A 60948-nucleotide genomic window follows, 5' to 3' on the forward strand; every position below is an offset into this window, starting at 1 on the left:
ACCAAGACACATTCCTTGTTTGTCCAATCACACTTGGTGAATAAAAAATTCTATTCTATTGACAAAGTAGTCATGGGCTTCCAACAGTTCATTTATTCAAAGTTACAACAGCACTGAAAAAAAAGTGACTTATGACTATTTTTCACACAATGATTGTTGTAGCATCCTCAGAGTCACATGATCAAAATTCAGACGCTTGGCAAATGGACTCATATTTATGATGGTTACCGTGTCCTAATATGATGTGACCATCTCTTTTGACCTGACAAAGTTGATGGGGAAGCCAGATTCACATAACAACTGCATGCCTAATAAGTTCAGTGATTCACAACAATTGTGGCAAGAAAGGTTGCAAATGGACCCAAACTCACTCAACCAATGGCTCATTTAGAACAGAAATTTTGGGCTTGGCTGTGGTTGTTGGTCAAGGGCTACCTATATTCCAGTTACATGGAGACCCTGCTTAAAATGTCACTACCAGAGCCCCTTCTGGGGTGGGTCTAATCCTTTAGCTACTGTTTTCTGAAAGGATAAGTAAGAAGGATCAAGGCCTTAACTGGAGAAGATATGAGAAGAGATCTGCAGTTTGTGATTCTGCCAAAGGTCCCCTATCTTGACTCTCCATTCTTGTCTTACCCATTCTAGTTGATGCATTCATAGGCTTCCTGTTCTCTCCCTTACCTATTGGAATGAAGAGTCAAGGTGGCGCAGCAGGTAGAGTGCAGTACTGCAGGCCACTAAAGCTGACACTAGATCTATAGGTCAGTGGTTCAAATCTCATCACCGGCTCAAGGTTGACTCAGCCTTCCATCCTTCCAAGGTGGGTAAAATAAAGACCCGGATTGTGGGGGCAATATGCTGGCTCTGTTAAAAAAAGTGCTATTGCTAACATGTTGTAAGCTGCCCTGAGTCTAAGGAGAAGGGCGGCATAAAAAAACTAAATGAATGAATGTCTCCAGAGAAGCTTTTTTAGCCTGCAACTGTTCTGCCTTTTTCATAGGATGTTAGGGGACATACAGACGTAATGGTTTTTGTCACATTCTCCCCTCTTTTTGCTTCTTATCAAAATAATAAGAATTAAAGTGGGAGTGGAAGCAGGATGTTTTTGGATTGGCAGCCCAACGAGATTTCCTTCTAAAGGGACCCTTGGCCAGTTCAGAGGATCCACCTCGGACAAAGCAGAATAAATTGTCCATCATTTGGTGACATGAAATCCTTCCTGAAGACAGCTATAATTTAGCCTGAATGCAGAGTGGAGATTTATAATCTTTATATGTATGCCGTTGACCCCCCATAGCATTGAGGTTGCTCGATAGTCATATCTCACAATAATAATATATACAGTATTGACCAAAAATAAAGTATTTTTAGCAATAAAAATAATAATGAAAAGAAGAGCAATAAGGAACTGTTGTAGAACATGTACAATCAGTTGCCTAAGGCAGTGTTTCCCAACCTTGGCAACTTGAAGATATTTGGACTTCAACTCCCAGAATTCCCCAGCCAGCGAATGCCAAGTTGCCAAGGTTGGGTAACATTGGCCTAAGGAAATTACCCCTCCCTGTTTATCAATAGAACCCCCTCCTCCTCTTCCTCCCTCCCCCCATCTCTCCCCCTTTCTCCTCCTTGTTTCTTAAGATAATCTCCCAATACTTTTCTCAACAAATGCAATCTTCTAAGGTAATTTAACCGGGACCTAACCATTTTCAATGTGGCTGTTGGTTTGTGGGGTTATTTTCTGTTTAAGATACTAAGTGTACTCTTGACTTCTAAATAACGTTACTGCTTGAGCTAATTTATATGTAGCTTTGTGAGATTAAGAAAGTTGGTCTAGACCAGGGATAGGCAAAGTTGGCTCTTCTATGACATGTGGACTTCAACTCCCAGAATTCCTGAGCTAGCATGGATTGGCTCAGGAATTCTGGGAGTTGAAGGTCACAAATCGTAGAAGAGCCAACTTTGCCTACCCCTGGTCTAGAGCAGCATTTCTCAACCTTGGCAAATTAAAATATGTGGACCATCTCCTAGAATTCCATCTAGGGAATTCTGGGCATTGAAATCTACATATCTTAAACTTGCCAAGTGTGAGAAGCATTGCTCTAGAGCAGTGTTTTTCAACCAGTGTGCCGCAGCACATTAGTGTGCTGTGAGACATGGTCAGGTGTGCCGCGAAGCTCAGAGAGAGAAAGAAAGCAAGAGAGAGAGAGAAAGAAAGCAAGAGAGAGAAAGAGCGAGAGAGAAAGAAAACAAGGGAGAGAAAGAAAGCAAGAGAGAGAGAAAGAGAACAAGAGAAAGAAAGCAAGAGAGAAAGAGAGAGAGAAAGAGAGAGAAAGAAAGCAAGAGAGAGAAAGAGAACAAGAGAAAGAAAGCAAGAGAGAAAGAGAGAGTGAGCAAGAGAGAGAAAGAAAGCAAGAGAGAGAGAGAAAGAGGGAGGGAAGGAGAGAGAGAAAGACATAGAGGGAGGTAGAGAAGGAGAGAGAAAGAGAGCAAAAAAGAGCAAGGAAGGAAGAGAAAGAAAGGGATGGAGAGAGAGAAAGAAAGAGGAAGGAAGGGAGAGAAAGAGGGAGAGAGAAATAAAGCAAAAAGGAGGAAGAGAGAGAGAGAATTTTTTTGTCCAGACTTTTTTTAGCCCCCCCCCCCCGCCCCGCTCAATGCCCAGGGCCGCGGCTCAAAAAAGGTTGAAAATCACTGCTCTAGAGTCTAGACCAATGGCCTAGAGGTATTTGCAAGATGTTTCAACCTTCAACTTTTGTACTTCGGGTTAAAGTTTAGACACCTTGCCAGATGAAAATTAATATCCTTTAAATTAAAACAAATTCCCAACGAAAAGGGGTGGAATGGAGCCATGAAACTGGTTTCCGAAGGGAATTACAGTCAGCTTCAGAAATCAACAATTTCATTTTCAAGAAAGCTTGCTATCTCACCCATTCAGGAAATTTCCTCCGATAACAGGTGGGCACATAAGCTGATAAGAGGACAAAGCAAGGGAACAGAAATGAAAACAGAAGAGAGATGTGCCAAAGGGGAAGGAAAGCATAGGGCAAGATCCAAACTGAAAGATGTCAGCAGCTTCCCACAATTGACAAAACATCTTCCAATTTACTTGGCAAACTTCAACTGCAAAGATTTTAATTAAGGGTTTTAAGAAATTAGTTTTATGTAAAATTGCCACAATTTTCCACCTGCATTGAGGAAGTAGACCATTCCAGACTAGGAAGAAGCCAGGAGAGTCCTCTTTGTAATGCAGGCAACATTGCTGATTTTATGACAAGTCTTAAAATACTTGGTGCTGTTTTTAAGCCTCTTCTGCTGGGAATAAGTGATTAGATTAAGGGGGAAAAGGGTATTTTTTTAAGGTTGGAAAGAATGTAAAGTGTGTGTGTGTGTTTAAAAAACCTTTAACACGTATCAGTAAAACAGAACAATAAAATAGTTCTCAATAGAAAAAAAATGAATGATAAAATGAAAAATTAATAAAAGTTGTCAGCCAGCAATCATGGCTGAAAATCAAAAGGTATGAGTAAGATCAACTACCTTGGTAAATTAAACTAATAGCGGTTAATGGGGGGGGGGGTTTGAAATTAATTGGCAAATATCCTCTTTTTTTAGAAGCACGTTAACTTTATGAAAATATACCTGTAATAAACTGTCCTTTATAGCCAGAAATCCTGGCTCCCTGGAGGAACCTCAGCTTCTCTTACTTTAGAATGCAAAGACCTGTCAGGAAGCCTCATTAATCAAAGTTGCCTTAAAAGGATTCAACATCCCAAGCAGGATTTTTTTTAAAGAAAGGTGTCTGTCATGTGAATTGTGGGACCCACAGAGATAAGGGCAGGTCCAGGTTCAAGGGATGATACAAAATGGTTCAACAAGCTTGATTCTACAGGTAGTCCTTGACTTATAGCAGTTCATTTAGTGACTGTTCAAAGTTACAAGTGACTTACGACCATTTTTCACACTTCGTAGCATCCCCGTGATTATGTGATCAGAATTCAGATGCTTGGCAACTAATACTTATGACCGTTGCGGTGTCTCAAGGTCACATAATCCGGTTTTCCAACCTTTTGACAAGCAAAGTCAACGGGGATGCCAGATCTATTTAACAACCATGCTACTAATTTATCAACTGCAGTGATTCACTTAACAACTGTGGCAGGAGAGGTCATATAATAGGCAAAACTCACTTAACAAATGTTTCGCTTAACCACAGAAATCTTAGGCTCAATTGTAGTTGTAAGTCAAGGACTCCCTTTATATACACTGCTCAAAAAAATAAAGGGAACACTTAAAAAACACAATATAACTTCAAGTAAATCAAACTTCTGTGAAATCAAACTGTCCACTTAGGAAGCAACACTGATTGACAGACAATTTCACATGCTGCTGTGCAAATGGAATAGTTGTGCAAATAAAATATTCAATGAGAATATTTCATTCATTCAGATCTAGGATGTGTTATTTGAGTGTTCTCTTTATTTTTTTGAGCAGTATAGTTTGGATGAGTCTAAGAACTGGGATATTCTACTCTTAGGATATTTAAAGAACATAGAAAGCTTAAGGATTAATGATAGAAGAGTGATCGCTGTAAGCTGCATCATTTTTGTTTTGCATAGAAATGTCTGATTTTGCCGTTTTATAGTTTTGGGACATCACTATTAAATCTATTTTTCCTTCTCCACTCTAGCCTACAAATGCAACAGGTACTTTCTATTAAAAGGCCACATTATTCTTGCATGTGCTATAACAGCATGTCTCCTCCTTTGGAATTAGTCGGCAATCTGTTCTCTGAGCGTATCTTTGGCAGTAGGCAGTAGGTGTGAATGCATGCAAGCAGGCCTTATAGCTTTGGTTATTTCAGCATCGTTTGTCTTCTGCAGTTCAACTGAAACAAATAGGTGGAATGGCAGAAACAGACCAACAGAGTTGGAAGGCGCTTTGGAGGGCTTCTAGTTCAACCGCCCTGTTGAAGCTGGAGAACTTCTACGTTGTGGTCTTCAAACTATGGCCTGCAAGCCAGATATGGCCCACCAAAGCCATTAATCTGCCAGCCTGGGATCGTGGGGCTGCCCCACCCACATCGCCCCACCCAGCCGCTGACCCACTACCTTCGGCCAAGTGCAGGACTTACCTTTATGAGCCCCCCAGGCTGGAACTGGAAGGTAAGGCCAACATTTTTGGATGGCAGAGTGCTTCTGGAGGCAGGGGGAGGCCAAAATGGTGTGCACCATTTTGACTGGCAGTGTATGTACTGCAGGAGGACTGGATTGGAGGTGGAGGGCAAGCCGCTCGCCTACCACCCACTGGCTGGAGTAAGCTTCAAGTGAAAGAGATGTATGTATGTATGTATTGATTGATTGATTGATTGATTGGATTTGTATGCTGCCCCTCTCCGCAGACTGGGGGCAGCTAACAACAGTGATAAAAAACAGCATAAAACACCCCCAGGAGCAAAACAAATTTCATTTTGTGTATATTGTTTAATAGACTGTTAAATTGGCCATGCCCACCCAGTCACGTGACCATCTAGTCGGTGCAGTCCCCCAACAGTCTGAGGGACCATGAATTGGCCCCCTATTTAAAAAGTTTAAGGATCCCTGACCTATACAATTTCTGGCGAATGGTTCAATCTCTTGCAGGAATAGACCACGACGATGGATCCTCCATGGTCTACTGTGGGGGCCCCATTCAGACTTTACTTCCTCTGAAGTCTGTTCTTTTACAAATATTGAGGAATCCTCCAGTTTTTTACATTAAAACTACAAACTCAAGTAAACAACTGAGCTACAAAGGTGTTAACACCGTGCAGAAAGCAAGAGGCAAGGAAAGATGTAAACAATCCAATCCAGGAGACTTCCTCATATGCTGGGGAAAAAAAAAACCAGGCAGAAGTAACTCTACATGGCATTGGACCAGATTACTTACAGGACCGCCTTCTGCCACATAAATCCCAGCGGCCGGTTAGGTCTTACAAAGTTGGCCTTCTCCAGGTCCCGTCAACCAGACAGTGCCGTTTGGCGGGGCCTAGTGGGAGAGCCTTCTCTGTGGAGGCCCCAGCCCTCTGGAATCAGCTCTCCCCAAAGATTCGCACCGCCCCCACCCTCCTCGCCTTCCGCAAGAGTCGTAAGACTCACTTATGTCGCCAGGACTGGGGCAATTAGATCTTGTCCCCCTGGCTAATAAATGATGCATGGTGTGATTGGATTGTCTGATTGAGTAATATATAGGGTTTTTAGCTATAGTTTTTTAATGTATTAGATTTGTTTTATACGCTTTGTTTCTATATTTATTCTGTGAGCCGCCCCGGGTTTTCAGAGAAGGGCGGCATACAAATCTAATTAATAATAATAATAATAATAATAATAATAATAATAATAACAACAACAACAACAACAACAACAACAACAACTCTACTTCAGGTCATTCAACAAGCTGTTTATCTATAGATACTTCCACTCCATGAAAAGTCTGGGTGGGGAAGATTTTCCTACAGAAAATCCCCCTCCCCAAAAAGGGGGGCTATTTTTGGACAAATGTCACATGAGGTACCTCTGTTTAAGTTTTCACAATTTTGATTGCTAATATCCTTGATTCTTGCCAGCTGGAATAATCATTTTCTTTAAATATATCTCTTTTGAATGATTTCTCTGCAGGGCAACAGATTCTCTATTTGTGTGCTTTGTGTGTGTGTGGAGGATAAAAACGAAGCCATTTTGTGAATCTGTTATTTCTGCAGCTTAATTTCATTGATTGTAAGCATCTCTGTAAAATTGTCATTGACCTGCATATCTGACAGGAGCCACGAATTTATAACTGAAAAGAGAAGAAAAAAAATAACAAATTGCAGAGACGGAAGAGGTGAAGACAAGGCCAATCATGAATGATCCGAGGGTCACTCTTCTTTCAAGAAAGATGGCATTATGAACATGAAGATGTATGGAATTTGATCAATGTTTCTAAAAAGTATTTTTAGTCTGAGGAAAATGAACAATTTTAAATGTTATGCGCTCTTTTGTAAGGCTAGGATCTGGGGTCGCACAATGAAATCAATTCACAGTAAATTTGAAAAAGACAAAAGGACACTTCACCCAATGTATAACGAATTGTCTGTTTGTTTTTTCCTGTTGTTACTAGGAAATGCATTTAACTTGGCAACCTTGCAACAGCAGCCTAAAGTCTTTAAGACTGTTCTCGTTAGAGCAGTGCCCCCTAGTGAGTTTAGTCAGAACTACCAATCCAATATTCATTTTCTCAATTTTTTCCCCTTGCTATGCACTGTAATCTGGAGTTTGAACAGGAATGATTTGATTTGATCCAGAGTGTTCAGTATTGCCGTGAGATATTGAAGGATCTTAACTGATATCTTTACTTATCAGTTATTTATTTTGAAGGTGGAAGGACAAAAGTGAGGATGGTGCTTGTCACTCTCCCATCCTCTTGCCATTATTTTTTAAAAATAATTTTCTCCTGGGTCAAAATTTGGAAGGATCCTTCAGCTCCGAAAAGTCCTTTCTGGCACACTCTTTTTTTGAACTGGAAGCTGGTGGAAATATAACACAATTCAATGGATGTTTTTCTGCCCCAGTTTTTTCTCAAATACCAGAGAACTTCAAAGGCCCATTTTTTATCTAGGAGGTTTGCTTCAAATAAATGACATCTTAACAGTACAGTATAAGCCTTTGTGAGCCTCTTCTGCCATCTCCTCCTGGTCTTTACTGGTGGAATCAGGCTTAATAAAACTACATCAAGAACAAGTGTTACTCTTTCCAAGAAGGTGGATTCAATTGTGCCATGGGTTTGAACTGTGCATAAACACTATATTTTGCACTTATCATGTTGAATAACACCAGTGGAGAGCTGTTGGGTTTGATTGCAACCTTAGTTCTAACAAAACATCTCATCAACATTTTGGTTCTTTTAGGTAAAGGACGCCTTGAAAAGTTTGGTATATTTTCAGTCCATGTTAAAAATTGTATATGAGGACATAGTTCTCATTTGGTTATTATTCATGGGTTCCATTCTAATTACTAACAGTTGTTGTTCTGAACTTTATCAAAAGCAAACATCAAATACTAATTTCTTCCTGGACCCACTTTTTCAGTCATTCTAGAAATTGGGGCTACTTGGTTTAGGTGGCCCTAAATGCACTCTTCTCTGTAGATTAATGGGAACAATATTAGAAATAGGAAAAATGTTCTGACAGTGAGAACAAATAAACTGATGGAGCAAAAGTTGCTTTCAGAAGTTGTGGGAGCTTCATCACCGAAAGTTTTCAAGAAGAGATTGGACTGCCATCTGTCAAAAACGGTGTAGACTTCTGCTTAGACTAGATCAGTGTTTCCCAACCTTGGCAACTTGAAGATATTTGGACTTCACTTTAGCTAGATTATTCCAACTCCCCTTTAAGGAGAAATGTTCTCTTATAAAATGTATAATGCATAACAAAGGTAGCCACAGGGGATATCCAATGGTATTCAAGGAGTAAACAGACATTCAAAAGAAAAAGAGAGAAGGGTGGTTAGATAGCTCAGAGGCAAATCCAGGGACTGTTTACAATTCACTATTATCATTTTATCAGTGGTGGCTGGAACTGTTCACTGTAGAAATCAACTGCTGTGATAGCTATAGTCCAATAAGCCACTGTTTGTTTAACCATGGCTTCTGAAGCAATGACAGAATTCACTTAAAATGCTATACCCAAACTAAACCAATGATAGGCTTGGTATAATCTATGAATCAGTCCACTGAAATTAAAAATTGAAATACACAGACAAGTTAAGGAATAAGTCTGGTCTAGACTTGGCCATTAGCCTCATACCTCCGCAAACCCAAACAAAGTAGGCTACAAGATAAATAAAATTCATGGTGAGTCTTTACTTGTTACACGAATGGAACTAGTACATCACAAGATTTCATCACTAGCAAGTTCTTCTACATACAAGATGGTAAACATTACATAAACTATCCAGAGCTTCGTATTAATCTACTGTAAACCAGGGATGTCCGACCTTGGCAACTTGTAGACTTCAATTTTCAAAATTCTTCCCTTAGCTGGTTGGGGAATTCTGGGAGTTGAAGTTCACAGGTCTTAAAGTTCCTAAGGTTGGGTACCTTTGATCTAAAACCTATCAGAGTTGTTATGACTAACTTTTGCTACTGGAGTTCATGATATTTCTTATTTGGCTGAAATACTTTACAATTTGACTTGGCACTGTTGAACATACTCCCTTCTGAACTTCAGACACATTGCTCCTTTGATCCCTCTGCAGCTTCCTTGGTTGACTTCACTAATCTGGGGGGGGGGGGAATCCTAATTTGGAAAGGAGGATGAAATTCTCTTCATGAGGCCTTCTGTTGTGATTTGAGATAAATCTGAGAGATGGAGGGGGCCACTTAAAGAAAGAGAAGCAATAGAAACTGGAGTGCAATTTCTATTGTATCTCTTTCTTTAAGTTATTCCCTGAACCACTTGAAATCCACTGCAGTCCACTGAAAATACAATGACTATACTTAAGGAAAGACCAAATGCATCCCTGGCCAATTGATAACTGAGTTAAATGAAAGTACCCTGTATTAATTCCCTAGGAGAATTTCACTAGCATTTTCTTCTCCAGGGAAGAAAAATTCTTTTCCATAGCATTAGATGACAAAGTTTAACAAAAGCAGAATGGGGGCTCCACAGAGCCTTAAACAGAGGTCCCCAAATTTGACAAACTTGTGGACTTCAGCTCCTGAATTCGTGGAGTTAAAGTCCATAAGTCTTAAAGTTGCCAAGTCTGAAGACTTGCGTTCCTTCAGAACAAACTCTTAAGAAATCTCTGTGCAATGGATGATCTGAAGACGGGTGTTTTATGCTGGGGGGTCATTTTCAACAAATTCAAACACATCCCCAGAGGAATGTGGCGTGTCCCAGATCAGAATGAAACCCCCATTCTGCTGATCTGACTATTCTTCCAAACATTCAATGTGAATACTTTGCCATCCACTATCATTATTTGCCCTGAGACAATTTGGATAAAAAGAGCTTGCAGGAAAGTACGAGTTGCCCATGATGCCTGCATCAAGAGCAGCTGCTCTCTTATGTCGGTGTGAGATACGAAAAGAGATTAGACACACAAAGTCTCAAGTCTGGCTCAATGAAGATGGGTTGTTTTCATTCCTGTCTGTCCAAATTAGATCCAGTTGGTCCCAAGAAGTCTTGATCACACTTGACCGATTGCAACTGTGCAACTGCAAGCAGGGGAGGTTAGAATATTGAACAATTCTTCCAAAGAAGCCTCCTTTTAGTAAGAAGAAATCATTGCATTTCCAGTTGAAGATACTTCAAGGATTGTAGGAGACATAAAATAGGAATAGACAATGGGATGATTTGGAGTTGTGGAAGTGGTGTGTTGCTTCCTTCTTCCAAGATGTCCCTTAAATTTGCAGGTTCAATAAAAACAAATGCCTTTCTGAAACTCACCAGCCTTCCCAAATGTTATTCGCCTGTGCAGCACAAGTTTCTCTTTCTGAGTTTAAGGATCATTTATTAGCGCTATTGTAAGGCCGACCTGTGACGGCCTCTGCTCGTGGTATTATTTTACATTGCGCTTCATGTCCTTGTAGTAGAAATAGCTGTCATTAACACACAACCTTTAGTAAAAAAAAAAAGTGTTTGGCTTAAGAAGAAACCTCTTTTCCCTCGGTTGTTCTTGTAATTCAAATTAAACACTTGGCAGTGGTTTTGCATAAAATTAAAACATCTCCAAAAGTGTGTGTGTGGGGGGGGGTAGGACTGTGGAAGCAGCAGCAAGAGGACTGAAGCTTTTTCTTCCTCCAGGGGGGGGGAAATGAACCCGGGACTGGTTGTCTGTTTTTAATAACAAAAACAAAATGGAATGCATCTGGCAACCGATAGAAAAACAAAGGTCTAGGGACTCCACTTGGATCCCAAATAGGCCCATTCTTTTTCTCTTGCATTTCCCCTCCTTGCTTGCCAACGTCAATCATTTTAAAAACCGAAAGTGAAGCCAGTGATTGACCTGGCTAGATTTTTTGCAGGAGAGTTTAGTCTCTGGAGCACATAGGAGAGTCATTAATTCGTCCCACATGAGCTGTGTGGGTGGGGGGCAGCAAACTGACCCTCTTGGCAATGCTGTTTCTTCTTGCCTCGGTGGACTCCTATGGCCAGGCAGACCACATCAGAATTCTTTAACGCTGCAACACACAAGAGGATGCAATTAGAAATGTCATCATTCGCCCAGATTGTGGGAAAGACCTTGGGAGAACCTCTCAGGATCCCAACCAAGGCCAAACGGTGCCACTCACACGTCCTATTCAAGAGTCACCTCTGCGTTTTAGGCTTAAGGTTCAAAAGGCAGGAAAAGAAAATACAACAAGCTTCACGTTCAGTTCTTCCTCTATCAAGAAAAGAGTGCGGGAAGCCCAAGAACTCTAATCATTGTACAAGGCTCTTTCTCAAAAGTTTTGATTTTTCTCCACCACCACATACTCAAGAAAAAAGATTCCAAGAAGGTATAAAAGATCAAGAACATCTTTAATGATTGGAACCAAAGACACCAAAAGCCAAGAGACCTCCACACCAGGTACACCAGGGGCGTGAAACAGACTTACCGGGATTTATGGCCCCAGAGAATGGCTGTTCAAAAAATGGTGATTGACCTGCAAATATAATTAACACAAAATGGACCCAGGTATCTTGGAGCAAGATGGAAAAACGTATGCAGAAGATATTCAGCAGGATTCTTTGCTTGTAAAGTAGTGATTCTCAATGGTCATGCAACACCCATTGATCCCTGTCTCTCCCGGGTGCATTCAGTGAAGCAACGTCTTATAGGAATTTGCCTGTTTGCCAGAAATCTTGTGCTGCACCTGTTGGCTTGCTTTGGCAAGAGACCCTCAAAGACAGGGTCTTTCTTTTGGTGGTGCCTTGCTTGTGGATTAATTTAATACCTTAAAACCTTGAAACTTAAAGCTACCTTTTAAATCAGGGCATAATTTATTAAATGGGCCCTGCTTAGTAAATGATGCCATGATTTAAAGAGTAGCTTTAAATCAGATGTTCCTAGTCTGAGGACAAAAGTCAGTTAAAAAAAGACAAGGATAATATGCCATCCCTGTTTCTAATAACAGACTTAGGGAGTGAGTGCTGACAAAAGTGTGATGGGAACTGCTAGGTGTTTTTTTGAATCAGACAGTATAAAAATATAAGTAAGTAAGTAAGTAAGTAAGTAAGTAAGTAAGTAAGTAAGTAAGTAAGTAAGTAAGGAAGGAAGGAAGGAAGGAAGGAAGGAAGGAAGGAAGGAAGGAAGGTGAGCCAAAGCAAGGTTACTGATGAGCAAGAAGGCATGATCCTGATTTTGGAAAAATGCTAATTCCCTTTTCCCCACCCCTTTACTTGCAATCCACCTCCGAACCTCCAAATACACTTGGTAACCACAAATTATTTAGGAAAAATAGGAAACAGGACTAGAATGGAAAACACTTGGTAGTCTGGCTTGAACCATCTTAACACAATTAGGAGATTAGGATATAGACTAGAGCAGGGGCGAGTACAAGTGCACTAGAGTGCCTTCCGTCCCCTGTCCTATTGCTCTCCTATATCTCCTATACCTTTCTTCTATTCCTATATCTCTTCTTCTATTCTTTCATTGATATGTTCTATTCCTATATCTTCTTTTCTATTATTTCTTAGATATATTTTACTATGAGTATCTCCTCTATAACCTTCATCATGTATTTTACTATGTGTATATAGATATCTACCCACTAAAACCCTCATTGTGTATTGGAATGAATAAATAAATAAATAAATAAATAAACAAACAAACAAATAAATAAATAAGTGATGGCCAACCTATGGCACGGGTGCTAGAAATGGCATGCGTAGCCATATCTGCTAGCACCTGAGCCGTTGCCCTAGCTCAGCTCCAACGTGCATGTGTGTGCCGGCCAGCTGATTTTTGGCTCGCACAGAGGCTCTGGGAGGATGTTTTTGGCTTCCAGAGAGCCTCCAAGCAGATGGGGAGGGCATTTTTACCCTCCCCTGGCTGCAGGAAAGCCTTTGAAGCGTGAGGAGGGCGTAACACGAGTCTACTGGGCCCACCAGAGGTTGGGAAACAGGCCATTTCTGACCTCCAGAGGGCCTCCGGGGTGGGGAAGCTGTTTTCAACCTCCCTGGCATGGGTGTGGGCACTCGTGCATGCGTGATAGCGGGCATGCATGCTCTTTCAGCACCCGAGGAAAAAATTCACCATCACTGGACTAGAGCCTCAGGTACACCTAGTAAGATGTCGAAGGCTTTTGAAGTTCCTTAGTGTTCCTTTGATGGAAAATAGTATGAAAAGCAAAGGCCAAGCAAGAATGGAATATATATATAGTACATGATTGGGAAGTTTGATAATTAAATTGTCCATGGCTAAATATCTAATCCAAATAGGATACTGTCTTCCATAAAGACATCCCATGCCTTTCTTGGGAGGATCCAAGTTGAGAACCAGTGCTTTAAATTACTCAGTTTATTCATCTCAATTGTGCGCCTAGACAATAAACAATAAACATTCTTTCATAAGGTGATTTGTTAGCACACAAAGCATAATCATGGAACACTGATGATTGTTCAGACAAATTCAAGTCTGCAGTAATGCTAATAATTTCCCAAGATGTCTTGTATGAAGTTTTCTCAAGTTGAAATTCATTGAATTTGTTAATTTATTTCTGGGTGAACTAATTAAGGGGCTCTAGTAAAAAAGGAGACTGCACTCTCTGAATAGGCATGGTTTCATGTACACTTTCCCACATTCTTGCCTCCCAACCACTGGATTTTTAACATTCATCCCCAAACTATTTAGAATGGAAAGAAAATGAAGCTGTTGAGCAACAAGTTTGGAGTGATAGGTTTAGCAAAACTAACAACCTGAAATTGGTGACCTACTCAAATGAGTTCTATTCTGAATTCAACATGTTCAGGCTTGTGTTTAAAATATAGTAGCACATCTGACATCACTACATTGTGTGTGTGTGTGTGTACTATCAAATGTCCATGTTATTTCAGAGTTAGCCATGTGTTTCACTGGATGCTGCTTTACAATGGGCCAACTTCTTTCCTCATTTAGTTCAGCACTGCCTAGGCCAGAATGTCTCAAAACTTTTTGCCATTTTATCTCGCCATTTGTAACATTTAAAATATAAACAGGCTACCAGAAAGCATAATTTGCTCACAGAACTTCCACAACTGCATTGGGTTCAGAGATGCCACAAAACAGAAGGAAAATTAATGTGGCAAGGAATCATGTATTTGAGATTTGCACATTTTTCTCTCTCTCTATTAAGTAGGAAGAGAGAAATAGTGAATATATTCACACAAGTCATTTTGTATACAACATTATCAATGAGTTAATGTCAAACAAAAGCTATAATAACATATGATATAGTTTAAAGCAGTGCTTCTCAAATAGTGGGGCGGGCCACCCTGGGGGATGGGGGCGCGGAGCAATGCCATGGGGTTGTGTCCTTTTTTTTTGCACCAGGGAGTAGGGGTTTTTTGCAACAAAAAATAGCACAGAGCAGGCGATATGAAGTGCAGATAACAAACCCTTAGGAGACACCATAGAAAAATATTTAACAGGGATGAAAAGAAAGGAGGAGAGAGATGGAGATAATGAGACAACGTAAGTCTCCCGAAAGTTGATGAGGAAATATGACGAAATCTATGTAGCACTTGGCTTCACTGAGATGATGGTGGGAGACGAGGAAAGACCGGTATGTTGACTGCATCTAAAAATGTTGGCAGCAGACAGCATGAAGTGACATAAATTAAGGTGTCACTTAAACGTATTACACCCTAATCTCACTGATAAGCCGCTTGAGTTTCTTCTCAGTGAAAGCATGCCAAAATTGCAAACAACCATCCCGGTGGAGAGTTGGGGGGATGAGAAATGTTTGTTTCTTCCTAGGAGGGGGGCGGTTGTAACAGAAAATAATTGAGAAGCACTGGGTTAGGGGGACATTACAGATTTGGATATTGTTGTTTATCTCATGGCTAGAGGGTTAGGGTAAGGTGTCCATGAATTTGGAAAGCAAAATGAGATTCATAATGTCGAAAACTTAGGGAATTTTGTACTGGAACTTTTCCAAAGGATTGGAACACATATTATCAACATCTGGAATATGTCTTTGTCAAACACTTACCCTCTTTTTCTTGTATAGCAGCCACACCAGTCTCGAATTTCTTTGAATACCACTCGTGAAAGGAGCTGAAAGCAAAAGACATACTCAAAACTACTTTTCCCATAAATTTTGTAGGTCTGAGCAAAAGTTTACAATGGATTACACTTATCTGGTTTATTATAATATAAACATAAGGCATTCATGCTCCTCAAACCAATACACTGTCTTCTATTAATTGCTTCTTTCCAAATTTCGTGATGCAGGTTGGCAATTTGGATTTTTTTTTTAAAGTGCAATTGGAAGAAGAATTCACCTGCCATTCAAATTTAATTAAACAAATTTAATTGACTGCTAAGTGGGAGCAGAAAATTCCTGAAAAGGTACTTACCAGACACGCCAAAATATCAGCTGAAATCAACATGTAGAAGACATTGTCCCAGCCAGAGCTGGAGATCAAACCTGCTAGCAAAGGCCCAAGAGCAGCACCTGAAAACGGAAATCACAAAAAAGATCAGCAACTGAGGAGCCCAACGAAAGTCCAGCTTATGTCACATAGATCAGGGAGTCTCCAACCTTGGTAACTTTAAGACTTGTAGACTTCAGCTCCCAGAATCCCTCAGCTGGCTGATAAATTCTGGGAGTTGAAGTCCACAAGTCTTAAAGTTGCCAAGGTTGGAGACCCCTGATGTAGATGGTCCACAACTTCCAGGATAGTAGAGTTAGGAGTCCTTACTTAGTAACTGCCCCCAAGGAGGGATAGAAGGGGAACTGAAGTACCTACCGTGTTTCCCTGAAAATAAGACACTGTCTTATATTAATTTTTGCTCCAAAAGTTGTGCTACGTCTTATTTTCGGGGGGGTGCCTTATATTTCTCAAATAAGACAAATTCACAGGCGGAAAAGCTGACACCCCCAAGAAAGTGTACCGTATGGTACACTGATTATGGTACGGTACCTGTCAGTATGGCACCCACACACACAAACGACGGCACTTATATGGTACAACAGTATACTCCCGCTATTGCAGCTTCCGGCCACCAGAGGAACTACAGTCTACGCACTGTAGTGGAGACTGTAATGGCAGTGAGACAGCAGCAGACTGTGTCTGCTGTACTGGATGGTACAAAGCGATGGAAGGGGCCAGCAGGGGATGCCACATTATTAGGGTACTGCTATGGACAGCTTTGAACAGTACCGGTTTTTTTCCCACCGTACCGTATGTAAACTTGACTACACCTTATTTTCAGGGGGTGCCTTATATTAGCAAATTGTTGCAAAACCTCTGACATGCCTTACTTTCAGGGTACATCTTATTTTCGGGGAAACAGGGTAGCATGTGGTTACAGACCATGACATAAAGTGTCTGGTGGGTAGAGCTGTGAAGGAAACAATGGACAGTAATTTTTTTTTTTTGGTGAGGCCGGTCTTTCAGGGCAACCTGTCCTACCCAAATACGGGGCAGAGCACACGGCTTCCACTTTTGCCATTCAGCCCCAACATCTGGGCCTTCGCAAGCAGTCGCTTTTGCGGCAAACTATTTTGGTGCTGAATTTATATTTTACCAACAATTTATATTTATTTATATTTTACCAACTGCGTTTATTTCTTTGTCAGTAAAATATAAATTCAAAAATATAAATTCAATGGACAATAAAATGCTTTTGGGAATCTTCTTGGGGGTATCCAAACATGAGAACCACTTGCAGAGAATTACTTGGAAGCTTCAACTAGACAAGATAATGTGTTCAAGATGTGGTGGCAGGAAAGAGTGTAAGTCTGTGTGTCAACATACAACCCTGCATATGCAGTTCTTTGAATGTTTCTGGGACCAGACAATGTGGACTTTGTGCCAGCCATTCATAAGAGTGGATTTAAACCATTGGTTGGTTTCAAATTTTTTTACTACCGGTTCTGTGGGCGTGGTGGATGTGGGTGTGGCTTGCTGGGCATGGCAGGGGAAGGTTACTGCAAACTCCCCATTTCCTTCCGACCAGCTGGGTCTCAGGAGGCAGAGAATAGATGGGCGTATGGCCAGTCAGAGGTGGTATTTACTGGTTCTCCGAACTACTCAAAATTTCCGCTACAGGTTCTCCAGAACTAGTCAGAACCTGCTGAAACCCACCTCTGATTTAGATGCAAAATGGATCTCATTATATTAGCAAGGTATTGATAGTTCTTGACTTGCAACCAATTGCTTAATGACTGCTATGATGGACAGTCCTAAAGCTATTTATGATCCAGTTTTGATGTTCTGTCCATTTGAGTTGTAATTCGAGGACTACCTAATTATTTAAGAAGTACTACCTGTCCGAAGCAAAGACTCTTGGAAAGAGTAAATATCCATTTCTCATTGTTATGATCCTTGCAGAAGATCTTTATTAAGCTCAACCAGTTTTTAAAATGCAATTGGCTACTGACCTACAGATCCTGTTCCATCAATGATGGCTGTGACTGTGGAGAGAGCTTTCGCATTTCCCTGGAGACTTTCATGAGTACCCTGGAGGGGACAAAAATATATATGAATAAACAAATAAGCAAAGGAAAAATAGTGCTTGAACAGATTATGAGGAGTGTGGTACATATGCAATTTCACAGAACTCAAAAATGTCTTATATTTTATCCTCCTGATTTGCTCATGGATATAAAACAGCTTTAGTTTACTTCAGGGCTGGCAAAGGAATGCCTTCTAAATCCTATATGAAGGATTCGGGGGGCTAAAAGATTGCTAAGGATTATAATTAGTTTATTACATAGTGTAATATCTTTGATTTTCTGTGTTTTGTCTTCTAGTGACAATTGCAATTCTTGCTGCAATAAAAATCAGCTAGATATTTATTAGTTTCAGCCAGAAAGAGGAGTAAAGATATTTTTTTAACATGCACAGTTACTATGGAGAAGGGTTGACCCATGGGAGAATCAGAAAACCTTTCCAGAATATCTGCTGGATAAATAGAATTGCTTTGAATCAGCTCTCTTCCAAGTTTTAACTTCTCTGAGTTGCTTTAAGCCAAGAATTTCCATTCTCCTGAGATTCACTGATCCAAGGTGTCGTGTTTACACTGGATGGAAAGAAATGTTTTAGCTGTGCCCAAATAAATGAACCACTGTGTTATGCACGTAAAAATCTTATTCCAACGAGTCTGTTCAAGGCCAGAAATATTAAAGAAGATAAAATACCAGGTATTTTATCCATAGCTATGTATATCAGGTGTCAGGATATTTGACATTTGATGCCTAATGAGGGATGGACTACACATTACACATATGTGAAGTTTGGCCGCCGTTTTAATCTGTTAAATTACAGTTGTGCAAATTAGCACCTCCTTCCTGGGGAAACTGAAATAAAACCCCACAAACGCACGCACTGCAGGGCTGCAAAACTGCACCCGAGTGAATTAAAAGTTGCATTTTGCCAGTGTTGACTCAGATGGCAAGCCAAATAGTAGTACCGTGTTTCCCCGAAAGTAAGACAGTGTCTTACTTTCTTTTTACCCCCAAAAGCCCCACTACATCTTACTTTCGGGGTATGTCTTACATTGGAAAAAAATTGAAAGGGTCGCGTTCCCAAAGGCATCTGCCCAGAGTCCAGAAGGGCAGCCGCGGGACAGGAGCCTTGTGAGCCCTTTTCCAAGTTCAACCTCAGGGCTCCAAGCGGCGTGCACGCGTGGAGCCACAGACGCGTGTCGGGGAAGCGTGTGTCTGGAGGGGAGGAGCCGCTCTGCGCAGTTGGGCAGCCCCACCTGCCCGCCGGAAAGGAGGCGGGGGAAGGAGGGCGCAGCTCCGGCCGCTCGCCTCGGAGCTGGTTGGCCTCGCTGGTCGCTTGCAGCCGAGCCTCGGCAGGACTCGGTTGCTGGGACGAGCGCCTTCGCTGCAAGCCGCCGCCCGCTCGGCTCGCTTTGGACCAGCGCCATCCTTCGCTTTGCCAAGCCGGGGAAGAGGCGGTGGCGCCACGGCGAGGCGAAGGCGAGGGGCGCGTGGGGAGCTTGGAAGCGACGTCATCAGGCTCCCCCCCGGCAATACCCCCGTGTTTCCCCGAAAGTAAGACATATGTCTTACTTTCGGGGTACGGCTTATATTAGCCGACCCCCCTGAAACCCCCGATACGTCTTACAATCGGGGGTGTCTTACTATCGGGGAAACAGGGTAGGAGTAAATAAAGAACATGTTCGTCCTTACCAAATCAGCTGACACAGCGGTTGTAATGAGAGCATAGGGTCCGTTGACAAGGCCACCACAGATAATGAGCATCGCTAAAGTGGGGGAAAGAGGAATGTCAGCTCTACAACCTAACCAGGTTATTTTTCCAGCTAAGAACAGGTAATCTTAGGCTTATGAACAAAACGGCTATCTGGATCCAAACAATAAATATTGCTCTCCAGGTCAATGTAACGTGAGAACCAGTCCTGATTTTCTTTCAAGAAGTTAATATGCATTTGTAGCAAAAAAATATAAATATCCATAAAGTGATGCATTCTTACCTATGGATGTACCTAGTCCATTTTGGCCAACATAGTTGTACAAGAAGAGCTGGAACCAAAAGCAAAGCAACAAGTAAGAATTTATCCATAAAGAAAAACACACCAGGAACCTGGAACACAGCATCCGTCTCAAATGGATAATAGACTCTTTTTATAATGCCAGTTATTGTTGATAATATCATCTTCACAAACTATCTGGGACTCTTCGAACTTTCGATTATCATAGAATCATAGAGTTGGAAGGGACCTTCAAGGTCATCGGGTCCAACCCTCTGCTAAAGTTGGACAGGGCCTTAAACTGTGCTTAGCTTGTTGTACAATCCCAGCTGTTCTGCCGGCGTGTTTTGACTGCCCGTAATTACAGGGTAATTAGGCCAGGAAGACAAACACCACACAATAAAAGGAAAACCCAAAAGTTTTTATAAATAGAAAAACAGAAACAGCTCCCTTTTTAAATGTCAAAGGGATTTTCTGGTACACACAAGGCACAGGTTAAATGCAGTCCAATTGCTCACCCAATAACTGGGAAATTGAGTCCAATTCTAAAGTCCAGAGAGTCCACACACACAATCCTGAACAGCACAAAAACCACGATCTTAATGAAACAATGAATCAGATAAACTGCCATGAGTCTAAAACACCAGGCTGCACTTTTATCTGTAGCAATAATTACAGCAGCCCTGCCCAACCACAGGTGGCCTCATCCTTCAGTTGTTGTCTCCTATGCATCACTCTACACATGCGTGGATGTGTCATTAATTCTTGTTCAGAATCCAGGGATGATACAGATGATTGATCTCCTCCTGGGCTGTCTGACAAACTCCTCTCTTCCCTGTCACTCACGCTTCCTTGGTCAGAGGAGGCTTCGTCGGCAGATTCCATCGGGAGCAAAACTGGCATGTGGATGTTTCCCCCACCTCCACCTCCACATTCCTTGGGGCAGGAGCTGGGCCAGAGCTAACCACAACACCAGCCAACTATGACTTATTTGGTAAAACATGTGATGAGATGGAACTATTTACGAACCATATTGTAGTGTATCAAAGCTGACAGTGAAACGTTCACTTAATTCAACCAGAATACTGCATGAAGCTAACAATCTCCTTATATAGTTACTCTTCCCAAAAGGATAGAGAAACCCCTGAACCTGAAGGTGTTATGGGAATATTCACTCACCATGGGAGCAGCCAGGATAAGCATTGCACAGCAAGTGGTGGCTCTGCCACCAGTGTAGTCTGAGACGAGGCCAGCCACGATGCCCCCTGCAGAACAAAAAGTTATGGTTTCACAGTAGAAGGTGGGAAGGCACAGGCCCCTTACACAAAAACCCATTCCAGCTTTCCTTCCTTCAGCTGCCAGAGCTGCCTGCAAAAAATGGAGTGGCAGCAGAAACATAAAGAAAAGTTTAATTGCTGGCTGACATCTAGTGTTCACCCACATTTTTCCAGCCAAGATTTGGTGGCCTTACTTTCATTTCAGCAATCTAAAGTTAAATGCAGGGAAGGAGTTTGGAGCCAAAAAATGCTTCATGGTCTGAAAATCATTGAAGAATCCACCCAAAGATTGCAAATTCTTTGGGTGGAATTTGCACCCAAATGCTTCCTACCCATGCCTGCTCTAGATCAGGGCCCCCCCGACCTTTTATTTATTTATTTTATTATTTATTAATTAGATTTCTATGCCTCCCTTCTCGAGGTGACTCAGCACAGCCAAATTCATAATTTTAAATCCCATGGACCCTAATTCATTATTTTAAGTCCCGCAGACAATTAATATGATTTTTTAAAAAAAAGATAAATATATTTGTAAAATAATGATAAGAGAACTTCAATTTTATTAATATGAAATGCACTTTTTTAACGTAACAAAATTATAAATGTTAAATTATAACAAGATTGTAAATGCTTATTTAATCATAACAAAATCTTTAAAGGTTGTTTAATTGTAACAAAATTATTAAAGGTAGTGTAATTACCTTTGTAACAAAATTATTAAAGGTAGTGTAATTATTACAAAATTATTGAGGCTTATTTGATGGCTTGCTGAAGTTGTTGGGAAAGTCAGTCCCATATTCCAAAGCTGTAACTGTGGTCTCTCCCCTCCCCTCCCCTCCCTCCCCCTCTCTTCCTTCCCTTCCCTTTTTTTCTTCCTGTACTGGATTAATTGCTCTCAGCTATGTCTGGCTCAGGGACTAAGATTTCTTCATGGACCACCAAAATTTTCTCACATACCACCAGTGGTCCACAGATCACAAGTTGGTGACCTGTGCTCTAGACTGTCAGTTCACAGCCCCAATGCCACCCCTTTTCCTAGACTCTAATGCAGAAAAGAAATGAAAGCTCCAAGGAAATCAATCCAACATACCAATAATGCCCCCAACATCAAACAGAGTTGACATATCTCCAGCTTCTTTGGCACTTAAGCGAGCTGCAACGACAGAAAGGAAGAGGAGTAAACTTGAATGTATGACAGTCAATGACCCATGGCATAGAATGTGCTTTGTTGGGCTGTATGTAGGGTGTAGAATGTAGGATTCAAAGCGGGAAAAGGTGTATTGAAGTAAGCAGCCAAGTCTGACAAATATTATGTATGCAACCAGTGTTCCCTCTAATTTTTTTTTTGGGGGGGGGCGGAAAAGTATAGTGTCTGAGTGGCAGTCCCTTGGGGACTGGGTGGCACAGAAATAATAAACAAACAAACAAACAAACAAACAAACAAGTAAAAAACCCACCCTGTTTTAGCTCAGAGAATTTCAAAATAAAATACTGTACTATGTGTCTATAACAGTGAGCTCATAATAGGGCAACTCTATCAATATCAAAATGCCACTTAAATAGTTGAGCTACTTTCAAACTAGATTTTGATTTTCTTTCTCTCTTCCTTACTCCCATTCTTTTTCTTTCTCTTTTCCTTCCTCTCTTTTTTCTATCTGTTTCTCTCTCTTCCTCTCTCTCTCCTTCCCTCTCACTCTTTCCCTCTCGGCTTCTGGGCAGGTTTGGAAAACTCTGAGTTGATGATGATTTTTAAGTGAGCGATTGCTCACTGCTCAGCTTAGAGGGAACTATGATTACATGCATAAGAACTAGTGTTGGGCGAACTGAACTTGCAAAGTTTGTGATCCTGCCGAACTTTGCAGTGTTCGGCATGCCGAACTCGAACCCGAACTTTTAAAAAAGTTTAGGTAAAGTTTGGGTTCGGCATTCGCTTGAACATCGCGAAATGCCGCTGCCCGGGAGGAGAGTAGGGAATCCCATCGTGGGATTTCCCACCTCCTTTTGCTTGCGGTGCTGCTAGTAAAAGGAGGTGGGAAATCCCACGAAGGGATTCCGGGGGCAGGGCTTTGACGTCACAGAGACTACTTCCTGGCTGGCCGAAACGGGGAAGAAGGAGTCTCCATGACATCAAAGCCCCGCCCCCGGAATCCCATCGTGGGATTCCCCACCTACTTTTGCTTGCAGCGCTGCTGCGGCATCCTTTTCTGTAAAAATAAAAGGAAGCAAAAGGAGGTGGGGAATTCCCCACCTTCTTGTTTATTTTTACAGAAAATGACGCCGCAGGGGATTGCTGTTGCTCAGGTTCAGGTTTGGGGAACTCACCTGAACTTCACGGCAAAGTTCGGGAGAGTTCGCTGAACCCGAACTTTGTTGGGTTCGCCCAACACTAATAAGAACCCAATTCCTCAAATGTCCAATTTTTAAAAAACAACATCTTCATTAACGGTATTGGGAAAACTACTGTTGATAACGGGGAGGGGGGTTTGTTATAATTTAACTCACTGCTGGTTCGCTTCCTCTCGTGCCACGTGGCCATGCCGTGTGGCTGTGCCACGCCGTGTGGCTGTGCCTTGCGGGCATGTCTGCGCTTTGCATGCACACATGTGCACTGGCAAAAATTCCAAAAAAATTCCCACCCCCCCAAAACCCAAAAATAAGATGGCGACCACATGCATAGTGCCAGAAACTCGGCTTCTGCACATGCTCAAAAGAAAGAAAAAATTAAAATATTTTGAAAAAAAGATGGCGGCTGCCATGGACTGGCAGCGACTGAACCGGTTCCATGACAACATTGTAACGTTACCAGCAGGTCGTTACCAGTTGCGGCAAATCGGTCCTAACCGGGAGGAACCCCACCTTTGCTTGATAATTTGAAGAGTCGTGGCCATTCAACCTCAACAATAGTAAATCTCCAACTTATTTTGATGTAAAAAAGCTCTGTGTGTTCCAAAATAGTTGATTTGAAAATCTTTAGCACCCAAGGAAACACATACCACCAAAGCATTAGTTTTCTCATGCAATGTTCTATTAATGTGTTGGCCAATGTTCTTGGGAGAGGTTGGGTGCAGAATAAGCAAGAGCATACGATAATTGTGGCAGAGTCTGGAATTTTCCATGCTAGGAGGTAGACCCTGCAGTGAAGTTTTTTTCCCCCTCTGAATTTCTTAATCCTGATTTAGAGTTGACACAACAGCTTTCAAGGTCCTGCATTTGTGCCATTAAATTTCGCTGGCATGCAACTGCTGAAATTTGATGTGTTGGACAGCTATGTGTCAAAACAGTCCCTGGAGACACCATAAATCAAACTTGCTCAAGTAGGTCAAAACTTCCTGGACCAGAATTATCATTTGGGGATCCAAAGTAACTTGCTCCTGACTCACCAACATTCACGATGTAGAGCGGCAACCAATAAAGGAAGGTGTAGCTGACGAGTTTGGCAAACAGGAGGCAGAAGGAAAATTCGATCACTCCCTGCAATGGTGAGAGAGACAAAGAGAGAGGGATTAGTCATCCGCAAATGCTCAAAATCGGTTGGGAGTTTGGAAAAAAGCAAGAACTGATCTAGAACAGAAGATCAATGATCTAACTTTCCTGATTTCCTTCTTAACCCTGCTGTTCTGTTCGGGTCTATTTGACCCGAAGCCAAGTTTGAGTCCCTGTAAAAAAATTTCCCTGCATATCTGAAACTTGAAATTTCATGACTATTCATCATTTCAGGGGTTCTCTCTATGAGAATTTTTTTGGGGGGCTGGGGGGCTTAGTTTTTGCTGGGCAAAAAAAGTTACAAATCTTCTGTTCCCGGGTCACCCTGACCCGGACCGAAAACTCTTCATTTGCAGTGCTTATGTTTGGTCTTTTTGAAAGCTTTTTTCACTTGGAAAGTAGTCTGAACATTTCTGCACACAATGATATGAAAATTGAAATGAAAAAAGTAATTCTTATTGGTTTATTTTGCTGATATAATGCACGCCCCCCCGTTTTTGTGAAAGTTTTTTCAATTTATGGATAGTTTTGCTTGCAAAATGCATTCTATTTTACTGAAGTTGGTGTGGGATTGGTAGCTTGAACATTTCTGAATATAAGAAAAATATAAAGGAACTGAACAAAATGATTCTTACTGGTTTTTTAACATCAGAAATAAGGCCTCCCCTCCCCCCTCAGCTGCTTGCAACCATTTTCACTTTTTATTTTTTTATGCTCCAAATCCGAAATATTCTTTAAAATCTTAGGCATTCATTTACTCAATTTAACAATGCTGACCATCAAAAAAATATTTGTGGGGGTGGGGGAAAAATTTTTTTTCTGGGCAAAAAAAAAGTCACACTTAGTCTGTTCGGGTCATATAGACCCGGACCAAAATGATTTTTTTTAGGCACTTGAATTTGGTCTTTTTGAAAACCTTTTCAACTGGAAAACTAGTTTGAACATTTATGAACATAATGATATGAAAATTGAACTGGAAAAATTGAGACTTATATTTTTATTTTGATCAAAAAGCCCCTCCCCCCATCCTTTTTAAATTTTGTGTCAATTTCTATTTTTTAAGGCTACAAATCCCTAAGGAATTTTCCCCCAAAAGGTTTGATATACTAAATTGAACATTTCTGAATATAAGAAAAATATAAATGAACTGAACAAAATGGTTCTTATTGGTTTATTTTTGCCACAAAAGGGCCACCCCCCCTCGGCCTTGTTGTGTGCCATTATTGTCACTGTTTATACATATTTGTCTAGAAATATTTGGAATATCCTTTTGAAAATCAACCACATTGTAGCCAGAGAACTAATTTTATGAAACAAATCCATTTTACTAAAAAAAAGTATGTAAGTTTGAAATTAACAGCATAATTTTTATATAAATTGAAATAATTGAGGCATACTTTATGTGCAAAATAAACCAATATGCATCAACTTTTCCAGTTCAATTTTCATATCATTATGTTCAGAAATGTTCAAGCTACCAATCCCACACCAATTTTAGTAAAATAGAATGTATTTTGCTAGCAAAACTATCCATAAAGTGAAGACTATTTAAAAAAAACTGGGGGGGGCGTGCATTTCATCAACAAAAGAAACCAATATGCATCAATTTTTCCAGTTCAATTTTCATATCATTATGTTCAGAAATGTTCAAGCTACCAATCCCATACCAACTTTAGTAAAATAGAATGCATTTTGCAAGCAAAACTATCCATAAATTGAAAAAATTTTCACAAAAACAGGGGGGGCGTGCATTATATCCGCAAAATAAACCAATAAGATTTACTTTTTTCATTTCAATTTTCATATCATTGTGTGCAGAAATGTTCAGACTACTTTCCAAGTGAAAAAAGCTTTCAAAAAGACCAAACATAAGCACTGCAAATGAAGAGTTTTCGGTCCGGGTCAGGGTGACCCGGGAACATAAGATTTGTTACTTTTCTTAAACAGAACAGCAGGGCTTTGTATTTTAAGTTGAGTAACGAAAAATGGGTCTTGCAGGCAATTTATTTATTTTTGCTACAAGATGCTCTAATTTACATCAGGACAACCACAGAGGAGAAGTGATGCAACCTTTTGCCCTCCACGTTTCCCACCTCTGACCTGCACTCCAGCTCAAAGAGAAAGTTGATAAGAGTGAATATCTTTTTTCTTCCTTTTTACAACCTTGTAATCCCTTATTTCAGCTTCGAGTTATGGCAACTGGATGGAGATAGCATTAACTGGCTGGATACTCTTCCTGATGCCCACGTGGAGGCATAGAGCAGGTGAGTTTTTTTGGCAACTTTAAGCCTGGCAGACTTCAACTCCCAGAATTCCCCAGCCAGCTTGAAGATCTCTTGCATAGAAAAACATCTATCTCTGCCTAGAATTGAACTCTCAACCTTCCAAGTGGGAGGCGAATATCTTCACCCCTAGGCCACTGTGCTGCTCACTGAGAGTGAATATCTTATTTGGTTCAAATATCATCACTAGCACTGCAGTTGCTATTAGATCCGCTGTACCAAAGATGCTGGCACGATTCTTTTAAATTGGTTGCCTGTTGGGAATAATTCCAAGGAAGAGAAAAATGACGGAGGGATGAATCTGTAGGTGGAGAGAAAGGCTAAGCATACTCCCTTGCACTTGGTTTAGACCAGGGGTAGGCAAAGTTGGCTCTTCTATGACTTGTGGACTTCAACTCCCAGAATTCTTGAGAAAATCATGCTAGCGCAGGAATTCTGGGAGTTGAAGTCCACATGTCATAGAAGACCCAACTTTGCCTGCCCCTGGTTTAGACCAAAATCAAACGGTCATCCTTAGATGTTCTCCATAACCTGGGGAAGCAAATGAAATCCCCAGATCATGACATTAGCATGCAACTGTTTTAACTACATCGTTTGCATAATGTTGTCATGACATACTGGTCTCACTTTGATGTAATTGTGGATTCTAGGTGGGTGTAAATCAATGATAGGTTGCTCCAGGTTCATACCGGTTCTTAGAACCTGTAGTGGCGGCGGCAGCAGGAGGCTCCGGCCACCTGCCCAGGACGCTTCTGTGCATGCAAAACCCATCTTTGCCGCCAGGCTTGGGGCTTTTAGATCTTCCCCCTGACCAATGAATGTTTTCAGTATGATTGTTGAATGATTGGTTTGATAGTTTTTCTTTTTAATTGAATTTAATGGTTGGTTTAATGTATTATTAATTGGATTCATGTTATTGTTCTGTTTCTGTACTTGCTGTGAGCCGCCCCGAGTCCTTGGAGAGGGGCGGCATACAAATCCAATTAAATACATCCAAATAAATAGATAGCAAATGAATGAATGAATGAATGAATGAATGAATGAATAAATAAATAAGTAAATAAAATGCACAGAAGTGGCACACGCAAACCGGTGGCAAAGTAATTCAGAACCCACTAGTGGTCTAGATTGCCATCCACAAGTTCAAAGTTGGACATCCACTCCTTTAGCCTTCCCTTACTGGTAAAGAGTGCACTCACAGGTATCTTGAGGGCATCAATGAAACTGATGGCTTCTCGCTCCTCGCCAGAGTCTTTGACATGTTCCGCCATGTCAATGATGTTTTCTCGGCTGTTGGTAGAAACATTCAGGCTCCCGTCACTGATGGAGTGTCCTGCTTCCAGACCTTTCTCATTAGAACTGGTCTCCTGGAGAAAAACAAACACATATATAATGGGCAGTCTTCACAACTGTTTAGTGACTGTTTGAGGTTACAATGGCACAGAAAAAATGACTTATGACTGTTTTTCTCACTTATGACCATTGCACCATCCCCAAGGCCATATAATCAAAAATTGGACACTTTGGACACTGGCATGTATTTATGGCGGCTGCAGTGTCCAGGGTTTGTGTGTTTAACTTTTGTGACAAACAAAATGTATTTTGTTATTGTTAGTTGTGAAATTATGTCCGACCCATCGCAACCCCATGGACAACGTTCCTCCAGGCCTTCCTGTGCTCTAATCATCATCTGGAGTCTATTTAAGTTCAAAATGTATTTATTCCCAGATGAAACTTACATGGTGAAGTGGAGGGCTGCAGTCAACATCTTCTGGATCTGAAAGACATAGAAACAAAAAGCCTATTTCATTTCAAATTCATGATTTCTCCAACAGATGGTAAAGTAGAGGCTGCCAATAGGTGCAAAGGTACATATGCAGAGGTGGGCTGCTAAGATGGAACGGTGACCTGTGCTCGCCCCCGTGGCTCGGAGTGCTAGCAGAGTCCAGCACAATTCTGCTACCTGTGTGTCTGTGCGCAATTTTGCTACCCGCCCAGATGCAGTAGCAGAATTGCGATGGACTCCTCTAGCACTCAGAGCCACGCGGGCGAGCACATGTCACAGTTCCACCTTAGCAGCCCACCTCTGTACATATGGTACATATGGATATGATAAATAATCAACAACAAAGTCAATTAGGATTTGGGTGAGGCCTCTATGAATTTGGACAGCCAAATGGATATTGCCAATGGATTAGGAGTGCGTCGTTACACTTAGGACGGCACTGAGTTTTGGAAAATCCATTACAGTAGTCCCTTGCTATATCGCGCTTCACCTACTGCGGCTTCACTTCATCGCGGGTTTTCAAGAAATATTAATGAGAAAATTCATTCGCGGATCTTCGCTGGTTCGCGGGTTTCTGAGGAAGTCGATCGGCAGATTTAAACAGCCCGCGGAACTCGATCGGCAGGTTTTTTAAAAAAAATATATCTAAAATTGTAAATACTGTATTTAAATACTGTAACTAAAATAAATACTGTGTGGGAAGGGTTTATAAACACTTAAAACAATGAAAACCTACCAAACAATTACAATATAAATACTTAAATAAGTACTATCAGTCGATAAATTCCCCATCGCGGATTTCACCTATCGCGGCTGGGTCTGGAACGTAACACCCGCGATAGGTGAGGTCTTACTGTATCTACCTTTCCTGGTAAACACACAAGAAATTCTCACTGGGGAGGGGGAGGCAAATCTATTTATGATTAGAGTTAGGTCTCCATGAATTTGGAGAGCAAAATGGAAATCACCAACGGATTCAAAGTGCATGGGTATGCTCAGATGGGCACTGACTTTTCCTGCCTGTCTTACTTATGTTTCCTGGTAAAATACATGTATAGAAGTAATTTTCTGGGGAAGAATGCAGTGATGTTGTTACTTGCCACTAGGTGGAGACAGCCACTTAAACAAACGTGGCCCGTGAAATAAGAAATATTAGAGGCCCTCATTCAACTAAGCTGATCTCATTAGCACATCATCAAGATATTTCCCCATGTTGATGTTATGACAATTATGGCTTGCATGATCCAAAATGTGAGAATTGCTTTTCTTTAAATCTGTAGCATTTTTATTTTATTTTTTTTGCAATTTGAGAAACTGATTTAGTCTTCACACAATATGTTATTTACACATATTTAGATTAAGTATTATTTACCCATCATTTCTTTAGCAAAAGCCTTAAAGTTCTAGTTAGATGAAATTCACTGAACTGGATGGAGATTTTTTCTCTCCTGGGTCATATTAAGATATTTAGCACTGCAGATTTTTCAGTGAAAAAAAGAGTAATTTTTAGAGTCAATCTCTGCTGAAGATGAAAATTAAGACTTTTAACCCCATTCCACACATTTTTTCACTTTGGGAGGGGGGGGAGTTGGTCACCATACACCATCTTGGGAATTCTGACTGCTAGAATTAAAAGTTGTCTTTTATTTGGAGGCTGGAAGCAAGGAATATTAACATTACTCTGAATAGGCTTTGTGACAATATCACAAAACATTATTATGATAAAGCTTAATCCGAGCAACTGCAATGTTCCCAGTGGGCACAGGTATTTTAAGAAAAACACAGCACCACTTTTTTTTACCCCAGCAATAGTGTCAGGCCACTGTCACTGTCCATCACCAAATCACCAAAGCAAATTGTATTTCCTATGGTGCAAAATGTCCAGCTTGATGAAAAGAAGGACTAGAGGAGATATGATAGCAGTGTTCCAATATCTCAGGGGTTGCCACAAAGAACAGGGAGTCAAGCTATTCTCCAAAGCACCTGAGAGTAGGACAAGAAGCAATGGGTGGAAACTAAACAAGGGGAAGCAACCTGGAACTAAGGAGAAATTTTCTGACAGTTAGAACAATTAATCAGTGGAACAGTTTGTTTCCAGAAGTTGTAAATGCTCCAAAACTGGAAGTTTTTAAGGAGAGATTGGATAACCGTTTATCTGAAATGCTATAGGGTTTCCTGCCTAAGCAGGGGATTAGACTAGATGACCTCCAAGATCCCCTCCCACTCTGTTTATTCTATTCTGTTCTGTTCCATTCCATTCCATTTCTATTCTATTCTATTCCTTTATTATTATTATTATTATTATTATTATTATTATTATTAATTATTATTATTTATTAGATTTGTATGCCGCCCCTCTCCGAAGACTCCTTATTCCTTATTTTAGTCTATTTCTATTCTATTTTATTCTTATTTCTTATACCTTATTCCATTCTGCTCTATTCCTATTCTATTTCTATTCTAATTCTATTCTATCCTTATTCCCTATTCCAGTGTTTCCCAACCTTGGCAACTTGAAGATATTTGGACTTCAACTCCCAGTGTTCTCCAGCCAGCGAATGCTGGCTGGGGAATTCTGGGAGTTGAAGTCCAGATATCTTCAAGTTGCCAAGGTTGGGAAACACTGCCCTATTCTATTCTATTCTCTTCTATTCTATTCTTATTCCCTATTCTATTCTATTCTTATTCTCTATTCTATTCTGTTCTACTCTATTCTAAAAAGTGAGTGATTATGTTTCAGACAAGACTTACATTCAATGAGGAAGAGGAAGCAGAGAACACCCATGAAGGCTATAATGATTCCAGGTACAATGAAGGAGAGTCCCCAGGCCTTGGAGACCCAGATGCCAGCAATCAAGGACCCCAAGATGTTTCCAACGGATGTGTGTGAATTCCAGATGCCCATGATTAAACCTCGCCTGTCAAGAAACAAAATACGTATTGTAAATTCCTATCTTTTGTTCTCAGAGGCAAATGAGAACCGATATATTAAGGTTCAGCACTGGGTGGGAATTGGTTTCATGAGACCTCTCTGGCAGTGTGGACCAATGCTTTAATTAACCTGCAGGTAAACTTCCCACAATTATTGACTGACATCTCCCACAATCTTTTACCCCTGACCATGCCAGTTGGGGCTGTTGAGAACTGACGTCCCAAACATCTGGGTGGTACATATTCATTTTGCATTAATTTTTTTTTTTAAAGCAAAAAGTGAATTAAATAAAAATCATTTAATTTGTATTCTGGTTCTTGCTCGTCTTTATCCTGTATCCTAAATCTTTTATATAACATTGAAAAGCCAAATGCAACTTTTGGGGGCTGAAAAACTAGGGCAGCCTTGCACCCGCTTTGAAAGCCGCATGGTACAAGGGATAAGCTTGGATTTTGAGTGATCCGTGTTCAAATCCCTGCCCAGCAATGAGGCTTTATCAGCTGGTTCCCAATGGTCAAGTCATCTGAAGCATCTCACAGAGTCCCTGCAGAGATCAAAGAGGGCAGCTCTCCTTGAGGGCAGAAGTCACAAGGCCAGCATGCAAATGATACCAGGCAATCAATCAAACCACTCTGCCACTTAATTGTGGCAGGGTTGCATTTCCTGTCAGTGTGGGAACAAATCAAAAACTTCCTTCTAGGGACGAAGATGAAGCAATTGAGGCTGGAAAGCAAACATCAATCTGCGAAGGATGAAGAAATCAAACTCACTTCCCCTTTCCAAACCAGTTGCCGACACACGTCACCACCGATGGCCAACCGGTTGTCTGAGCCAAGCCATTCAGGATCTAATAAAGAGCAGAAGAGGGGAAAATCAGTTAATCGCCAAAGGCCACGCTTCTTGCACGCAGAGGTGGGCTGCTGAGGTGGAACGGTGACCTGTGTTCGCCCCCGTGGCTCTGAGTGCTAGCGGAGTCCAGCGCAATGATGCTACTACACCTGGGCAGGTATGTGGGTATGCTAGCATGTGCACACATACCCACACCCCTTCTCTCCCTCCCCAAGCATGCGCACCCTCCCGCACATGCGCACAGGCCTTACTGAAGCCTGGTACGTGAAAAAAATGCCCCCACACTTCCAGTTTGCCATTGTGCTGTTTTTTGTACTCTGGAGGGTTTAGGGAAGCTTCCTAAAGCTCCAAAGCGCCAAAAACAGCACAACAGGCAAAATGGAAGTTGAGAAAACGCACTTCCGGTGTGCTGTTGTGCTGCTTTTTTTATACTTTGTAGATTTGGGAAGCTTCCCGGAACCCTTGGAGTGCAAGAAACGGCACAACAGCAAACCAGAAGTGCATTTTTCCGAATTTCCGGTTTGTCTGTTGGGTGATATTTTTTTGCCTCCGGGGCTTTAGGGAAGCTTCCCCAAAGTGTACGGAGAGCGGAACGGCCTTTCACAAGGTGGAAAATCAGCTGGCCAGCACATGCATGTATATGGAGCTAACACAGGGCAGTCTCACATGCCCTCTGATGTGTCTCCGCATGCCACCTGTGGCACATGTGCCAGAGGTTTGCCATCATGGTTAAAAGCTTTCAAGAAGTTACGTAGCAGACCGCTAGGACTGCTGTTGTGGGAAGGAGAAAAGGGAAGGTGGGCAAAGCAAAATTCCCTCACCCCAATGACCCTAAATGGGAGACAGACATTCCCTGACTTAAGCAGCCAGCTAAGAAACCAGACGGAAAATGCGTGATTGGGAAAATGTAATCATGTCAAATCACTAAGAGACTTTTTGTCAATGGGCTGGAAAAACTTGGGACTTCTTGTTTTAACAGGCTCCAAAAATAGCAGGGCCGCTGGGTCACAGCCCACGCGAGCTCACAGAGTGATGTTTTGGAGGGGAAAAAGGGAAGGAAGAGTCCTGTGCTTTGATCTCCTGGGGGAGGGGGGGGGAAGGCAGGAGATATAGAAAACAGATAGAAGGTGGGCAGCTCTCTAAAGCCCCAGTTAGATATTACCACTGTCATTTTGCTCTCAGGCCACAGATGGGAAAGTTACATCAGGATGTTAGTTAGCTGGTTTGGTCTGGTTTATATCAGCCAATGCTTTTCCCCCCTTAAGAACTTCACTGGCTTGAAACTATAACTATAAATAACACAATAAAAATGCAAACTATTGATATAGGGATTAGATAAAGCAATAAGGAGATATATAAAACTTGCTTTTTGATTCATCAGGAATGCAAACAAAATGGAAATGACGCACTATGTAACCATTTTCCTTTCTTTTGCTATTCTCTTTTTCTTTTTCTTCTATTTACTTTTCTCTCTTTTTGTCTCTCTGTCCATCTTTCTTGTTTCTCTTTCTCTTCTTTTGCTAGGTTTTTCTCCCCCCCCCTCTTTCCTATCCTTTCTTTTCTTTCTCTTAATTATATGTTTGTAATAGTTGTTTATTATTCTTTTTGAATTGTATTGTTTTTCTATTTGTGAATAAAAACTTTAAAAGAAAAGAAAAGAAAGGGAGCTTGCTCAAGGCCACTGCACTGGCCAGCACTGGGTTCCTCCAGGTGGTTAGACCAGGCTGATGAAGGAGCCATGCCAGATCTTGGCACAACTTTCAGGCCCTACATCGTCCCTGCCGTGTGGTGGCTGCAGCATTCTTCCTCCTCCCAGAGCTGCGGTGGAGTGACTCAGCAGGGGCTCTTTTCCAGCAAGTGACAAACTCCACTCAATTCCTTCCTCCACAAAGCCTTTTTTCTAACGCTGCCTCGCTCCAAACCTCCAGCTGCTGCCTTTGTCAAATCCTCGGCTCCTCGCTGCTTCTTGTTTCTACACAGCCACAGAAAGCAGAGGCCATTTATAAATGGACATCGCCTTGTGGGTCTGGCTGCCCTTTTTAAGTGCACAGTGTGGAAGGCCTAGTTCAGGGTGGCTCTGGAGCTGCATGCGGCTCTTAGAGCCCTTTGCTACGGCTCCCCGTTGCAGCAGAGGGATGGAAGAGCCATTGTCCTCTCACAGCAGTGGCATGGCCGGAGCTTTAGTGTCCCTTTATTTGCCCTTGCACGGCAACACCATTCCACCTTTATTGTGGTACATTTGGTGTTGCCACCAACAAAGAGAACAGTGGGGTTTGATCTTGCATGGTGGGAGCCATCCCCAAGCCTGGCCGTCCTTCTCCCTTATCAGTGGGGCTAAAAGAAAGAATGGGGCAGTGTAGGGAAGCGCTCGCCTCCCCCGCCGAGCACAACAGCCCAGCACAACAGCCCAGTGGGGAGTGGGGGGGGGGTAGAGATGGCCCAGCAGAAGTGGCCCCATTGGCGAGTTGGAAGGCAGAGGCCAGGCCTGGCTTTATAGCAGAACACTGTTCATTACTTTTGAAAAGTGCTGCTTTCTGTTTCCTATTCCTTCCCCAGGTAGCGATGGCTGGGGCCATGGGGGGAGGGGAGAAGCGGAAGCATCAGGGGAGAGAAAAGGAGAGGGGGGGGGGAGAAGGAGAGATGAGAGATAGAGGGAGGGAGGGGGAGAGAGAGATACAGAAAAAAGAGGTGAGAGAGGGAGATAGAAAGAGGGAGGCACCCCATAGAAAGCAAAACACGGGGAGCCACAAAACCTTGGTAGGTGTGGCTGGGAGTGGGTCATGTGACTGGGTGGGAGTGAGTGACATCAAGTTGGCCATGCTCACCCAGGTTCTGTGGCTCCCGTTGTTTTATTTTCTATGGGAAACGGGCCCAAGTGGCTCTTTGAATGTTTAAGATTGCAGACTCCTGGCCTAATCTCTGGATGATGCATAAAGCCACCCATTCCCTTCTTTCAGAGCTCAGTGAAAGGAAGAACTTTGCACCTTTTCCTGTTTCAAAGCTCTCTTGGAGGCAGAAGACCATCCCCACCCAACATGTCTAGGAAGCATGACTTCTCTGTTGCCGTGCCTGCTCTCTGGAACAACACCTCCCACCCCTACCCTAAGAGATTTTCTGGATTTTATTCCAAAAATTCTTAAAAGCTTAAAACAGAGGTCTTCAAACTTGATAACTTTTAAGATTTGTGGACTTCAGCTCCCAGAATTCTGGAAGTTGAGGTCCACAAGTCTTAAAGTTGCCAAGTTTGGGGACTCCTGGCTTAGAATGATCAGCAGTTGAGGATGGAGAGACGCTGCCTAGAGAATGATCAGGTTCCACTGTTGGGAACCCACAGCTACATAATGGCAGAGGGCAGAAAAATACACTCAGTAAGAATCCTTCCTAATTTAGCAGGCTGCAAAAGGGATGGCGAAATATATGTACTTTCAGATTTGCAAGATTCTGTTTCGTGTGGTTGTTTTCCTGTCCGATCTACTTAGAAAGGCCAACAAAACTTTTAGCCTTGACAAGTTGTGAGTTAGGGTGGGTAGTGGGCAACTTGTAGGTTACGTATCGTTATTTTAGAGTTGGAGGGGTGTGTGGCGTCTGGAGGCTGTTTTCCCCTTTGGTTTATATTTTTAAATTTTAAAAAATTGATTGGTAATTAATGTTGGATGGAGCTCAGAGTCACAATAGAATCAGAAGGCATATGATAGATAACATCAAATAGGCAGCATTTGGAGATTTTAAGGAGGAAGGAAGCAGGCTTTGGTCTGACTGCCTGATAGTTTCAGCTTACAAGGAGAAGGTTTGTGTTGACAGGTGGCAAAATCTGGCCCACATCCACAGAGTGAAACTAGGAGGTGAAATGATGGAATGATTCATAGGAATGATTCAAGGACAATAGTCTCAGGTGTAATTGAAGGGAAAACTGGTTATGGGACACCAGGAATAGTTTAATTATGGGCTGCATGCAAACCACATGTTTTGCTACAGTTACTATCATTTATTTATTTGTTTGTTTATTTAATTCAGTTTGTATGCTGAGTAGAATTTGTGACGAAAATGTGAAAAATAAACTCCAGTCACTCTTTTAATAATAATAAATGCAAAGTAGAGCTAAGGAAATAAAAGAATATAAACTAGTAAATATTTGAACCCCCCGCAATTGGTGGGTGGTGGTATTGTCAGTCGGATGATGAGCACATGCACTGTGCACCGTTTTATGTTTGTTTATGTAGTTATGTGCAAAACCAATAAAAAAAATTTTTTTTAAAAAAAATTGTATGCCGCCCAACTCCGTAAGGACTCTGGGCGGCTCACAATCAAATTCATGAGTTAGGCAAATTGATTATTTCATTCAAGAGAGAGATGATAGATAGATAGATAGATAGATAGATAGATAGATAGATAGATAGATAGATAGATAGATAGAGAGAGAGAGAGACAGACAGACAGACAGACAGACAGACAGACAGACATAGATATATAGATATGTGCGTGTGTGTATTTATATTTATTTATTTATTTATTGTTTATTTATTGGATTTATATGACGCCCTTCTGCGAAGGCTTTATATATAGTTCATATATATGAAATAAATAATATATGTTTTTTCCCCTTTTGCCTTTCCTTTTGGTATACCCACCTATGGGAGGGAGCATACTGCTTCCTTTCGCTTTTCAGTCCCACTCCAGGGTCATTTTATTTACATTTTATTGATAAAGAAATAAAGGGGGACTGGTATAGATCTATTCCAAGCTATTTAGCTCTCATCAGCTAGCCATACTCTTCTGGTACTCAAACTTGGGCTGCTTACCTGTTGGGCAGTTGCTTTAACCTCTAAGCCACAAGTTCTCCTCCCTATCAGCCAAACCAGGAGAGAGATTAAAATTCGAATCCCAGAAGGATTCCACATTGCCTTTGATCACAACTTTTCATTCAATTTCAGTTTTAAAAAAAATGAAGCGGGCAGACAAACTTAAGAGAAAAACCACAGGGACACTGCTCTCACAAACAGAGGGCAAGTAGAAGGAATATTTCTGAATCATGATTTTAAAAATTATAAATAAACATGGGATTAGAATGGCCAGACACCATCTGCAAACGCCTCATCTGGGGTGAGCATGTGTCTCATGTACACAAATGAGCCTTGGATGGAAAATCAGATTCCATCCCTTCCCTAATTCTTTCCAGGGGCTAAATATATCTGCTTTCTCTTTGCCCATTCTTTAATGCATGTGACTGCTACACGCACAGGCCAGAAGAGTCCTGTGTTCCAGTTTCCTATGACACAGCAGGGGCAGGGAAAACCCACGAGAACAAAAACAAAGCTGCAAACCAAGGCATGGAACCAAGAAGGGCAGAGAGGAAGTGCGACATGCCCATGCCTAAGAAAGCACTTTTCTGAAGTTGGGCTCTGGCACTGTCTTGGATGATCAGAAGCTATGAAAGAACCTCGGATGAAGGATAGCACTGATGGCCATCAATCTCTGATAAGAGACATGGTTAAAAAAGAAGACCATGTCTTCCTCAATGCTAGAGTTGTTTTGGCTCCTGATGGGAAATTGAAATTGAAACAGAGGCCCTTGGTTGTTTGGTCTTTTCTTTCTTTCTTTCTTTCTTTCTTTCTTTCTTTCTTTCTTTCTTTCTTTCCTTCCTTCCTTCCCTCCCTTCCCTTTTCTTTTCCTTCCTTCCTTCCCTCCCTTTTCCTTCCTTCCTTCCTTTTTCTTTTCTTTTCCTTCCTTCCTTCCTCACTTACTAACTTAATGGTAGAAGGAAGAAAAGGCATGAATGGAAAATCCTGAATGAAAAATGCCTCATGAGGCTGGTGCACAATTTGAGTAGGGTTGACCAGAGCCTGCCTACCTCATATAAAATGGAGAGAACTTGATTAGCAGATTGAGATCAAACTCCTTACCTGTACAAACACAAAGTACCATAATTGATGGATATTCCAGTAGTAGCCCAATCCAAATAAGGCCGTAAATAAACCACTCAGCAACATGCCTCCGGAAAGGTAGTAACGTAGAGGAAGACGCTCACCGAAAATCCCGCTGTGGGAAAATAGAATAGGCAGGTTATTAAATCACACTGTGTTATTGCAGTTTCCTACCAGTGCAAAATTATAGAATCCTGGAACTGGAGGAGGCTTGAAAGTCATCAAACTTTAGCTATGTGGAGTTGGGTTAATGTTTCATGCAATGCCATGATTTATTTTATTAACTACCATATTTTTCGGAGAGGCTGAAAATTTGGGTGTGTCTTATACTCCGAATGTAGTTTTTTCAAAGCTATTTTTTTCCAGGCCTAGTGAGGTGCTAACAATCTTCTTGGTTTGCAGGATTTTTTCATTCCTATTTACTCCGAAGTTTGGTTTCCATCCCTAAGTCTTTGCAGCATAGTTCCCTCTAAGCTGAGCAGTGAGCAATCGCTCACTTAAAAATCATCATCAACTCAGAGTTTTCCAAACCTGCCCAGAAGCCGAGAGGGAAAGAGTGAGAGGGAAGGAGAGAGAGAGGAAGAGAGAGAAACAGATAGAAAAAAGAGAGGAAGGAAAAGAGAAAGAAAAAGAATGGGAGTAAGGAAGAGAGAAAGAAAATCAAAATCTGGTTTGAAACTAGCTCAACTATTTAAGTGGCATTTTGATATTGATAGAGTTGCCCTATTATGAGCTCACTGTTATAGACACACAGTACAGTATTTTATTTTGAAATTCTCTGAGGCAAAACAGGATGGGGTTTTTATTTGTTTGTTTGTTTGTTTGTTTATTTATTTTTTATTTCTGTGCCACCCAGTCCCGAAGGGACTGCCGCTCAGATACTATACTTTTCTGCCCACCCCATAAAAAAATTAGAGGGAACACTGCTTTGCAGGCTTGTTTTCATTGCTACTCCCTCTGAAGATGATTTTTTTTCAGTCCTAACAAGGGGATAAAATAATGTGCCCAAGCTGACCAGACTAAGGATGCTAGCCAGATAAATAACTGGCAGGTAGATTTTTTTCTCCTATTTTCCTCCCCCAAAACTAAGCTGCATTTTATACTCTGGTGTATCTTATATTCCAAAAAATATGGTAGGTTTATTGGAAAGGCATTGAGCAGAGGTCTTCAAACTTGACAACTTCAGGATTTGTGGACTTCAACTCCCAGCTATGCTGGATGGAGAATTCTGGGAGTTAAAGTCCACAAGTCATAAAGTTGCCAACTTTGGAAACCCCTGCCATAGAAACTTGTTTCCAATGTCATTTTAAGCAGCCTTGTTTTACCAACCCAAAAAGTTGTTTTCCTATTCCACTAAGACACTTCATGATTCCTCCGATCCTGGTTGAGTGTGATGCATGGACTGAGATACCTTGACTGGGGTTCAGATTTTGAACTATGGGGGCATATACAGTACAGTTTTAACTGGGTCATCTTCAGAAAACCATGAACACATGGTGAAATGTGAACCCAGTCATCACTGGGCCTAGGCCTTGTTAGACTGTGGTTGTCTCTCTGCTCCTCCTATGTTTCGTCCCAGGCAATTGTTAGCCAAAATGATTCCGTTTCTGCAGGCAGATTGTTACATCACACCAAGAAGCAGATTTGTTTAAACCCTTTAAGGACATGCCCTAACTTCACCTGTGCTTTCTTTCTGTGTCAGAGCTAAAAGCCAAACTGTTTTGCCTTTGGCATTAAGGAATTGGCCTTGTTTACACAAGTTAAAACAGAGGGAGGGAGGGAGGGAGGGAGGAAGGAAGGAAGGAAGGAAGGAAGGAAGGAAGGAAGGAAGGAAGGAAGGAAAAGCCTCAAAGACAAAACAAAGATTAAAAAACCAATACAATTTGAACTGCAGTTTATGAGAAGGAAACTGGGTTTAGGGTACACAATGCCGGCCTTCCATCTCTAAGCCAAACAACTTCCTCTTTAATCAGCCTACACAATTGTGACGTCTCAACAGCCTTCCAAATACCCTATGAAGCTCTTTAATAACCACTTAGGTGACCAAAGGGTCTGTTCTCAGTAAACAGAATCTATCATCTTGACAAGAGCTCTGTTGACATTTCAGACTCTCCATTAGCCAATTTCTTATCTGCCTGGCATTGTAACCCGGTTAAGGGAATTTTCTATCTCTGAACTGCTTTTCTGCAGGGTGGGTTGATTGCTCCTGAATGTGGCCGACAGTTGTCCTGTAATCAAACATTATAGATATGTCCTAAGAGCAGCTCTTAGATCACAGGATGTTTTCAAACCATCAACTTGAGCTGCCAAGTCAAGGTGCCAAGTTGCTGACACTCTCCATGACAAATTGTTGAAACAATTGATTATGGAAAGGCCCTATCAGTAAAAGTCAACCAAAAACAAACCTGGATGACAAATGACGACAAAAGAAACAGCGAAACTATCGGTAACAAACTGCCTTGCTCAATCAAAGTCCAATACAAATGTCTTTATGAAGGAAAACACCACCCCGAATGCAGAGGCTCCAGACCAGCCTTACTCAACCATGGCAACTTTAAAACAGGTGGACTTCAACTCCCAGAATTCCCAGCCAGCAGAAGGAACTCTATTTTTTCACAGTGATTCTAATTGCAGAGGGGAACCAGGTGAGGATTGCAGTGGAAAGCAGACCTGAGACATATAGTGCAGGGGTCTCCAACCTTGGCAACTTTAAGACGTGTGGACTTCAACTCCCAGAATTCCTCAGTAAGGAAAGCTGTCTGAGGAATTCTGGGAGTTGAAGTCCACAAGTCTTAAAATTGCCAAGGTTGTAGACCCCTGCTATAGTGAATGGTGCTAGTGGAAACTTTCTTTTTCTGACTTCAGATTTTGCTTCCTTGGTCCTCCTACTCCTTCTGCTTTTCTGGGTATTGGAGAGCATTGGTTCCCCTGAAATACGTACCTGATATACATCCCAATTGCATAAGCAACCAAGAAAGCATTGTCCAGGGCTCCAAACAGTTCCTTGTAGTTATCCTGATCTGGGAAAAGAAAAACATAGAGTGCATTGAAGGTATTTTATCAAACAGCAAACTTGACAAGCAATTTACAGTTTCCAGAACTTAAACAGGTGACATTCGAGAGTGGAGGCAGGGTGGGAGAACACCTTGGAAAGAAGGCTTGCCTCCCAAAGCATTGGAGAAAAGATGGGATAGGCTTCCCACGGTGAAATGCATCCATAAAAAGCTTAGATTTGCCTTCTAAAGTCTGCAAACAAGCATTTAAATCTATGGGTTTGTACCTGATTTCCCCCACTCTGGGTTCAGCAATAAACACTGCTGCAGTGGTGGGATTCAGATTTCTTTACTGCTGGTTCTGTGGCCGTGGCTTGGTTGGCATAGCATTGCTTTGTGGGCGTGGCATTGCTTGATGTGCATGGCATGGCATGGTGGGCGTGGCATTGCTTGGTGGGCATAGCATTGCTTGGTGGGCGTGGCATTGCTTGGTGGGCGTGGCTTGGTGGGTGTGGCAGGGGCAGGATACTGCAAAATCTCCATTTCCTCCTGATCAGCTGGGACTCAGGAGACAGAGAATAGAAGGGGGAGGGGCCAGTCAGAGGTGATATTTGTTGGTTCTTCGGACTACTCAAAATTTCTGCTACTGGTTCTCCAGAACTGGTCAGAACCTGCTGAAACCTGCCTCTGCTCTGCTGCCAAAAGACATTCAATCACCAACCTTTCTAGTTTAAAAGAATTAGGATTTTTTAGGATTTGTTTTCTGATTCCATATGTTTACATTATTACTTGATTGGATGAAAATTAATGATCAATCCTTTCTTCAAATCCTGCACAAGATTAAAGTGGCCCAAATTGATGAGAACTGACTCCAGGCCATTTCTTCTAAAGTTAATATTTATTTATTTATTTATTTATTTATTTATTTATTTATTTATTTATTTATTCAATTTTTATGCCGCCCTTCTCCTTAGACTCAGGGCGGGTTACAACATGTTAGCAATAGCGCTTCTTAACAGAGCCAGCATATTGCCCCCACAATCCGGGTCCTCATTTTACCCACCTCGGAAGGATGGAAGGCTGAGTCAACCTTGAGCCGGTGATGAGATTTGAACCGCTGACTTACAGATCTACAGTCAGCTTCAGTGGCCTGCAGTACAGCACTATATCTGCTGCGCCACCCCGGCTCTATTTGAAATCGTATGAAACCTTGCAGCTGTCAATCTCTCCCCTTTTGGCCTAAAAACTCGGTGAAGATGCTCGAATTGCTGAAAGGTTAGAGTAGCACAATGTTAAATACTTGCTAATTTCCAGCCCTCCAAAGTCAAGGACACTTGAGGTGGCTCTCAACAATATTTTAACAAAGTCAAGATTCAGATCAGTCATTGCATCAGACCTCTTGTAACTATTGGATCCAGCTTAAGGTGGTGATAATTTCTGCTACAGCCCAAAGGTTGCTAGAGAAAGTCTTACTCGATAAAAACACTCATTTTTCAGACAGGAAGAAGAGCAGAGGTGGGCTGCTAAGGTCCAACGGTGACATATGCTCGCCCCTGTGCATCTGAGTGCTAGCGGAGTCCAGCGCAATTATGCTGGGGCTACCTTTGAAAAGAGTTCGGAAACTTCAGATCGTGCAGAATGCAGCTGCGAGAGCAATCATGGGCTTCCCCAAATATGCCCATGCTACACCAACACTTCACAGTCTGCATTGGTTGCCGATCAGTTTCTGGTCACAATTCAAAGTGTTGGTTATGACCTATAAAGCCCTTCATGGCACCAGACCAGATTATCTCCGGGACCGCCTTCTGCTGCACAAATCCCAGTGACCAGTTAGGTCCCACAGAGTGGGCCTTCTGCGGGTCCCATCAACTAAACAATGTCATTTGGCGGGACCCAGGGGAAGATCCTTCTCTGTGGCGGCCCCGGTCCTTTGGAACCAACTCCCCCCAGAGATTAGAATTGCCCCCACACTCCTTGCTTTTCGTAAGCTTCTTAAAACCCACCTCTGCAGTCAGGCATGGGGGAACTGAGATATTCTTTCCCCCTAGGCCTCTACAATTTACGCATGGTATGTCTGTATGTATGTTTGGTTTTATAATAAGGGGTTGGTTCTTTTTAGTTGTTTAGTATTGGGTTGTTACATGCTGTTTTTTGTCACTGTTGTTAGCTGTCCCGAGTCTGCGGAGAGGGGCGGCATACAAATCCAATCAATCAATCAATCAATCAATCAATGCTACTGCACCTGGGCAGGTAGTGAAATAGCGCATGGACAGGCAGGTGCAGTAGCCCAGGTGCAGTAGTATTATTGCGCTGGACTCCGCTATCACTCAGAGGCAGGGGGGCGAGCACACGCCACCCTTCCACCTTAGCAGCCCACCTCTGAAAAAGATCTTTGGAAAACACATTGAAAAGACGAGATCACCCAGCAAGGAAGAATAGGGCTTCAGCTCCTTTCCACCCTAGCTGGTGTTGCCCGGAGTTCAGGCATGAAGAAAAAAATGCTCTCCCCTAAGCTGCAATTCACAGTACTTTAGCCTTCAGATATCCAGCCTCCTTGTCCTAATATCAATTTGATGACCCAAAATGATTCTGGGTTTGATGGGATACAGATATGAAGAATATCTTACCGAAAGGCTTCCAATCACACCACGTAGTGCTGTTGGACGCATTGTTTGGCCTGGATCCCAGGGAAGAACAGTTATAATGCAGTTCACTCTGATCAAAAAAAGGACAGACAGCAGATCATCAGCACCGACTTTGAATTTTAGGCGTGCAAAAGGACAAATCTGTTAGCAAGGAATGTATCATCTTGAGAATTGAAGAGAAACAGGGGAGGTGATATGCACTGTAAACCGCTAGCTATTTTTGGGGAAGTACTACTATCTCTAGTCCAGTGTTTCTCAACTTTAGCAATTTTAAGATGTGTGGACTTCAATTCCCAGAATTCCCTAGCCAGCTCGCTCTATTCCAGGGGTCTCCAACCTTGGCAACTTTAAGACTTGTGGACTTTAACTTCCAGAATTGCTGGCTGAGGAATTCTGGGAGTTTAAGTTCATAAAGTTGCTAAGGTTGGAGACCCCTGCTCTATTCCATGGAGATTGTTGAGAAATATAGTAAAGATCTATAGTAAAAACTATCCCACCCTGGCTTTTACTTATACCTACCTTTACAATGCTAATGGGTTTCCGTGAAAGATGAAAAGTAGTGTAGCACAGGAACGTTATCACCAGAATTAACCCCCGGTACCTATGAAAAACATACATGATGAGAGGGACTGTCAGTGTTGACCAAAAACTCCACAATTCAATTTGAGCTACCTATTTTCTTTTCAATATTTTCTTCCTTTGGAATCTTCCCATTCTCCAAAGCAAGCCAAGAGAAGCAGAGGTTCAGAGTCACATGGGGAGATGGAAATTAAATTACCGTGTTCCCCTGAAAATAAAGCCCTCCCCCGCAAAATACCATTTCCTCTGGTTAAGTTTAGGGAGACAGAACTGAAAATAAGGTAAGAAGGCAAAAGGAGCCCCTCTTGCGCCACACGCCCCAAAATAAAAAGACCTCCCCCAAAATTTTATTTATTCATTTATTTTATTTATTTATTTATTCATTTGTCCAATACACAAATACATAGGAAGAAAAATAGACATGTAGTAATATATATATAAGGGTAAAGTGAACTTAGAGGAGAGGATATATGAAAGGAAGAAAATATATATGATAAATGAGAGAAAGGAAAGACAATTAGACAATTGGACAGGGGACGAAAGGCACACCAGTGCACTTATGTACGCCCCTTACTTAGGAACCTGGAGAGGTCAATCGTGGAGAGTCTAAGGGAGAAATGTTGGGGGTGAGGGGTTGACACATTTGAATCTGGCAATGAGTTCCATGCTTCGATAACTCGATTGTTGAAATCATATTTTTTACAGTCAAGTTTGGAGCGGTTCGTATTAGGCCCAAGCACTTACATAGGGGTTTAAAAAATATAAGACAGGATCTTATTTTGGGGGAAACATGGTATGCAAGGAAGGTTGACTCTAGTCTTCTGTGTGCTGCAGAAGCAAGAAGAGGCTGCCTTCCGCTGCCCTTGGAGAAAACAAATTTCAGCCTCCTCTTGGGCGCTTCTGCTTATCAACGCTTTTATCTTATCCAGCAGGATAACCAAGAGACAGTCTCTGGAAGGTGGACCCAGAGATATTTCTCAACCGTATGAAAAAAAAATGCACCGAGTTATTTCTTCATCAAATAATGCTAACAAGATCTTTTCAAGTGGAAGAAGAACAAATGGGAAAGCAGAAATCAACTTCCTGTATTTCAGTGATCCTCTGCTATGGATCATATGACTGCTTTGTTTTATTTTGTGCTAAATAATAGGTTTTAAGATTTTTGTTTAGCCACCACTGTGCCTAGGAACAGCTTCTGGATCTTAATGTTGATCCTGGCTGTTTATAACATTCAGTTTATTCAAAGTCAACACTGTTGAAGTAGTGGGTGACTAATGAAAGCATTGGATTGGCTGTATATTTATCTCTCTCTTTTTTTTCTTGGGGGGGGGGGCATTAATCCTATTTGGTTTTCTCAGGAAATTGCAAGTTTGTCTTTCTTTCTTTCTTCTTGTTACAATTGCTTTCACTTCTGCCTTGAGGCCAAATTGAGGCATTCAAATAGATTCTGGAGAAAAACACAGCTTTTGAAAGAGCCAGGAAAAAAATCTAACTCGGGAAGAATGTGGTTTTTGTACAGCGATACAGGTCGAAACCTCTCAGCCACATATACCTGCATTCATCAGTGGCTTACGAACTGGAACGCTAAATTGCACTCGCCGCTGCAGCTTGTAAGTTCTTGCGGGACCAGCACGATTTTGCTGCTGCACCTGTGGAGGTAGCAAAATTGCGCCCGTGTTTCAGCAATGTTTTACCTGTGGCTCCGTGCGCAATTTTGCTACCTCCACAGGTGCAGCAGCAAAATCGCAATGGTCCCGTAAGAACTTACGAACCACAGCGGCGAGCACAATTTAGCGTTCTGGCTTGTAGCCCACCACTGCCTGCATTACAGAGGTAGGTGTCACATAATGCAACAACCAGTTTACCTAGAACCGAAAATGTGAGTGTGCAGTGGCTGTATAAGACCAGATAGTGCTGGTACAGGTGGACGGGCCCAGCTGCTGGGGGAACTACCACTTCCCTCAAACTGTTCCATACCTCTGCCTTCATATAAAGCCTTAGAGCCGTGATGGCAAACCTATGGCACACGTACCAGAGGTGGCATGCAAACACCTCTTTGTGGGCATGCGCGTCATCACCAGCTGCTCTTATGGTTTCCAGCATGCACATGCACACCCGATAGCCGGTCTTCACAGGTACTGGAGCACTGGAAAATGGCCTGAAAATGGCCTTCCGGGGCGTTTTTTTGGGCCTGTTTCCTGAGGCTGAAAAATGGCCTGAAAACAGCCCCCAAAACAGGCATGCACATACCGGCCATTTGGTCTTCAGGTTTCCAGTGTACACACAGGCACATGCATTCCATTTTGGCACTTGGCGCCAAAAATGTTTGCCATCACTGTCTTCGAGCCTCCAGGGGTTGCAATGTGACTGGAGAGGAAAATTATTAAATGTGGGGGATGCCGTTGCATGGATAGTATTTAAATACATCAAATATATTTACATTGCAAGGATGATAGAATAAAATCAGATTTAGTTTATGCTGTCTCCGTCTCCTTTGAAAGGCCAGAGCAGAGGTGGGCTGCTAAGGTGGAACGGTGGCATCCCTGCCTGTCTGTGCACAATTTCTCTACCTGCCCAGGTGCAGTAGCATAATTGTGCTGGACTCCGCTAGCACTCAGAGCTACATGGGTGAGCACACGTCACTGTTCCACCTTAGCAGCCCACCTCTGGGCCAGAGCCCCTGGTTGGCACCTTAAACTTAAAGAACACCTACAGGACTCTCAATCCAACAAAGTTAACATACAGGTAGTATGCAACATACAAGAGTTTGTTTAGTGACTGCTCAAAGTTAGAGCGGCACTGAAACCAGTGACTTATGAACGTTTTTCACATGACCATTGCAGCATCCTCATAGATGCTTGGCAACTGTCCCGTATTGATGATTCTTTTGCAGTGTCCCAGGGGGCAGGTGATCCCCTTTTGCGACCTTCTTTAAAGCTTTCAAAGGGGGAAGCCAGATTCACTTAACAACCATGTGACTAACTTGACAACTGCAGCGATTCACTTAACAACTGTGGCAAGAAAGGTCATAAAATGGGGCAAAACTCATTTAACTGTCTCATTTGGCGGTAGAAATTTTGGGCTCAATTGTGGTAATAAGTCGAGGACTGCCTGTAGCATGTACTATAACTTTGTGCCAAGATGTTATTAAAATAGAGTTTACTGGACCACACTGAAATGCCAATGCAGACTCTCAAAACATTCAATCCAGCAGAAAGCACTGAAGTAGTTTACTGACTTGTTGAGCAGGTGATGTTCAACCTGGTGCCCCCCCCAAAACAATTGATCTTTAATCCATCATCTCCAGCGATGGCCATGTTTCCTACAGACGATGGCCTTATTACTTCCCTGGAATGTTGGAATGGTGTGTCGAGGTCATTTTTTCAATAGGCTCAAAATTATCTCCTGGTTGGTTTGGTTCCCCATCTGTTATGTACTCATACAGTATAAGCCTTGAAATCTAGGCCACTATAACTGGGGCACCCTGATGCCTCCAGCAGTGATTGGTGGAAGCCCAAACATTAATGCTTCATTCATAATTTCATAGCACGGCCAAAACAGGGGAAATACTTGGCACAGAGAGGATGCTGACCCTTTGAAGTTCTAAAGGGTCAGCATCTTCTCTCAGCCAAGTATTTTCTTGCAGTCATAAATACTATATATAAATATCTTTGGACCGGAGGGAGGGGGGATTTGATGGATCTGAGGCCTATTTTCCTCTTTTTTTAACCTTGGAATATTAAGAAATCTTGCTGGTTATATTCCATTAACTGGAGAGAAAAGGAATGCGAGTGTAAGGAGGAGAAACATTGGTTTTTTTTAAAACAGGAAGTGCCTTGATTTCATACAAAGCTTTTTTTTAAATTCAGTTGTTTGGGGGAACATGCCCTTACAGCCTGCAAGGGCCACGCCTCAAGTGCCTTCAGATGTGGCTCCATGTGCCACCTGTGGCACGCCTGCCATAGATTTATGGCAGGCGTGCCACAGGTGGCACATGGAGCCACATCTGAAGGCACTTGAGGCGTGGCCCTGTGTCATCTCCAGCGTGCATGCGCATGCTGGAAAGTTGATTTTTGGCATTCCAGAGTGGTGGGAGGTTGTTTTTGCCTTCACCAGGCTTTAGGGAAGCCTCCAAAGCCTGCAGAGGGTGAAAAATGGACCCAGCGGCCCAACCGGAAGTTTGTTTCCGAACTTCCAATTGGGCCATTGGGTCCGCTGTTCGTCATCCACAGGCTCCAGAGACTTTCCTGAAGTCTGGAGGAAGCAAAAATGACCTCCCCTCCACCCTCCAGAAGGCCAAACATCAGGTGCACATGCAGGTGAGGGGGGCAGCATGGGGAGGTTGTGCATGCATGCAGGGAAGATGGCATGAGTCCCAGCGACCGGTCAGGTCCCACAGAGTCGGCCTTCTCCAGATCCGGTCAACTAGACCAGTGTTTCCCAACCTTGGCAACTTGAAGATATCTGGACTTCAACTCCCAGAATTCCCCGGCCAGCATTCGCTGGCTGGGGAATTCTGGGAGTTGAAGTCCAGATATCTTCAAGTTGCCAAGGTTGGGAAACACTGAAATAGACAATATCGCCTGGCAGGGTCTAGGGCAGTGATGGCGAACTTTTTTTCCCTTGGGTGCCAAAAGCACGTGCACAGACACTATTATGCCCATAATTCAATGCCTCAAGAGGGCAAAAATTGCATCCCCTGACCCCCTGGAGGGCCAGAAACAGCCCATTTCTCAACTTCTGGTGGGCCCAGTAGGCCCGTTTTTCACCCTCCCCAGGCTCCAAAGGCTTCCCTGAAGCCTGCGGAAGGCAAAAACACTCTCCCCCACCCCCCAGAGGCCCTCCGGAAGCAGAAAATGCTCTCCCAGAGCCGCCATGTGAGCCGAAAATCAGCTGGCCGGAGTGAACATGCGTGCTGGAGCTGAGCTTGGCCAATGGCTCGCGTGCCGGCAGATATGGCTCCACGTGCCACCTGTGGCACCTGTGCCATAGGTTTGCCATCACTGGCCTAGCCTTCTCTCTCTGGCCCTCTGGAACCAGTTCCCCCCGAGATTTGTACCGCCCCCACCCTCCTTGCCTTCCGCAAGAGTTTGAAGACCCACATGTGTCAAGAGGCCTGGGGACATTAGACATTGGGCCCTGCCGATGAATGGAATGTATGTCTGTTTGTTAGAATGGGAGTGACTGGGATTTTTTTTAAGAAACATAGAAACATAGAAGACTTACGGCAGAAAAAGACCTCATGGTCCATCTAGTCTGCCCTTATACTATTTCCTGTATTTTATCTTACAATGGATATATGTTTATCCCAGGCATGTTTAAATTCAGTTACTGTGGATTTACCAACCACGTCTGCTGGAAGTTTGTTCCAAGAATCTACTACTCTTTCAGTAAAATAATATTTTCTCATGTTTCTTTTGATAAATTGGGGTTTTAGATTAGTTAGTTAACTTTTAAAAATTGAATTTAGGATATTTTGTATTGTTCTTTATTAGGCTGTAAGAACCCAGAGATATATCATATATATCCAATAAATAAATAAATAACATTATGGATGTGGGCACGTGCATGTGTATTATCATGTATGCATGCACCCTTTGGGTGGCACCCAGGGAAAAGAAAGGGTTGCCATCTCTGACATATGGGGATCGCCTTAGGAATTAGGAGAAAGAGTTGCAGTGTGTAAAATCCTTCTTTGATTTCACATTATTTCACATTGGGAGGTCTCATCAGGACAAAGGAATGACCCTATTTATAGCAATAATTGTGATCCATGTGTCTCTCCTAAGATTTTGTAGGCAACTGTCGTCTTTCAGACAAGAAGAAAACACAGGCAGCTCATTCTGCTTATCTTGAAGTTTAAAGTGATTTGCATAAAGTAGAGAGCAGTAAGGCAGCTAAGGTTACATTCCTGTATCAACAGGCAAGAAAAGTTTGCTGTGTTTATCCTTGAAAGAATTGTCAAAGGTATCCATGTCCTTAAAATCCATAGCAATCCTCCCTGTTGCTTTTTGTTTTAATCAGCATCTTAGGTGAACATTTCTCTCTTAGTGTCCCAAGAGGTCACAAATACATTATTACACTTTACAGAAACAACGTTACAGATAAGATTTCCCCACCTTGAAAAGAGATCTTCGGTCTTGCAGTAAAGAGATATATTTGAAACTACCGTTTTAAACATTCATCTCAAATTGCCTGATAATTAGATTTTTAAAAAGTTATGTGGCATTTAATTCAACTAATTGTAAAAATTTCCATAACCTTCCTTGTGTCCTTGGGACATGAGACAGATATTAAGACAAATAATAGATGAAACAAAGAAGTATATAAAGGTTTAAATTATAGGAGCCCAGAAAAGCTTAGCATACGAAATCAGTGACTGATTATAAGACATAGAATAGCAGCTGAATACAAAACATCTCTGAGAGGTAGAAATAAATTTAAAATAACATTCTAGTAAAATTATGGTAAATGTTTTCCAACTGTGTCTCGCTAATTTTGACCGTGTCATGTGGAAGAATTCCCTGGAGAAAGCAATTATGTTTGGAAAAAATTGTGGTAAGAGGAAACCAGGCTGCCAGATAATACAATGGCTGGACACAATCAAAGCCGACACCAGACAGAGCATAAAGTATGGGAGATCAAAAGATGTGAGGACACTTGACTAGTGGTGGGTTGATAGTGGTTCACCCGGGTTTGGCTGAACCAGTAGTGGTGGTGGTGAGAGGCTCCGCCCACCTGTCCAGACATCTCAGCGTATGCGCAGAACAGCCACACATGTGCTCCGAATAGCAAACCGGTAGTGAAGGTAGGTGAAACCCACTACTGCACCTGATCCATAGAATCACCAAGAGTGTGACACTATTGAATGGATATCATCATCATTTTCTTCTTCTTCATCAAGTCGAGTGAAGAGAAGGGCCAGGGGTGACATGACAGCAATGTTCCTATATTTGAGAGGCTGCCATAGAGAGGAGGGGGTCAAGATGTTTTCCAAAGCACCTGAAGGCCAGACAAGGAATAATGGATGGAAACTGATCAAGGAAAGATTCAACCTAGTAAGAACAATCAACCAGTGGAACCGCTTGCCTTTGGAAGTCATGGGAGCTTCATAACTGGAGGCTTTCAAGAAAAGACTGGACTGCCATCTGTCAGAAATGGTGTAGGGTCTTCTGCTTGGATGGAGGGTTGGACTAGAGCAGGGCTAGGCAAAGCTGGCTCTTCTATGACATGTGTACTTCAACTCCCAGAATTCCTGAGCTAGCATGATTGCCTCAGGAATTCTGGGAGTTGAAGTCAACAAGTCAAAGAAGAGCCAACTTTGCCCACCCCTGGACTAGAGGAGCTACAAGGTCCTTCAAACTCTGTTAACCTATCACCATCATCACCATCACCATCACCATCATCATCATCATGTGCTTTCCTAAAATGCAACTCTCTGTATTAGAAGAAATGATGGAGCACTGCATTAAGGAGGACATAAGAAATATGCAGTAGGCATAAACTGCTTACTGTATGTTGGTAAATGTAAGACAGGCAAAATTTGTGCATCTGTTTTAGGTGCTCTGTAAATTTTCAGTGGACTTGGGTTTCTAACAAGGCATGTTAAAAAAACTGATTAATTTAGCCGAATATAATGAATAGATTCCTTAAGAACAAATTTTGCTGGCAAGCTACTTTAGGTAGTAGCTGCCAGAACCTTTTCCTTATTTTTTTTATCAAAGTAGATCATCTGAAATACAGGAAACCTGAGAGGCATTAATTGAAATCACATAGCATTCTAGATTGTCATGTGGGTTTTTTGGTTTAGACTGAACATGTTAGGGAAACCACTGGGATTTGTAAGTCATTATTTACAGGTCAGTGAGATTCGTGAGTCAAAACTGTGGTTATTTTAACCAAGCAGAATCCAGCAAATTATAGCCTAATCTAACATGGGACCCATTCAAACCCTTGAAAAAGGTACTTCTCCAGGAGATGTCACGTTATTGTTTCTGTAGTACAGAGCTGCAAAAAGATTTGTGACCTGAGACATAACCTTTATAATGTATAACCTGAAGATTTATCAGGGGGTAATAGCTAAGAGGAAGAAAAAATGTAATGTGTTGTTCTTCATTCAACTGTATATAACATTTAGCCAATATCTAGGAATTATTTCTATCTTTATGTCTCATTGAGATTATGTCCTTTAAAAATCTATAGATCCTTTTTAAAAAAACAAGGTTTATTTTACCCTATGTCACTGACCCTTTAACTATTCTTTTTGTTCAAATCTGTGTTACTTGAAGACAGCATTTGGCAGAAAATGAAATGGAAATATTGTTGTGGTTGAGTGGAAATGAGAAAAGAATAAACACTAGAATAAGCAACGAATCCCCCTGAAACTCTTACTATATCTCTATTCAGTTGTGCTATTGGCAATTAGACAAACTAGGTCATTTGTGTTGCTTAATACTCAGATATTCCCTTTGGCTATTTGTGGCATTTGAGGTAGAGATTCTTGAGCAGAAACAAGAAACTGATTTAAATGTTTAGTTCTAGTATCTCCAGTTGAAAAGATTGAATGGAAAATAAATTTAATTGATAATACACAAATAATGCCAAATAACAAAAATATGGTTTGAAGGGTTAAAGCTATTGTTGTTTGGAGTTGGTAAAATGGATTAATAAGCTGGTTAGACAGGTTGTTCTAAGTCATGATGATATTAACTGTATTTGGTTGAATAAGCCAGAACTTTCCTTCCATTACATTAGCACACAAAGCACAAGAATTGGGTTCATACATCACTAGGACAAGGGAAATGAACCACAGGTTGTGCACAGGTAGCCAGACTTTTCTTTAACAGGTAAAATAGAAACATAGAAAATAGAAAAGAGACTTCATGGTCCATCTAGTCTGCACTTATACTATTTCCTGTATTTTATCTTAGCATGGATATATGTTTATTCCAGGCATGTTTAAATTCACTTACTGTGGATTTAACAACCATGTCTGCTGGAAGTTTGTTCCAAGCATCTACTACTCTTTCAGTAAAATAATATTTTCTCATGTTGCTTTTGATCTTTTCCCCAACTAACCTCAGATTGTGTCCCCTTGTTCTTGTGTTCACTTTCCTATTTTAAAAAATTCCTTCCTGAACCTTAGTTAACTCTTTAACATATTTAAATGTTTCTATCATGTCCCTCCTTTTCCTTCTGTCGTCCAGACTATGCAGATTGAGTTCATTAAGTCTTTCCTGATAAGTTTTATGCTTAAGACCTTCCACCATTCTTGTAGCCTGTCTTTGGACCCGTTCAATTTTGTCAATATCTTTCTGTAGGTGAGGTCTCCAGAACTGTATGGACTCTTGTGCAATTGACAGTCTAATTATGACACTTTTTTGCAAGTCAAAGGTAGGTCAGTGAGCCTTTTGGAATCCAGAACAACTACATCACACACTAACCCAACTCCTATTAGATTAATAGATGAGGGTGTGATAGTGTTACAGCCCAAGATAATTGAATGGGTTTAGGCTGGGACAAAAACTCTACCTGATTGATTTTAATCAGTCCCAAGAGGACAGAGGACATCAAATTTGGCTAGAAAAATAATCAAAGCTGACTTTTCTTCAGGGGCTCTGCTGTCATGGGGGGACAGGCACTGTAGGGGAGAAGATGAAGGATTGATGAAACTGATGCAACGTGTTGCAACACAAACCCTACCCTTAGGCCTCTCCATGTGGTATCTTCACAGAAATTTTGTCATTTGGGGGTCACCATTTTAGGACCACAGTCCAATTGATGGACCTCCTCTGAAGAACAGCACGAAGAAGGAGTCAAACAATTCATGGCAGAAAGTATGGAAACAAATACACAAGTCTCAGCTCTTCAATTGTGAACTTCACAGAATTCCCATTAATAACAGCAGTTTGACAGATTGGGGAAAGTGATAGCATCATCAACAACCAAATTCCTTAGCCCTCCTTCTTCCATGACCTGGAGCCCCAAGAAAAAGTGCTTAAAACAAAGCCAATACGTCAGTCATTTCATGCTTGCAGGAACTTAGGTACAAAAGAAGTCGAACTGGATCTCAGCGCTGCATTGGCAACACTTGCAAATGGAGAGAAGAACATTGATTGGTCCGCAGAGGAACACAGCCTTCGCCGCCTGCTTAAAGCTACTGGTTGGGCACCGCGCAAAACAAGATCTGAAGGAAAATAGACCTTTGGTCTAATTCAGCTTCCACACATCACCTAGTCTTGCCTAAGAGCTGTGCATGTGAATATGCTGATAAGGAGGGAAGGATCTAAATGCTTAAGGCTGGCAATGATCTTGAAAATCCAATTTGAGCCAGGAAGGTCTAGAATGACGCAAATGGGAGGGACAGGTCGGTGGAATTCCCAATAACGTTTCACTGTTATTGGCTGTTATTCCCTGTAGAGTTTGGTAGCTGTTGAATGTGCACATTCTGTTTCATGTCTTTGGGAGCAGCAATTGTGTCTCTCTGCAAATTAGCATTTATATAAAAATAGTTCTTACATTGCAGGCTCAAAATCTGAATACAATAAATTAAACAACGGCATTTAAGATAATTGTTTAAATCATGGCAACAAAATTATAAAGATGTGCAAATATATTACAATATATGTTCTTTGTGTCTTATGTGCTTCTTAATCTCTTTAAAGGATTCCAGTGCGCAAATTGCAAATAGTTAAGGATGATTGCAGCTGACAATGAGAAAGGAATCTAATCTGCACCAAAGAAACTACGGTATATCAATGTATAGAGAAAGAATGAAGACAGCCTGAAAAGAATCCAGTCCTTGGAATGAAATGATAAGCCCCCTTGTCCGATGATCTTTGGAATAACATCTTCTTGTAGAAGGCTCTGTTTTAATATGACTAACAATCTCTGGGCACTAGCTAATTCTTGGCTTTGGAAGAGCTGCCCCATTTCTTTCAATGACTTTTTAAGGTGGGATTCAGCAACTTGTGACCAGTTCTGGAGAACCGGTAGCAGAAATTTTGAGTAATTCGCAGAACCAGTAAATACCACCTCTGACTGGCCATGCCCCAACTGATCAGGAGGAAATGGGGATTTTGCAATATCCTACCCCTGGATTGGGGAGGGAATGGGGATTTTATAGTATCCTTCCCTTACTTCGGCCAACCAAGCCACAGACACAGAACCGGTGGTTAAAAAAATGTGAATAAGGATGTTGTGCTACTTTCAGAATCAGAAAGACTATTTACTCTATCTATCTATCTATCTATCTATCTATCTATCTATCTATCTATCTATCTATCTATCTATCAGATTTTTATGCTGCCCTTCTCCTTAGAATCAGGGCGACTTACAACATATTAGCAATAGCACTTTTCAACAGAGCCAGCATTTTGCCCCCACAATCCGGGTCTTTATTTTACCCACCTCGGAAGGATGGAAGGCTGAGTCAACCTTGAGCCGGTGATGAGATCTGAACCGCTGACCTAGAGATCTACAGTCTCTAGATGGAGGTTACTAGGGAACAATGATGACAAACCACTGTCTGTTTGCTTCTCAGGGTCTTTTGGCTTGTTAGCACAGGAAAACCAGTCACTGAAATTTGTAGAAAGGCCATTCTTGGTAGCACAGTTAGAGTGCAGTATTGCAGGCTAAATCTGCCCACAGTCAATCCTGATGGGCTCAAGGTAGACTCAGCCTTCCATTCTTCTGAGGTTGGTATAATGAAGACCCAGATTATTGGAGGCAATATGCTGACATTGTAACCCATCCAAACAGTACTGTAAAGCAGTATGGAGCATTATGTACAGTAAGTGTAAGTGCTATGGGTTTGTTTGTTTTTAAAGCATGTGCCTAATTCCTAATTAAAAACAAGTTTGGTTATGTATGGCTTCACTGTTTGGAAAAAGCCACACCCAAGTCTTACAAGCACAACCTGCTCTCTTGCTGGTGTGTGGGTGTTAGATTTGTTGACAACCAATGATTGGCATGCCGTTCTAGGGTTCCATCTATAACAGTGTTTCCCAAAATTGGCAACTTGAAGCTATCTGGACTTCAACTCCCAGAATTCCCCAGCCAATGAATGACTGAAGAAGTCCAGACATCTTCAAGATGCTAAGGCTGGGAAACACTGATTTATAGCAACTTGATCCCTGATGCAAGTTACCACACCAGTCCTCAAGAGGGGAAGGTGCATACTATAGAAAGCAGCAATTGCTTCGTTAGAAAAACCTGCCACCAATGCCTGAGTGCCTTCTTTTTGAATGTTTTGCCTGAGATTTCTCATTAGACGCTCGATGTGTTCATTCTATAAGACAAGACCAGGGAGAAATGACCTAATTGCTCTACACTGTTGAACAGAAATGCTACAGAGGAGAAGGCTTGTCAATCTTGTAAACACACACAATTTACAAATGCAGCATGCAGGCAAAACTAGAACCATTCCGTCTCAGAAGGCAAAGATAATTTCCATTGCAATTGCTCACCAATACAAATAATTATCGCTGTGTTTTGGTGTAATTAAATGGAGAGATGTGATACCTTTGGACAATTAATGTGATATCTCTAGGTTCAATGAAATAAACCACAATAATATGTTCTAGTCCATTGCACACAAACCCAGATTGTATTGTCCTTGTGACACCTGCAAAAGGTAAAACTTAGCTGACCCAAGAATAGCAAAGTTGGTTTTTGTATAGATTACAGGCAATACATAAAGATGCAAAAATCTGATAAGGGAACGAAGAATATGACAGTGGGATTTACTGTCACTCAGAAAATGTTACCAAGTCAAAATGGTACTTCTTGTTGTTTGTGCCCAACCAGCAAAGGGTCAATCAGATTAAAATAGATCTCAATGGATATTAAAATAATATATTTTAGGAGCACAGAGCAAAACCACCCTTACCCAACAGGGTCTCAACTAACTGCTCTCTTTTCTGCATCATGATTTTTGCACCCATTTGGAATAATTTCCAAACATGTGAGAAATGACATACAGGAAAGGCTGCCTATATTCTTAAGGAAAACCTCACAAGCAATACATAGCATGAATTTCTATGATGCGCTTGAAGATCTTTCCTACAAAACCTGACACAGGATAGACCTTGCTTTCCCATCCCCACTGTTCCATGGTTTTCCTGCTAATCAGCTAACACTGGTCAGTTATAATCCTAAATCAAGGGCTGCCCAGAGCAGGGGTCTTCAACCTTGGCAACTTGCTTGTTGAGGAATCCTGGGAGTTTCTTTAAGTCCACAAGTCTTAAAGTTACTAAGATTGGAGACCCCGATCCCAGATTAGTGTTTCCATGGAAATGGACATCACTGTTTGTCTGGCACACAGCAGACACGGAGCCCAACACAGATCTGGGTTTGCCCATTTTGTGTATCCGAGGTTCCACTGTTTGCAGCTGGAAGATGCCTTGACATTTGAGGACTCAGGTGGCTTGTCTTTTCCCTCCAGGAGAACCAAGTATCTGAAGGCCCTACGGGAGCCCCAGAGCCAATCTGCTTGCCTTTCAGTCACCTTACATCATATAATAACACCGCACCAACCCAAATCTGCAATAACTCCACACCACCCTTGCCTCTTTCCACAGAACCACAAGGAGCTCTCCTCTTCCAGTCAGGCCTCAGAACTCAGGGTGATCCACTCCCACTTCCATCCACTAAATAGATCCCAGGATGTCTGATTTTCTCCACCTTGTGCTCTAAAGAAGAAATCAGAAGTGGATTCTCCTGAGAGAGATCTTGGAGTTTTGATGGATAATCAACGAAATATGAGCCAGCAATGTGCAGAGGTGGCTAAAAAAGCCAGCACAATCTTAAGTTGCATCAACAGGGGGATACACTCCAAGACTAAGGAGGTATTAATACCACTCTGTTACGCCCTAGTCAGACCACAGCTAGAGTACTGCATTCACTTTTGGTCACCCCACTACAAAAAGGACATTGAAACTCTGGAGAAAGTACAGAGAAGAGCAACTAAAGTGATAAAGGGGCTGGAAACCAAGACATATAAAGAGAGGTTGCTGGAACTGGGCATGGGTAGTTTGGCAAAAAGGAGGGCCAGAGGGGACATGATAGCAGTATACAGATATTTGAGGGGTTGCCACAGGGAGGAGGGGGTCACACTATTTTCCAGGGCACCAGAGGGACAGACCAGGAGCAACAGATGAAAATGGACCAAGGAGAGATTCAACCTGGAAATAAGGAGGAACTTTCTGACAGTGAGAGCGATCAACCAGTGGAATGGCCTGCCAGTGGAGGTTGTGATTGCCCCATCACTTGACACCTTCAAAAGGAAATTGGACTGCCATCTGTTTGGGGTGGTGTAGGGTTTCCTGCTTGAGCAGGGGGTTGGACTTGATGACCTACAGGGTCCCTTTCAACTCTAATAATAAATAAATAAATAGAACGGGACTGTCAAGTGCATTGGGTTTGGGGACGGGGTGGTGCTGCTCCCAGCCCAGCCCAGCCCTGCCGGACCCCAGATCCTTTCATCTGAAGGGCCCGCGCAAATCTTTCACGCGGAGATTCTGGATCTGAGGACTGTGGAGAACAATGGAAGCTGCTTCTCCGCCGGCCGCTCGACTGCCCAGAGTCCCCTCAGAAAAGGCCGCTCGGGCATCCCCGGCACGTGCCCCGCTGCCGCTTGGCACGTTGCCGGCCCGCAGCTCTCCTCTCTCCCGACTTGGCCCGAGGGCAGTGGGCTGCGTCCCCGCGAACGGCTCTTGGATCGAACCAGGCGGGGGTCGGAGCAGCTGAGGCGGACGGGGCCAGGCCTAGCAGAGCACAAGGGAGCGAGCCAGCCCCTCGCGCCCCCTCCTTTCCCACCTCGCCTGCCCTCAGGCGCGCCGGCCTCTCGCCCCGCCACCCGCCCTCCCCGTCTCCGAAAAGCCGCCGCTGGAGACGGCGAGCCGCCCGCCCGGCCCTTCTTACCAGCTGTCCCTGGAGAAGGAGCGAAGGAAGCGGATGCCCGGCGCAGGGATGGCCCGCATGGCTGCTGAGGGAAAGCCGGGCGAGGCGGCGGCGGCGCAGCAGGAGATCGGCCGGGTGTCGGGTTGGCTGGCTGCCGGCGCGGGCACGCGGGTTCCTCTCGGAGCGCGAGCGGCCCGGCTCTTGCTTGGGTCCGGCGCGGGTGGTGGCGGCTGGCGCTGCTTCGGGCTGAATCCCGGCTGGCATTTAAATGCCCCGCTGGAGGCCGAGCGACGGGCACCCGCCGGTGATTCAAGGCCGCTTCCCCGCCCCGGCGCGGGCAGGGCCAGGCCCAGGGCGAGAAGGGGAGCTGGCCGCTTGGGCCGCCCCGCCCGGCCCCTCCCCTGCCCGAGTCACGCTTCCAGATGGGCAGCCCGGGCGCCGCAGGACCAGGCGTGGGCCTCTCGTGGCATCGGCCTCGCCTTGTTCAAAACCTCAAAGATCGCAGAAGCCGTTTGCCTTCTGCCCGTTTTTGGCTCTGGGTGGGCAGCAGTCCCTGGCTTCAGCAAGGCTTTTGACGGTGGGGTCCTCGGGGAACTTTTCTGGCTCCAGCACCATGAAGCCCAGGGGAACCGACCACCAAAGCCCATGCAACACGTGTATGAACGATCGTTTCTGAAGTTATGGGGTGGGCCACTGGGTCCATATTGGAACCTGGACAAATCGAAGGAAAAAGAAAAGCTTTGCTTTTCCCATGAAATGTCACATTAAATTGGCACATTAAATGCCAAAGATCTTCTCATCTGCTCAATAATTGTGATCCCGCTATATAGAGCCTGGTGAGACCACATTTGGAATACTGTGTTCAGTTCTGGAGACCTCACCTACAAAAAGATATTGACAAAATTGAACGGGTCCAAAGACAGGCTACAAAAAGGGTGGAAGGTCTTAAGCATAAAACGTATCAGGAAAGACTTAATGAACTCAATCTGTATAGTCTGGAGAACGGAAGGAAAAGGGGGGACATGATAGAAACATTTAAATATGTTAAGGGGTTAAATAAGGTTCAGGAGGGAAGTGTTTTCAATAGGATAGGGAACACAAGAACAAGGGGACACAATCTGAGGTTAGTTAGGGGAAAGATCAAAAGCAACATGAGAAAATGTTTTACTGAAAGAGTAGTAGATGCTTGGAACAAACTTCCAGCAGACGTGGTTGGTAAATCCACAGTAACTGAATTTAAACATGCCTGGGATAAACATATATCCATGCTAACATAAAATACAGGAAATAGTATAAGGGCAGACTAGATGGACCATGAGGTCTTTTTCTGCCGTCAGTCTTCTATGTTTCTATGTTTCTCTCCCAATCAAGTGGAGATAGTTGGGATGGGTGGGTGGGTGGGTGGTCGAGATCTTGGGGGCCCCAAAGTCATCCCATGAACTTACTCAGTTGGGGGTAGATTGGAGTCTGGGTCTTTCCACCCCTACTCCAGCATCCTGACCATTACATTTTGGCAGCCAAAAAAGCCAAAGCAATCCTAAATTGCATTAACAGAGGGATACAATCTAGCACTAGGGAGGTACTAATACCGTTCAATAAAGCCTTATTTAGACCACACCTAGAGTGCTGCATTCAGTTTGGGTCACCATGCTACAAAAAA

The 60948-nt window shown here is 42.4% G+C and overlaps 1 protein-coding gene across 2 annotated transcripts; it reads right to left on the reverse strand.

The window, feature by feature from the left end:
* Positions 1-8851: 8851 nt before the first annotated feature.
* On the reverse strand, positions 8852-59617 carry SLC37A2 (solute carrier family 37 member 2). 2 transcript variants are annotated; one of them, XM_070765029.1, is made up of 19 exons: positions 59310-59617; positions 44328-44409; positions 43791-43878; positions 41112-41190; positions 38150-38285; positions 32171-32247; positions 31220-31386; positions 28422-28459; positions 27882-28049; positions 24298-24388; positions 22008-22070; positions 20820-20905; positions 19644-19692; positions 19342-19415; positions 17584-17662; positions 15554-15651; positions 15187-15251; positions 11611-11658; positions 8852-11193 (listed from the first exon to the last, which is right to left on the reverse strand). In XM_070765029.1, exons 1-18 carry the CDS (start codon positions 59366-59368, stop codon positions 11640-11642), a joined length of 1518 nt encoding a protein of 505 aa, XP_070621130.1. In that variant the 5' UTR covers positions 59369-59617; the 3' UTR covers positions 8852-11193; positions 11611-11639. The 2 variants fall into 2 exon arrangements, with proteins under 2 accessions (XP_070621130.1, XP_070621131.1); XM_070765030.1 differs by lacking the exon at positions 11611-11658 and having other exon boundaries at positions 59310-59612.
* Positions 59618-60948: the final 1331 nt, after the last annotated feature.

This window comes from Erythrolamprus reginae, chromosome 12 (genome assembly GCF_031021105.1).
Source record: "Erythrolamprus reginae isolate rEryReg1 chromosome 12, rEryReg1.hap1, whole genome shotgun sequence".
NCBI classification, from domain to species: domain Eukaryota; kingdom Metazoa; phylum Chordata; class Lepidosauria; order Squamata; family Dipsadidae; genus Erythrolamprus; species Erythrolamprus reginae.

Bases quoted from the DNA above. Each gene is read 5' to 3' on its own strand.
- SLC37A2 (XM_070765029.1), bottom strand. From the start codon at position 59,368: ATGCGGGCCATCCCTGCGCCGGGCATCCGCTTCCTTCGCTCCTTCTCC. The intron at 32,248-38,149 runs GTAAGGAGTTTG...GCTCTTTATTAG, and splicing joins GGTACTTTGTGTTTGTACAG to ATCCTGAATGGCTTGGCTCA. The intron at 20,906-22,007 runs GTATGTTGGATT...TTTGTTCTGCAG, and splicing joins TGATGTTGGGGGCATTATTG to GGGGCATCGTGGCTGGCCTC.